The sequence below is a fragment of the Durio zibethinus genome, chromosome 25, assembly GCF_047325235.1.
Source record: "Durio zibethinus cultivar Kanyao isolate XHJ-2024 chromosome 25, ASM4732523v1, whole genome shotgun sequence".
NCBI classification, from domain to species: Eukaryota; Viridiplantae; Streptophyta; class Magnoliopsida; order Malvales; family Malvaceae; genus Durio; species Durio zibethinus.
Genome location: NC_143186.1, coordinates 15,038,687 through 15,108,766, shown reverse-complemented (window position 1 = coordinate 15,108,766; position 70,080 = coordinate 15,038,687). Strand labels below are relative to the sequence as shown.

The window sequence follows — 70,080 nt, the reverse complement described above, 5'->3', positions numbered from 1 at the left end:
TCTTTTCAAAATTTCAAACTAAATTATTCAAAATCGAATTAATCGAATTTTATTATTTTATTTTTATTAATTAAATTAAATTTTTAATTTTAAAAATTAATCTGTTGAAATTAATTTGATTGATTCAATTAATTTTTTTGATTAATCAAATCATAAAATCTATTGAGTTAAATTTTATTTTAAAATTTTTTGTTTCATATGTGAGACAAATTAAATAACATCATCTAACAAAAATATTCAAACATCAAAGTATTAAATTAAAAACTCTAATAACTTGAAATAAATTTGATAATTTCATATATTTTTAGTTTTATATATAGATTTTATAATATTTCAATTAAACTTTCAGTTAATTTAATTTTCAAATCAAATTAATTGAAAATTGAAATTTTTCTTAAATTATTTTCAATAACTAATCAAAATTAATTCAATGACTAACCAAATTAAATCAATTCGGTTGATTAATTTGGTTTTGAACACCCCTAGTTTGAGATGCTGTTGGAAAGAAATTTTCTTTTATTTGAATGGGTATCAATAAGAATGAAAAGAAAAGACTTTAAACAATGACAGACTTGTGGATATATATATAGCAGACTTTGGGCCTGTGAAAGGAATAGTAAACATAGACTGAATATTTTTTAGGCTGAATTCGCGAATAAAGAAAAAGGCCAAGACTAGATTTCGGCTCAACATATGGACTAATAATTAAAGGCCCAATTTATCTGAATTTTATTTTATGTTAAAAAAATAGACCACTCATAATTTTTAATTTCTACTTCATATATTGTTTAAATTAAATTTCACTTCATTCACCTAATTGATTTTATGTATACTAATCTAAATATTTTTTTTCCCAAATAATATCATTATTTGGTTTGATAAGTGTTTTATTACTTTTTTTAAACGCATTCATGTGTGCGTGTATATATAAATTTTTTTTTTTTTGAAAAAAACATACACCAATACTTCACTTATCAAATTGTCAAAATGGGTTTATTTTTTATATAATAATCCTAAAAAACTTGATACGGGCATGTAAAGGAGAGAAAAAAAAAAATAAGTGGTAGTAAAGAGGACAACCATGATTTTTCTTTGCTATACAAGGATTAAGAGATTGAAAACTTATATGTAAGGCTATACTTTGTTCTCATAAAATCTTCAAAGGTTGAGATCGAACTCTTCAAATCAAACTATCCCTCAACACACTACCCAAAATGATATAGCAAATTCTGAAGCCCCAATTTCTTCCCGGCATGGAAGTTTAAGCTTGGTGATATTTGGTTTGTCATGGCCCGATGAGGCAGAACATGATCAAGTACTCCAGTTTTATGATCATCCATTGACTCATTGTCATCAAAGAATACGTATGCTCATGCTGTGAAAGCCATAAATCTTTCCACTTCCTTGACGAAACAAGGGTTCGTACTGCAAATTTTGTAAGGGGGAAGGTTGAGAATCTTTTCACGAAGTGGATCATGCAAATCGCTTATTCAACAACTTTCCCTTCATCTGATATGAAATAAGCAAATTTACTGTAAGTTATTATAGTAAAAAAAAAAAAAACAAAGGATAAAAATTATGAAATGAACTAAAACATTAAGAGAAAATGTTGAATAGCCACAACAAAATGAAAGAGAAAATATTTACCTTCTAAGAGAAGTAGGTGCATATATTTCCTATCTTCTTGAATTGCCACGAACAACAATCAAATGCAACAATGAACAGACAAGAATTCTTGTAATCCACAACCATTTTAAGATCGCTAAGAGAAAAACTTTGAACTCTAGCATCTTCTCATCCTACAAATTTTATCTATGTTTATACTAATGGCCGAAAATTGTGTTTATATAGACAGTGAAAAATAAATGCACGTAGATTTTTAGGACTAAAAGTATAACTATTATAAAGATTTTCTTTAAATAACTTACGATGTTTGGAGATTTTTATAAGATTACTTACGAAATATAACAATTATCTTGAAGATTTTTACACTAATCATAATTTTAAAAGATTTTGTTAGATAATTTATGAAATATACCTTTTATGCATTTTTATTTTTTTAAATATATATTATCAAAATTTTTAAATTAAAAAATTCTATAATTAAGGTGCCATTTTATATTTGTTATGCCTAATTAGAGGTGTTCATAGGTCAAATCGTGTTAGGTTTGGGTTGAGCTCATACATGATTTTAATAGCTTATATGTTTGTTTAAGCCCAACCCAAAATTTCATGCTTTAAAAATTTTTCGAGTTCAACCTAAATTTAAAAAATAAATCCCAAACTCACTCATTAAACCTAATTTATATAATAAAAATTAAAAAATGTAATTAAATTAAGTTTAATAGAATTATATTTAATTCACATATATATAAATTAAAAATAAAATTATATATGTAAAATTTAAAAATTAAAATTAATAAAATATATATTTTTTGTTTTTATTGTTTATATAAATGTGAATTAATTTATATATAATTCATATATACATATATATAAATAAAAAATTTATATATATGTGAATTCGGTCCATGCCAAATTTGAGTTTTAATCCAAGATCCAATTCAAATTTAAACAGACTTAAAAATTGTATTCAAACCCGTTTAACAAGTTTTAATTTTTTATCCATACCCTCTCAAAATTTAAATAAGCTTTCGAGCTTGGGTGAATAGCCCAACTCTTGAAAAAGTCAAATCATATTGTGACTAATCAACTTACTTTCTCTTGAAGTTTTTTTTTTTATCTGAAAATTTATAGTGCTTTTTTTTAAAGGTTAAAAACCGAAGCTTCTAAAGTTCTATTTACCATTATTTCATGGAGAACATTTGCTTGCCTTAACGTATAATTATTAGATAAAGATAATAGAGCATTACAGCAAAAAATTAATACCACACCAAACAATGATTGACAATATGTCACCTTTCATAATATAGAAATGCACAAATATATGGGCTTACTCTTACATAAGAAGATGCCTTTGGATAACAAATTTCAAAAATATTTGATATAAAAACATTTTAAAATACATCAATTCACAATATTAATTGAGACTAGTGATCTTGATGTATGTTTGTATTAACCTATTTTTTAAATAAAGCTTTTTATCTTTTTTTTTTCCTATCCAACTTTCTTTGCACTTTTTTAGATTGATTTCACCTAACTTTTCAAGAATAAAGAACTTATATATAATTTTTTTTTGTAATGAGCCAAAGAGAAATTCTCCTTCGGTCTTTTCCAAAGGAAATGCCTAACATTTGGATGGTCAATATATAAGGGTATTTGTGCCTAATATACACATGTTGGAATACTAGTGAGCCACATTTTAAAAGCAAATAGAAAACTGAAAAAAAAAAATGCATGACCTCAATGAGGGTTTTGAGATAATATCATAATTAATCCTATAAGCTTAAAGCTCCATTTATTTATATATTTATTATCTAAAAAATAAAGTTGATGTGACGAGAGAATACATATATATATATATATATAAATGAGGATGAATCAATTTTTATAATGTAATTCATTTTTAGTTTTACATATTTTTTTAATTATTGATTTTAATAAATTTAAGAGATGAGATTAAATCATTATTTTTTATTGTTACTTGTCTTTCTTTTTTTTTTTAAATCTTTTAAAATTAATGATTACAAAATATATAAAACTAAAAAAAAATTATTGTGTAATTAAATCAATCCCTCTCATATATATATATATATATATATATATATATTAAGAATGTAATCATGTGAAGATGTAACTTTTTGTCTACAAGATTGATATTTGTTATGATCCTAATATCATATTTGCAATTAAGACCAAGATAAGTGCTAGGAATGTCAATGTTCAAAATCAATTACATTTAATTTTACAAAGTAAAACGCCTTTTTACCATCTTTTTCCCTAGTTTTGGTTTATCAAGTGTTTCAAAGCATCAAGAAATTTCCTAACAACTATCCTGAAACGAAATTCTCCTTGGAGAATCTGAAATAGATCTCTCCATGTTCTCTTGTCAAAATTTGTTTTAGAGCTACTATCTTTTTTCGACTTGTTGATTGAGAAAAATATTAAACTTGATAATTTTAGACATGATATAATAATATAATATAAAATTAATTTACAAAAAATATGAAAGCAATATAGTTTAAAATTAACAAAAATCATATATAAATTTGTTAAAAATAAAAAAATATATATTTTATATTTAATGTATCAACACAAATTACAATATAATAATTTTTATATTTTACATATATTTAATAAGATATAATACGAACATATAAGTTAATAAATTTTATAAAGATAGATATCTATACTTATATATGCCATCTCTTTTTCAAAAACGAGAAATGATATTGACACCAGAGGAGGATAGCAAGCCAAGGCCCTCCATTATCAAGATTCCTTCTGACTCTTCCTCGAGAGGCGTGCTTTTCTCTCATGCCTAAGCCCCCCATGCACGAAACGGTACCCTCTCCCTTCCTACCTCCTCCATCTATAAATACATGATCATGCAAAGCTTTGAAGATATAGCAATCCATTGCAAGCTGTAACAACTTTAGAAACTCAAAAAACCTTCAGCTCTCAGTTCTCACGTTCAAAAACTTTCCAAGTTCACCATGTCTGACAAGTGCGGCAACTGTGACTGCGCTGACAAGAGCCAGTGCGTGTAAGTAATCGATAATCCATCCATGATAAACTTCCTTCTAGGGTTGTGTGTGGCTTGAGATTGTGTTGTTGTTTTAAGTTATGTTCATTTCTGCCATGTCTCCGTCAGGCTGAATAAAAACTTCTCAATAGCAGCCATTTTATCTTTTCCTACCATGTTTCCTCAGGGACAACCTGTGGAAACTCGAAGTAATTGTTATCTTTAAGCTCTTTGTGAGTTTGCAATCAAGTATCATTGAAACTAAAGGCTTTTTTTCTGCTTTTCTATGCTTACAGGAAGAAGGGAAACACCTTGGTCATTGAGACCGAGAAGAGGTATACTTTCTGCACTTCACTCTGATAACTGCAAAGAAACAAAACAATAATAAACATAAAATTTCATATGCTACTAAGACCTGAGCCATTCCTTAGATTTTCAAACAAGCAATCAAAAACTTCTTGATCTGATGCATGATTTTCTACATACATATTCTCCTAAGTACTTATCTAGAGAGGCAAAAAGAAATATGTTTTTCGCAGTTGATGAATCGAGGATTAAGAAATTTAATTTGAAGTATACATATGCTAATTATAATCTGTATTGTGTTCTTTCTGTGCAGCTACATCAACACTGTTGTCGTTGAGACTCCAGCTGAGAATGATGGCAAGTGCAAGTGCGGAGCTAGCTGCAGCTGCACAAACTGCACATGTGGTGGTCATTAAGCAAACATAAAATAATATTGTTGTAGTTCATGGCGATATCATGACCTAAAAAATAATGAAATTTGGGTTGAATGATTTGTCTTTTGTTGTCTGTCTGTCATATGTTTGTGTCTCCTTACATACTGTGATCATGTAATGGCCATGTCCATGGACTTGTCTGGTTAATGAATTACTATTAGTATAACTTTTCTCTGCTTTGATCTTTCTTTTACACCGGCTATGTGTACAAGGTAAAGGTAAAGTTGCAGTTTGATTATATTCTGGGACTTGAACTGGAATTTATTCTCCTGAACTAGAACCCGCAAAACGAAGGGTTAAGAGAATAGCTAATCCTGAAAAATTATTTCCATTATTTTTGAGCTTTGATCACCCAGAGATCAATATATTCTGTAAAAGGATACAGTCCAGACAAAAGGATAAAAAGAAACTGAGAATCACAATAATCTGTTCACCGTTTTGGCTTCCATTAATAATTAAATTGTCATCAAGTTGCCATCTTTCCACTAAGTGTATACAATTTTCTTTGCTCAAACAACAACACACAATTAATAAGAGAGAAAATTGACATGGAGAGTCAGCTACTAAAAGATAAAAAAGGGGAAAATGTTTATTCATGGAACCAAGACATACAGAGACTTGTCTCTGTCCATATCCTGACTCATGAAAGTATTCTGGCAGTTCCAATTCATTCCACAGAGGTAAACAACCTCATAAAAACAAAGAATATGAGAAAAATGAATAGTTGGGATGCATCCAACACCAATTTCCAAAAAAAGATATCTTTCCTTTATTCCTAGATTTTTCAAATCATATCGGTGTAATCCTCTAATAAATAGTTTGTACCTCAAATTCTTTCATTCTATAAACTTTGAATACCAATCTCAAACATTGAAGCCCTCTGCACGAAGGAAAATACGATAAGCCTCTATCCATTTTGCACAAGCTTTTTTACCATGCTCAACGATGCATTCGTCTCTGAGCTTCTTCGTCTCAGGGCAAGCACAGCAAATTTTCTTCTTTGGCTTTGATTCTGCACCAGATTTTTTTTGCTGACCCTTGATTTTGTTGCAAGACAAGCAAAGCTAAGGCAGAGGTATTTTGATTAGGTAACCCACTGTCATAATCTATAAATTCATAAATATATAGTTAAACCTAACAAATAGAGTCGTCACTAAATGTAGTTGATCACTTAAAGAATCTATTATTTTAAGGAGTTTATAAGTTTGACTAAAGGTTTTTAAAAAAATAAATTCAGGTCTACTGACCAAAATAAGGTTAGGAGTTCGGTTACATATAGGAAATGTTATAGCACCTCCCCATACCCATCCAAAAAAAGTACTATTTTATTTTAATTTATCATAAAGTCTTGATTCTAATGATTTTATGTTTTTATGTTTTTATGTTGAATATTGAAAATAATTTTTAAGATTTTTCAATCAATCTGACAGAATTTTTAAAAATACATCATCACTTTAAAAGTATTCAAGAATCTCATTTGATATATTAAAGAGGCTCCGTCATCGAAAAAAGTTTTTTTATTTTGATTTGATTTTTATTTGAAAATATATCTAATTATTACACCATTTGTGTCAAATTAAAAATATTTTTTCTTTTGAATTTATAAATTTTTTACCATTTGGGCCTATTTAGAATTTTTTTTTTTAGAGAAATAATATGACAATTATTTTTCTTAAAATTTCATTTAAATTCTTCTACTATTTGATATAAATTTAAAAAAATTTCTCACCTAAAAATTTCTTGGGAATTTACCATTTGAAATTTTTAAGAATCTCATTCTTGGATAATTATCAAATACTTTCAACCAAATTTGGAAAAGAATACAATTACTTTTATTGAAATTTTATTTAAATTATTCCATAATTTGAGATAAATTTAGAGAAAATTTCTTACAGAGAAAATTTCTCACATAGAGAATTCTTAGAAATTTACTGTTTGAAATTTTTAAGAATCTCATCCTTGAGTAATTTGTATTGAATTCCAAAATTTTTATTTAAAATTTTTTTATTTTTTTTATTTTTTTATTTTTTTTGTTTGAAAATAAATATTAATAATTGTTATTGAAATTTTATCTAAATTATTCTACCATTTAGGACAAATTTAGACAAAATTTTTCATTTAAAAATTTTATAAAAATTTATCATTTGAAATTTTTATAAATTACATCATTGGATAATTAATACTTATTCTCAAAAAATATTTTATTTTTTCTATTATTTATGTATTTCTTTTAATTTTCTCCTAAAATCCAAACATGCAAGCTATTTCAAAAATAAATTAATAAATAAAAATGAAAATGAAAACAGAGAGAAAATATCAAAAAAAAAAAAAAATCGGTTCGGTTTAGTGGGTGTTGCAGCTATACAAGGATTAGGAGATTGAAAACTTATATGTAAGGCTATACTTTGTTCTCATAAAATCTTCCAAGGTTGAGATCGAACACTTCAATTAGACTATCCCTCAACACATAGCCCCAAATCATATAGCAAATTCTGAAGCCCCAATTTCTTCTCAGCATGGAAGTTGAAGCTTTTTAATATTTGGTTTGCCATGGCCCGATGAGGCATAACATGATCAAATACGCCAGTTGTATGATCATTCATTGACTCGTCATCAAAGGATACGTATGCTCATGCCGTGAAATCCATAAATCTTTTCACTTCCTTGACGAAACAAGGGTTCGTACTGCATATTTTGTTGGGGGAGGGTTGAGAATCTTTTCACGAAGTGGATCATGCAGATTGCTTATTCAACAACTTTCCCTTTATCTGATGTGAAATAAGCAAACTTATTGTAAGTTCTTATTTAAAAAAAAAAAAAAAGGAAAAAAAATATGAAATGAGCTAAAACATTAAGAGAATGTTGGATAGCTACAACAAAATGGAAGAGAAAATATTTACCTTCTAAGAGAAGTAGGTGCATATATTTCCTATCTTCTTGAATTGCCACGAACAACAATCAAATGCAACAATGAGCAGACAAGAATTCTTGTAATCCACAACCATTTTAAGATTGCTAAGAGAAAAACTTTGAAATCTAGCATCTTCTCATCCTACAAATTTTGTCCATGTTCAATATTAATGGCCAGAAATTGTGTTTATATAGGCAGTGCAAAATAAATGCACAAATTTTTAAGACTAAAAGTATAATTATTCCAAAGATTTTTTTCAAAATAACTTACGATGTTTAGAGATTTTTACAAGATTACTTATGAAATATGACAATTACCTTAAAGATTTTTACAATGATCATAATTTTAGAAGATTTTGTTAGATAACTTATGAAATATTCCTTTTATGCATTTTTACATTTTTTAAATATATATTATTAAAATTTTTAAATTAAAAAATTCTATAATTAAGATACTATTTTATATTTTTTTAATAGGTCGTATTAGATTTGGGTTAAGCTCATACATGGTTTTAATAGCTTATATGTTTGTCTAAGCCCAACTTGAAATTTCAGGTTTCAAAATTTTTTCAAGTTTAGTCTAAATTAAAAAAATAAATCTCAAACTCACCCATTAAACTTAATTTATATAATAAAAATTTAAAAAGTGTGATTAAATTAAGTTTAATAGAATTATATTTAATTCACATATACAAAAATTAAAAATTAAAATTATATGTAAAAATTAAAATTGAATTAAATTAAATATATATAATTTTTGTTTTTATTTTTTATATAAATGTGAATTAATTTATATATAATTCATATATACATATATATATATAAATAAATAAATTTATATATATGTGAATTTGGGACAAACCAAACTTAAGTTTTAATCCAAAGTCTAATTCAAATTTAAACGGACTTAAAAATTATGCTCAAACTTATTTAACGAGTTTTAATTTTTTGTTTAGACTCTCAAAATTTAAACGAACTTTCGAGCTTGAGCGAATAATCCAACTCTTGAACAAGTCTAGTCATATTGTGACTAATCAACTGACTTTCTCCTGAAGTTTTTTTTATTCATTTGATATAAAAATTTATAGTGCTTTTTTTAAGGTTAAAAACCCAAGCTTCTAAAGTTCTACTTACCATTATTTCATGGAAAACATTTGCTTACTTTAACATATAATTATTAGATAAAGATAATAGAACACTACAACAAAAAATTAATACCACACCAAATGATGATTGGCAATATTGTCACCTTTCATTATATAGAAATGCACAAATATATGGCTTACTCTTATATAAGAACATGCCTTTGGATAACAAATTTTAAAAAAATTTTGATATAAAAACATTTTAAAATACATCAATTCACAATATTAATCGATACTAGTGTTCTTGATGCATGTTTGTATTAACCTATTTTTTAAATAAAGCTTTTTTATCTTTTTTTTTTCCTACCCAACTGTCTTTTCACTTTTTTAGATTGATTTCACCTATCTTTTCAAGAATAAAGAATTTATATATAACTTTTTTTTTTTAGTAATGAGCCAAAGAGAAATTCTCCTTCGGTCTTTTCCAAAGGAAATGCCTAACATTTGGATGGTCAATATATAAGGGTATTTGTGCCTAATATATACATCTTGGAATACTAGTGAGCCACATTTTGAAAGCAAATACAAACTGAAAAAAAAAAATGCATGACCTCAATGGGAGTTTTGAGATAATACTCCATTTATTTATATATTTATTATCTAAAAAATAAAGTTGATATGACGAGAGAATATATATATATATATATATATATATATATATACATATATAAATGAAGAAGAATCCATTTTTATAATGTAATTCTTTTTTAATTTTAAATATTTATCGATCCCTCCATACATCTAAATATATATATATATATATATATATTAAGAATGTAATCATGTGAAGATGTAACTTTTTGTCTACAAGATTGATATTTGTTATGATCCTAATATCATATTTGTAATTAAGACCATGATAAGTGCTAAGAATGTCAATGCTCAAAATCAATTACATTTAATTTTACAAAGTAAAACCCCTTTTTACCATCTTTTTCCCTCGTTTTGGTTTATCAAGTGTTTCAAAGCATCAAGAAATTTCCTAACAACTATCTTGAAACGAAATTCTCCTTGGAGAATCTGAAGTAAATCTCTCCATATTCCCTTATTAAAGATTTATTGTAGAACTATTATATTCTTTCAACTTGTTGATTGAGGACAAGATTAGACTTAATAATTTTAGATATGATATAATAATATAATATAAAAAAATACGAAAAAAATGCGAATGTAATATAGTTTAAAATTAACAAAAATCATATATAAATTTGATAAAAATAAATATATATTTTATATTTAATGTATCAACATAAATTATAATATAATAATTTTATATTTTATATATATTTAATAAGATATAATACGAACATATAAGTTAATAAATTTTATAAAGATAGATACCTATACTTGTATATATGCCATCTCTTTTTCAAAAACGAGAAATGATATTGACACCAGAGGAGGATAGCAAGCCAAGGCCCTCCATTATCAAGATTCCTTCTGACTCTTCCTCGAGAGGCGTGCTTTTCTCTCATGCCTAAGCCCCCCATGCACGAAACGGTACCCTCTCCCTTCCTACCTCCTCCATCTATAAATACATGATCATGCAAAGCTTTGGAGATATAGCAATCCATTGCAAGCTGTAACAACTTTAGAAACTCAAAAAACCTTCAGCTCTCAGTTCTCACGTTCAAAAACTTTCCTAGTTCACCATGTCTGGCAAGTGCGGCAACTGTGACTGCGCTGACAAGAGCCAGTGCGTGTAAGTAATCGATAATCCATCCATGATAAACTTCCATCTAGGGTTGTGTGTGGCTTGAGATTATGTTTTTGTTTTAAGTTACGTTCATTTCTGCCATGTTGCCGTCAGGCTGAACAAAAACTTTTCAATAGCAGCCATTTTATCTTTTCCTAACATGTTTCCTCACGGACAACCTGTGGAAACTCGAAGTAATTGTTTTCTTTAAGCTCTTTGTGAGTTTGCAATCAAGTATCATTGAAACTAAAGGCTTTGTTTCTGCTTTTCTATGCTTACAGGAAGAAGGGAAACACCTTGGTCATTGGGACTGAGGAGAGGTATACTTTCTGCGCTTACACTCTGATATCTGCGAAGAAACAAACCAATAATAAACATAAAATTTCATTTATGCTACTAAGACCTGAGCCATTCCTTAGATTTTCAAACAAGCAATCAGAAACTTCTTGATCCAATTCATGATTTTCTACATACGTATTCTCCTAAGTACTTATCTAGAAAGGCAAAAAGAAATATGTTTTTCGCAGTCGATGAATTGAGAATTAAGAAACTTAATTTGAAGTATAGAAATGCCAATTATAATCTGTATTGTGTTCTTTCTGTGCAGCTACATCAACACTGTTGTCGTTGAGACTCCAGCTGAGAATGATGGCAAGTGCAAGTGCGGAGCTAGCTGCAGCTGCACAAACTGCACATGTGGTGGTCATTAAGCAAACATAAAATAATATTGTTGTAGCTCATGGCGACATCATGACCTAAAAAGTAATGAAATTTAGGTTGAATGATTTGTCTTTTTTTGTCTCTGTCATATGTTTGTGTCTCCTTATATACTGTGATCATGTAACGGTCATGTCCATGGACTCGTCTAGTTAATGAATTACTCTTAGTATAACTCCTCTACTTTGATCTTTCTTTGACACCGGCTGTGTGCAAGGTAAAGGTAAAGTTGCAGTTTGATTATATTCTGGGACTTGAACTGGAATTTATTCTCTTGAACTAGAACCAGCTAAACCAAGGGTTAAGAGAATAGCTCAATCCTGAAAATTATTTTCATTATTTTTGTGCTCTGATCAACCAGAGATCAATATATTCTACAAAGGGATACAGTCCAGACATAAAGATCAAAAGAAACTGAGAATCACAATAATCTGTTCACCATTCGGCTTCCATTATCAATTAAATTGTCATCAAGTTGCCATCTTTCCACTAAATTTACACAATTTTCTTTGCTCAAAATTTTGACCAATATAAGTTACACAAAAACACACAAGTAATAAGAGAGAAAATTGACATTGAGAGTCAGCAACTAAAAGATAAAAAAGGGCAAAATGTTTACTCAAGGAACCAAGACATACAGAGTTCTGTCTCTGTCCATATCCTGACTCATGAAAGTATTCTGGCAGTTCCAATTCATTCCACAGAGGTAAACAACCTCATAAAAACAAAGAATATGAGAAAAATGAATAGTTGGGATGCATCCAACACCAATTTCCAAGAAAAGCTATCTTTCCTTTATTCCTAGATTTTTCAAATCATATCTGTGTAATCCTCTAATAAATAGTTTGTACCTCAAATTCTTTTCATTCTATAAACTTTGAATACCAATCTCAAACATTGAAGCCCTCTGCACGAAGGCAAATACGATGAGCCTCGATCCATTTTGCACAAGCTTCTTCACCATGCTCCACAATGCATTCGTCTCTGAGCTTCTTCGTCTCAGGGCAAGCACAGCAAATTTTCTTCTTTGGCTTTGATTCAGCACCAGTTGTTGTTTTTACTGACTCCTGATTTTGTTGCAAGCCAGGCAAAGCTAAGGCAGAGGTATTTTGCGTAGGCAGCCCACCCATTATCTCAGTTAGTAAGTGAATCTAAGATACTGTGAAAGAAATAGAGAGAAGAGATGCCAGAAAACGGATCAGAAAAAACAGAATCAAAACTTATACCCATTAAGCATAATGAAGAAATTTCATCATAAAGGTAAAGAAAATCAAGATAGGCTATGATATCAGGAATCATATGACAACAATAAACTGCAGCTGATGTCTATTGCTTTTCCTCTTTGACCATTCAAATACTAATATCAGTACATTTACATTGTACAATATCCAATTTGATCACATATTGCGAAAGCAAATGGACAACAACCACAATAATAGTCTATCTAGTATGATTTTAACTACATTGGATAGAAATCACTGGTTTATATGAAAACCTACTCAAAACAGCCACACAAGTGAATAGAATGTTGGAACTTGGTATTATCACTCAAAATGAAAACTGGAAAAAGAAAAAGTGCTAGAGAAGTTTAAAATGGAAATACCAAATTTACCAACATATAGGCCTATTGAACAAATTATACTTCTCTAATATTCTCGATACTGATCAAAAGTTCAGAAAGAATATCTCGAATACAAGACTAGAAAAAAGCAATTATAAAACTAAAGAAGATAAAGAGCAGGAAAAGGTCACCAAAACACACTCATATTTATCTCTCACAGGTCAAATAAACTTCAGAAAACAAATAATAACACCACAAAGGCTTACGACATAAGTTTTGAATCATTACTTGGTGAAAGAAAAACATAAAGACCTGAAACCAATTCTCTGAATCAGTGTGTCTGATGAACACTAGGTTGTATAAGAGTCAGTCAAACAGTTCAACTGAAAACCAATAATAATAACATAAATGTTGAGCAGATAACAGTGCCAAAACAAATCAATATTCAATTTGATAATTGAAACTTGCTAGTCAAAGGGACCAGCTCAAACAAACTAGACAAATTCTTCCCACAACCTCAAAATTGTCGCTTGAGCAGTTTAGAAGCACATAGCTACCGGTAATTGAAACTAAATTACAAGTTTTCTTCTTTGTACATTAGCATTTCAAACAGTCCTATCAAGTAACAGCTAGCCAACCGCAACAGCATTGGTATATCGTTTCATTTCACTTAAAGCTAAACCTTTTTTGGAAGATCCAAACTCCAAAGCAAAGGCCAAAGGTCTTGACATCTAGTCTTGCTTCCAATTCATTCTCAAAGACGAAACAACCCATCAACAAATTTACTTTTCACAATTTAATTTATTTAACTTTTAGCTCTCCACCATCTCCCCCCCCCCAAAAAAAAAAAAAAACAAAAACCCAGAAAAGAAAATAGAATCATAAGACAAGTTCCACCAGTTTTCTCTACAGTTTAGTCCAAAAACATAGCCAATTTTCATCAGGAAAAGAAAAAGGAAGCCAGAATTCATCAGAACAACAACAACCCAGATAGAAAATAACATGAATCAATCAAATTAACACTTGGAAATAATAAATTTTGAATCTGTATTGCTACAAGTTTTTTACTATAAAAGATTCTTTTTTTTTCCTTTTTTTTTTGTTTACTATGTTGGCTTAAGATTTTGCTCCTAGGAAATCAAGAAACATGTAGAAAGAAAGAAATAATCAATAAATAAATCTTGAAAAAAAGAACTTACAGTTGAAGCAGAGGGGGATGCAGAGTCGGCAGCGGGTGATGGGGATTTTAGAGGTTTTAAGAAAGACTGCAAAGAAAAAAAAAATGGACACCTTTCAAATTTTCGATGGTTTAGGGCCGGCCAAGTTGAAGTCGGGTCGGGTCAAACCTTTTTATTCTTTTGGTTTTATTTAAAGGAGTTTTACATTTTTGCCATCAAAAAAGTTGAAAATTAATAAGAAGCCTTTTGCTCCTTTGAAAATCGATTATTAGAATTTTCAAAACAGAAAATTGATTCTTACAAGGTTTGAACATGTTTGAAGCCTTTGACACACATCTCCTTGATTATCAAAAGCAATGAAAAATAATTGTTTTTTGTTATCAATTTATAAACATTCTATGTAAATAGCTTGCAACAGGATTGAATCTGATCTGAAACTCAATAAAAAAGGCTTGTAAGAAAGAAGTTTCATTTCATGAGATTTCTCCAAACCTTTTAAAGCCAATATTTCTGATTAATGCAGAAACAGAACCCTCAAAGCTCCCTGAATGTTGCAGGGTAAAGGATATTTTAGCTTCTTCAATTCATGACAAGTTTAAAGCAATAATAAAAAGTACGTAGAATCTTAAACAAAAAGTTTCAGTTTTTGTAAATTTGTATCATTTGTTCAAAATGAAATCAGTTGGGTCGATCAACTAGCCATTTCTTACTTTGACGTGTTGATCAAATAGGCAACAAGAACAGCTTGATACAACAAAATACAGCAATTGCTTGCATTTTTTATTGTTTTTTGTAGCAAAAATTATATGGAAATTTATTACATTGATCCAGGGCACCCAAAATCAGGGTTAGAAGGTAAAAGCATATTCACACTTCCGGAATGAGAGCAAACATGCCACCCTCATGTCAGATTCCTTTTCACTTAGCTTTGAACTTAAGCATGTTCAAGATCCTGAGCAAGATCCAAGCAGTTTGCAAATTCCTTAGAAGTCCATCGGTTCTCCCTAGACAACTTTCTTGGGCTTCAAGATTGACATTTCAGTTTGGACTAAAATTCCAGAAATCCAACTTTTTGGCTGAACAAACAGTTTTGCATCAGTTCTTGTTCAAATTCCTGTCAACAAAATACCCTTTTGCCAAAATCCCATGTTCTCTTTCTTTTCAACCCAACTAATCATACTTCTCCCTCCATGAATATACAAGAAGGAACACCCAGGATAGCGCCAAGGCGATATGCCCAAGAGCTTGTCTTGGCCATTCATGAGCAAGATCCTCAAGCTTTCCATCAAAAGAAACTCTCCAAATAGCCGTTGAAACATGAAGAAGTACACACCCTTTAGAGAAGAAACTTTGAAACTCTCTATCTTTAACAAATGCCACCATGAACAATACAAAACCAATAGTGAATAAAAGCAATCCAGAAAATGAATTAGAGGTTTGGATCAAGAGTTGATCACGGGGTGTTGAACCTTGTAGCTTACTTGCAATGTCATGACCGTGACCAAAAACTGAGATTTCCTTGGTGTAAAACATCATTAAAGCTCCAGAAATAATAGCAACTAGGGCATGGAGCATACAGATAATGAAGAACCCAGGCAAGCTCATTGATCAAAGAAACTAACGGAAACTTTTATCTTCCAATTTAACCAAAACTGAGCTTCAAACAATAGCATAGCTAAGCCTCTAAGGTCTAGACCATACCTTCAAGACAAGTGAATATAACCTGTAATATATGATACTTATTGCACTCGACTAGCGCATTTGCTTCAGCTGTTGTTGCGTGATCTCCCTAATTAATAACAGGATTTGAATTTCAAATAAAAAAAGAAAGAGAAAGATGAAAGCCTGGATCCAAAGCCCTGACCCCAGAGCTAAGCTGGGAATTTGGAGGCAGAAACTGAAAGGAGTTTATAAAAGGAAGAGTTTATAATGGAAGAGGCAAAAGGAGTTTATAACTTGGGAATAGCAGTAATGGGAAATCAAGCCAGCTGTATGAAAGAATATAATTCACTATTTTATAGGAGACCGCTTCCTTCCATACCAACCATGCACAAAATGCCATGCTTTTCTTGTTTACTTCCTCATTCTGCAAAGCAACTCAAAACATTTGTGGGGTATGGAGTTATCGATGAATATTATTTTTCCTTTTTTTTTTCCCTTGTTTCTTTCAACTAATTAATGATTTTCTTTCAGACAATAATTTTTGAGATATCTTTGCTATATATGGAATTAAACCTCGTAGGGACAAAACTTTAGACATTTTTTTGGTATTTTTGACCAAACCTAATAAATCTCCTTACCCAGAAAAAAGTACTTTAATGCCTTGAATTGTGGAGATGTTGGTTGATTTGTCATCATTTAGAAAGTAACGGGTCACCATGCAAGGGACATTGGCTTACCTGGAACTAGTTGTCAAATCCTGTCATTTTTATTTCATTACAAATCAATGGAGTCACCCTTCATAATTTCATGAAATAATAAAACATAATCAAAGTTTACCTCATAATATCTTTTTAATTTCATTAAGGAAATCCAAAAAGATACCTTGAGCCCCTCAAAGAGGCATATATCCGAACACCAAGCCAAAATCTTGATTCTCATTATTATCATCCAATTAGTGAAAAGCTTTTGTGTTTTATTGTTAATTTTAACAAAATAATCATAACACATCACCCACGTAATTCACTGCAAAGAAATCCAAATTGCTTCTTTTTTTATCAAATTGCTTTTGATTGGCTGAAGAGTGGTTTGCATTCTTTTCCACATTCAAAGCACTTTTCCTTTGTTATGTAGACCAACCAAATGACAACTATGCTGATCTATCAAAAAAATAAAGGTTTTTCAAGATGAAGCCATCATTGCTAGCTCTGACCTTACAGCTGTAGAGAATAAAGGATTCAATTGATGCTAAAATAATCTTCCAACATGAATAAGAATCACATGGACAACCTGCCAATAGAGAAACTGTGTTTCATTTCACCAAACATGTCTCTACACATAGATTTTTGCTGTCTGAATTCTGATCAAACTGTATCAGAACAAAGATTGCTGCTATGGGAAAAGCCCTTATGAGTTTATCAAAGAGCACATTCATATACCAAAGACAATGTGAAAGATAGAAGAGATAAAAAAAAATTAATAAGTCTTGTGTCTGGCTATACATTAATCTCTCCAATGAGCTAAAGCTACCAATAGATTGGCATGTGCAAGAGATTATCAAAGGCTGCCTGATGGAGACTATTAAATGCTTGAAGCCTGTTTACCTGTCCTATGATAACGCATGTTCAGAAACAAAATTCACTTCCTCAAAAACAAATCATAATATTGCATATGGCATCCCAATTTTAAAGCAAAATCAAACACATTCGAGAGAAGATACAGCGTCGAATGATGAACTGCTGTCCAGAACTTGACCAAGCAGTTAGCAGAAGATGTAGTATGGATATGAAAATGTATTACCTTTGGCGTCAAGTCAGACTTTTATAGCAAGGTTTTACCCCAAGAAGTGACAAACAAGATTGGAAGCAAAATACAAGTGTAATGACAGCAGCTTGTATGAAGCTCATTCAAGATTTACAACAATAAAAGAATAGATACCAAAATTTCAGACAAAAATGTGTGCCAATTTACTCCTTATATAATCCTAAAACTATCTAAATAGTCCTGCTAGTCTGTGATGATAATTAGAAGCAATTTGATTTTGTTTTAAAAATGAAAAAAGAGCTACACTTCCTTTTCTGCTCTTCTTTTTGGCTCAGATAGCATTTAAAAGAAATTGCTATCTCTATTACCACCAGCAGCCTTTCGGTGACGCCTTGAACCAGATCTCTTATCCCTCCCATGTCTAGTGTTCCTCTTCCCCTGAGTTCTTCCACGTATATTGATATTGGGCAAAGTAGGTGGGAGTTGAGTCAAAGCAGCAACAGGTGGAGGCATTTGCTCCAATAAATCTCGATGGTATGCCTGTGAACAAAAAATTGTGAGAAAACACTTATTTACAACTGGTTATAATCTTGTAAACTTGTAATTTGTATTTCTAGAATCAAGTATTTGTATCCCTAAAATTAATGACAAAAAATTAAAATAGATAATCCCTCAATTATAGGATCAGTTTTAAGAAGATTTAGTTTCCTAGTTTACCCACTAGTTGGTTGTATATAAACCTACCGTAATTGTATAATTCTTTATGAGCAATTTTTTAATATACATTCAGTTTTACTCTTAGTTTTTCACACAATTTAATTTTTTAGTTTTTCCACATGGTATCAAAGCTTTAGGCTCTTCTTGAGAAGAAAATTTTTTCAACCTTCATTACTGAATTCTATTTCAAGCTTTCATAACCAAATCTTGTTAAATCTTTTAGTCTTATTTTTTCCTTCTTTAGCCTTCATTGCCTAAAATCATCTCTGGTTAAATCTTTACTATCAAAACTCGTTTCAATCATGAAAAAGATAACCAAGCCAGAGATAGTAGAATCTACCACTACTACCCGATTTGAGGAAGTAACAACTGGTAAACCCCCCAAAGTACTACAAAAGTCTCAATAACAAAGAAAGTTGGACATAGAAGAGATTGAGAAACTAACAAGCCTATTGAAAAACCTACTGGGATATGTTCTTTGGGTAAGGCCTCCAGTTCCAGTAAAACTTTTGGTTTTTATGAATTAAATGTCTCGGTTAAACTTATTACGAGTTCTTGGATCATTGAATTAAAAGCCATAGACCATATGACATTAGCAATTCCTAATATTCTGGTGTAAGGTGATTTGTTTCTTTCATAGATGATTGTATCAGGGTCTCTTTGATATTTCTACTTAAATCCAAATCAGATGTGAATAGGGTGTTTTTAAGCTTACAAAAGATGATCCAAATCAATTTAGAGTGAAAATCAAGAGATTTAAGTCCGATAATGCAAGAGACTATTTCAACCAGAATTTATCTATCAATTTCCAAAATAAGGGGATTATCCATAAGTTATTTTGTGTTAATAATCCACAACATAATGGAGTGACAGAGAAGAAAAACAGTCATGTCCTAGCCACAACCCGAGCTTTACTTTTTCAAGCAAATGTACCTAACTCCTACTGTGGGGGAAGTTGTTTTCACTGCCACATATATTATAAATAGGTTACCTTCATGGGTTTTGGGATTTAAAACTCCGATGAAATTACTCTCACAATTCAATCCCAATTTTAATACTACAAATCAACCCACTGTCAAGTGCTAAAATGCTAAAGCAAAGTTCAAAGCAATGGCTCAAGAAATTTGTAAACTACTATGGTTAAAAATTTTCCTAAAAGACTTTAAAATCAAGTGAGCTAAACCAACGAGACTCTACTATGATAACAAGTCTGCAATAAGCATTGCACACAATCCTATGCAACATGATAGCACAAAACACATTGAAGTAGACCAGCATTTCATAGAGGAAAAACTAGACAATGGGTTGATTTGTACATCGTTTGTATCAACCAAGGGTAAACTTGTAGATGTGTTGACTAAAGGTCTCAGCAATGCAACATTTCAAGAAATTATTTTCAAGCTGAGAATGGAAAACACCTATTCACCAGCTTGAGGGAGAGTGTGGGAAAAATACTTATTTATAATTGGTTGTAATCTTGTAATCTGTATATTTATATTTGCATCTTAAGAAGTAAGTATTTGTATCCTTAGAATTAAGAACAAAAAATTAGGATAGACAATCCCTCAATTATAGGATCAGTTTTAAGAAGATTTAGTTTCATAGTTTCCACACTAGTTAGTTGTATATAAATCTAAGGTGCTTGTATAATTCTTTATGAGCAGTTTTTCAATATACATTTAGTTTTACTTTTAGTTTTCCACACAGTTTTATTTTTTAGTTTTTCCACAAAAATCACTTGAAAATGATTACATGCACCTATCAAACCTACACGTGCCCCCCATCCAAGCACATGCATAGAGAGAAGCGTTGGTTGTATCCAACAAAAGCCTATTGAATCCCTTTGACCAAAAGAAAAGACTAAAAAACCTCAATCCTTTAATTAAGCATATCATGAATTAATATAAGTGATTTTTGACATCGCAACATATTTGAAAGATATGTTATTCTTAAATCCTCGTGTTTTTGAGGATTTGGAAAACAAGCCGCTCCCCCCCTCCCCCTTTCTCTTTTTTCTACATCCCCCTTCTTCTCAGAGACACCAGTAAAAATGGAAAAACAATATATTTAGATTTTAAGTTACTATGCCGAATATGTACCTGTATGACAAAATTGCGCCTTTCACAATCCAAGAACATATTGATACCCCAATCAACTTTTGCCATTATTTTATCCCTTACTATGGCAAAGCTTAACTGGTCCCTGGATGTAAAACGGTCAACTTCATTGAACCACAGGCAGGTAAACAGATTTGTGATGGGAACATGTTCCTTTATGAGTACACAACCTTCAGGAACATCTGCAGAAAACCAGTCAGGCACCAAAAGGTTAGATTTTTAATAGAGAAATGGTTGAAACACTGTATACAGAAAAGGCATGTACATATTTGTATTTGTATAAAATATTGTAAATACCACTGGTTATACGAAGTTTGGCCTCAGAATATGGTGTTAAACCCTCTTTTTTATAAAAATCCACCTGCTCATCAATCGAGGAATTATCATATTTTCCTGCAGCTTTATTTGCTTCAGCCTCTACAAAGACATCAAATCGTCTGTAGTGTCTCGAGATCGCAAAATTAGCATTTTGGCGCCACAAGAATCTGAGAAGAAGAATGACCAAATAAGATAATGGTCAGATAAATTCAATTAAATCCTCAAACCTAAAGTCAAAATTTTAAAGCATGCTCAGTACAAATGACTGACGCCTAATGAGAGGCTGTCTTCACTAAGTTACAAAAAGCTTTACATAGAACCAAGTTTCCTTAATCAAGTTAATAGTTTTCATTAAGTCCTAACTCTCAGTTTGTACTACCTTTTCTCTGTGCCATACTCCAAATCAACAAGAACATCTCAAAAAATCATAGAAGTCAAACATTTACACGTGTTAAAGATATAAATATGGAAACAGGTAAAGCATACACAAACATAAAACCTTTGGGTCAATGAATAATTTACAAATCAAATAAAAGATGAAGCGAACTGTGTGTTGTCATTGCATCACAAAAATATAATAATTTGAGATTGCATTGCTGGAATCTCTCATTCTACAAGCATCAGATATTAAACCAAAGTAAAGCTTATATTTAAGTAGCTATGTAGCAATAATTTGGTTAATATTCTTGGATGACAAAGAGCATATCTCATTATAACTTAGAGATGCAGTCCATCTGACACAGTAGAAATCATATAATCTAAAAATTTAATAATCCTTTTTAAAAATCAGCAGCATACAAATAAGATCATAAAATGGAGGACACCTCTCAAGAAGTTGATAAGGATCCACAACAAGCTGGAGCTTTCCATCAATCCATATAGAGTAGCGAATATTTGGGAAGATTCTATGCAATAAAAGCTTTGGGACCTGCCATAATACATACCAGGTAAAGAAGACTCAGCAGCCTGAAGTATAGAAAACCTATGAAATTTCTGATAAGGATTAATGCAACAGACACCCTTGAACTTTCACCAAATATCGACTGAGTCATTACACTCTTATTTTATGAATTGAAGTATATAAATTTAGGTCCATTTTGAGGAGGAAAAACAGAGACAATGATGAGCATCAACGGCCCAATCCCCCTCCCCCACCTCCCATCTCTTCTCATCCTTGCTCTAGCAGCATCAGAAATGCTTTAAAAGAAAACATTGGTAGCCCCTGAGCTTGACAGTGAATCCAACAATGATAGGACAAGTTTACCATTGTCACTAAAAATCTAAGAGTCAACATATCAAATTAGGTTTACTTGTACTAGTTATAAATACCATAACACATCACTTATTCCCTATCTCTTGACCTAACCAACCAAATAAATGCTTCTTCCTGTTTGTATTTACAAACAAACAAAACTAAATCTCATAAATGCTCAAAGGTGAATCAGATTACAAAACGTCCAAGTAATGATCAGGAAAAAAAAAAAACCATAGCGCAAATCAAACAAACCAAAGTATGCTGACCTTCCCATTACGTCTTGCATCACTGTAAGGAACATTGTGGACGACAATAATTCTCCAGAAGCCCACCCTTTTACTGCTATCCAAAATACTTTTGTTCTTCATATATGCTTCTGTTTCTTCATCAATAAACATGTAGAAAGGAATATTTTTCTTTGCTTCTTCACTAATGTTCATGGGCTGTTGTATCACGTCATAGTTCCCTGAAGAAAAATACATAAAGCAACAATGAGGATCAGACGTACATAAAAGCAAGAAGCTCTTGTGGAAGCTTGAATGCCTAGCAGTACCAAATATGGCTGATGCAACAATGATGTCATGGAATTGCTGCAACTCTGCATGGTCAGACTCATCAAAGTCAAATCCAGTCTGGTAACCAGGTTTACTTCCCTTGACAAATCTGACATAGAAAATATACAAATTATAATATTAAAAAGCAATTAGAGGGACGTAACTTATTTACGAAGACAGATAATTCATTGAATCATTTACATGCACCATATAAACCATAAGAATCACATAAATTTCCACCTGAAACGTCTTCAACAAGTATGTTATATTGAAAAATTGGTAAGCGGAGTGAAACCTACCCACAGTGCACTGTCATTGACTCTTTTATATCGAATGAATCATTTCTTTGCTTTAGAGATGGATATCCACCAAAGTCAGAGCCCCCATGTGGTTCACTTTTGATTGGATTTTCATCATGAACATATGTCAAATTATGAAGCACTGGAGACGCTGATTGAGAGATTGGCATGCTAGCTATTGCCTGATCCACAGGGAGGTAACATACTGGACATGCTGAAAAAGGGATGAGCAAGAACAAAATCAGTAGCAAGATAATAACACATATACTAAATATGCACATAATTGACACATGCATGACAAGATGAGAAAATGTTATTGCATTCTTATGATTATATATGGATCAATTTATTTTGGCACGAGGGTAATTATGATTTAAAAAAAGAACAAACACACACACACACACAATGAATGATCCAATGGCCTTCTGGAGATATATTATGTTATTGCTAAACAAATATGTTTGCTTTTATCAAAAACTACTGCTCTTAATGCATTCAAGTGAAAAACATCAATACAATTACACTGAAGGCCATGTTCCAATATTTAATGCAACTCGGATAATGAGAATTGAGAACCCAAAGAATGAAACCCAAACTTACGCCGAGGTCCAATCCGTCTACGAGTTGGTGGAGGGGGAGGAGGAAATGTGAAATTCACGCATGGATGGTGAAATGGCAGAATGCTTGCACCCTTAAAAGTAGGAATTTGAAATCTATTGCCATCACCTCCTTTCACACTGTTTGCCACAGAATAATGTTCATCTTTCTGCCTATCCTTCCTTCCAAGGATCCGTGAATCTTCAGGATTGCTTCGGAAACCATTCACATAAGGACCAATGCCCAAAGTTCCAATCCGTTGATCAACATTAGGACTAGTGCTTTCTGGTTCATTAATCATAAAAAAGGCAAACCAGAAAAAGATGTATAAGTTATTGCCTCAAATCAAATTACTGTGCTGAGAACAAAAAGTCACAGAGTCGTTACATTAAACAGTAAGTGAGACAATAAAAGACCAATACAGAAGAAATATGTCAACTGATGCCTCTGATGCCTATTCTACCTATAGAAGTAAGGCTTAGTGCTCTAACAGTCAGGATCCAAAAATCAAGTTAGAACTTAGAACTCAGAGTAACAGAAAAAGGAACAGACCTTTGTTGACTACAAAAGAACCCAAGACAAAGACCAAAAGGGCAAAAGCAACCAGGAGCAGCATGGAAACCTTCCGACGACCTAGATACCGGTACCAAACGTAGGGGAGAGACCTCTCCTTTTCCCTAGAACCTGAAAGCATTTTGGTTGAACTCTTTCGTACGATACCCAATGATTTAGAGTGCAATAATCCTCCGCCACCACCAATAACACCGTTGATGTTCTGCAATGACCCATAACTCCCTGTACGTAGACCCAATGACCCTCCAGTCATTGTATCTCAAATCCAACCCCAAGTTCCTCACTCATTTCCCTTCACCCTCTCATTCACTCACAACCACCCCCCAAAAATTCTATCTCCAAAAAACTGTACAAGGACAATTTCTCTTTTTTTGTTGCTATGGCAATTCGAAAGCAAATCCAATCACCCAATTCTCCATTTTAGACAAAGAATACTGCAAATATTGAATATAAATCAAACCTCTATCATGCATATCAATAGATATACCAATAACACAGTTCATCAAAGCTCTTCACTATTCAAATTGTTCCCAAAAACCAAAGTGATTGACTTCTGTTAACACACACACACACACACCAAAAAAAAACAAAAAGTCAGGAAACTTTCTCCAGAACACTTTAGACAAAGATTATAACTTTTTTGCCATATATGCACTTTAGAAATGCAGATTTCAGAAACAAAAACCAATGGCGATAACCAATTCCCCATTTTTTTTACAGTGCAAAAGATTGACATTACTGTAAGGCCTCTAAAAAAAAATCTAATCGTGAAAATACACAAACTTAATGCCAATTTGTTAAAAAAAAAAAAAAAAAACTGTTCCTTTAAACGATGCGATTTAATTCAGCAAACAAAAAACTAAAAAAAAATGGCAAGAATTAAACCTTTTTCCACATGAAGCTTTAAAATAACAGAAACCCATTATTCAATTTCACTTAACTTGATCTCAAAAACCAAAGTGATTGAATTCTATCAACCAAACAAAAGAAAAAAAAAAATAAAAGGTCAAACATGGAAACATAAAAATTTGGCATTGAAAATTAAAACCCGGTTTTGAATTCCATTAAAATTGATCTCAAGAACTAATGTGATTCAATAAATTAACAAATACCCACCTTGGAAAAAAATCTGTTAAAATAAAAATCGTGTCTTTATCAATGATATTAGAGGGCAATGGATAATGGATAAGACCCAAAACAAACCAAAATATATATATATATACAAATTGTAATCACATTTTAAATGAAAGAATTCTATTTCCAGGAGTTCAAATCCGAACCCAAATCACACCTGCTAAAAAAAAAGTGGGGAAATTATTTACCTTTAGGAAAAATGTAGGTCCCTCTTTTGATTTTTAACTTTTTTTTTCTTTTTGCTTCCTCTAACTTTTGTAGATGTTTTGAGTTATGCTCTGATGGTGATTGTTTTTGGTGAGGGGAAAATGAAAATTACTGATTTATTTTTTTTAATTTGGAAAATAAATAAGATCTCGAGACAAACGTGACAAATGTAGTTAATATTTTAGACAATAATGAAATTTTATCTTACGTGGATAATATCCCGGGCGGGGAGAAATCCGACTCAGATGCTCCTAGTTTATCGTGATGAAGCTCATCCTTGGCTCCTAGGTTCTGGTGGCGGGGTGTAAAACATTAAATAATATTATTAGTAAATGATTAGTTCATTTAATTGATAAAGATTTATTTTTTTTTATAAAAAAATTTTGAATTTAAATTTTATTTATAATTATTTTTTAAAATTATTTTAAATACACGTTTTATAGTTATTTATCTTATATTATTAAATACAATATATTTTATTTTATTTAAAGAATTGTGTAATTTATCAATCTCAATTTTTTTTTTTACCAAACAAAATATTTTTCAAAAATTAAGCCTAAGAAATGTGTGAAGGAAAATTTTATATTGATTTTAATTTTTTTTATTTATTTATTAAATTTAATATAAAATTATTAATAATATTTTAAAATTTATTAATTAAATAAATATATTATAATTAAATTAAAATCTGTTTATATTCAGAGTTTAAATGAACAAAATATTCAATAAATAATTTATGAATAGATTTAATTTTTATTTATTTATTAAATTTAATAAATAATTATAAATAATATTTTAAAATTTATTAATTAAACAATTAAATTACAAATATATCAAAATTTATTTATATTTTATTCATTTACACTTTTAAACTTAAATGAGCATATATAAATCCAAACTTGACATTTTTACAGGTATCAATAAGGTAGAGGTACGAAATGAATTCAAATCCAAAAATTCATTAAAGAAATCAATTTGAATATGTTCAAATTTAATTTTATAAAAAAAAAAAGTTAAACTTAAATATAAAATAAATTTAAATATGAAATAATTTAAACTTAAAATTATTCAAAACACAAAACAACTCAAACATTAATCCAATCAAAATTCTAAAATATACTAAAATACTTATATCTTTTATAAAATTAAAAAAAAATTATCGAATTAACCCCAATACCCAAAAAAAAAAATGCTAATCCAAAATATTCAACTCAATTCAACTGTTTACCACCTTGACCAAATTGAACTTATTAATTCCGTACACGAAAACAAAGATTGCATTGACCGTTGTACATTCCTCCAATAGGTGTCTCCAAAAATTATTGAAAAAAAGTGGAATTAAAGTTTAGAGCGATTAGTTTTATTGGATAAAATTTAAAACTTTTTTTTTTGGCAATTTGGAGAAAAATATTGCAAAGTTGGTAATGCTTGCTTTGCTATTATAATACCATTGGCACTTTTAATAAAATGTTGAAAATGATGGATGAGAAGAAAGTTACGGCATGTAATGAAATAGACAAACTTTGTTATTGGCAATTGAAGACAATCAATGGTAAGAGGATAAGAATTAATTTAGTGCAAATTGAAAATGATTTATTATTATTATTATTATTTTAATATGATTGGAGAAGTGGAAAGTTGAAACAAGAAAATAATTATTTATTTCAACACCTTCAAGTGTAAAAAACTAAAAAATAATGATCAAGAGTTAAAGATGAGGTTTTCATGGCAAGAATTTGACTAGGCTTTTATTTGGGTCCAAACATTTTAATTAGAAAATGAAACCCAAGGAGATACAACATGGGCTTCATACAAATTACTGCTCATCCAAAGTCTAGATTTTTGTTGAAAAAGGTTTTTCATGTTAAACTTTATGTACAAAATTTTATTTTAATTCTTAAGGAAACACCCAAATAGTAAAAATTTTGAAAATTTTAATTTTAATATCCTACATTTGAACTTTGAACATTTTTTTTTTTTATTTCATGTAATAACTTGGTACCTACCACAAAATGCATATAACAATTAAGCCTAGATTGCTTGAATTGGGAAGCAAAGGTGAAACCTAACTTTCATCTTGTTCTTTATGCAAGTTTTTGTAATTAAGTTAATGGAAATTATTATAATTTATTGACATTGGAAATTTTTAGATTTTACAAATAAAATTAATATAATACCACTTATTTATAGTAAAAAAAATAAAAATATATAAAATATAATATTTTTTAATCTCACTTGTAAAATTAACAAAATTTCATTGAAGTATATAAAAAATGAACGTTTACTAATCATAGTAATAACAATAATCTTATTCTATTTTATTGTATGAATCAAACTAAAAAATAACTATAGGAATCCTTGTCTCACTCTTGTAATATTCTTACAAAATAGTACTTTTCCAATATCTATCTTAATCTTTACCTAATTTCAGACTGTATAAGATTGTTTTTTCTCCCTTTGACAAGTAATTAGAGGGAAAGAAAGAGAACTAAACACGTTTTCTCAAATTGGATCAACAACTTTTATGACTAAAGTTGACTAGCCATCCATAATCCTCTTCTTGAAAGGATTATTTTACATCACATCACTCGTGTGGTTGATGGAACTAGAAAGAGTTGAAATATATGCTTTCTATACATACACACATCTAATATATATATATATATATATATATATATATATATATATATTATATTAACATGGTTAATAACACTTATAATTCTTAATTTAAATTTTTTAAAAATTATAATTAGATTTAAATTACTCAAAATGTCTTACTTAAGTTTTTCTATTTATAAATCATCTAAATTAAAAATAAATATCAATTGATACAATATGATGACGTTAGTTAACACTCATATAGCAAAATATGATTAAAATAAAATTCTCTCAAATTTTAAAGATAAAAAAGGAAACTATCTCAAAATTTTATATAATTTCATATATATATTACATATTTATAAAAATATTAAATTTAGAAATATTTTTATATTTTTTGTTGTATTATAATTTATTAGTTAAAGTTTTTGTTTAAATAAAAAATAGATATTCAAAACTTAAAATTAAGTTAAAATTTTCAAAAAAATTTTAAATATTCAGTGCATTTTAAAAACAAAAGAATTATTTTTATTAAAAATATTATTTTACTCATAAATTATAATAAAAATATTATTTTCTATCCAAAAAATTTATTTTTAAAATATTAAATATCTTTTATTTTTTTTAAATATATTTTATAAAAATTTTTATAAAAAATAAAAATTTTTAAATTATATTTTTATTTTATATGAATATAAAATTTTTAACAAAAAATAGATTCAAATTAGATTATTTGAATAGAAAATAAATTTTTAGATAGATAAATAAGTCTATTTTTTAAAATGCTATAAAAATTTTTACATAATATTTTAAAAATGATATAGAGTTTTATTTAATTTTTAAATCGATATAGAAATTTTATAAAATGATATGTAATTTTTTTAAAATATATATATTTGAAAATTTTAACTTAATTATAATTTTTTAAATATATTTCTCTTAAAAATATTATTTTAATAATAAATCATATCATAATAAAAATTAAAAATATTTTAAATTATAATGTTTTATAAAATATATTTGAAATATATAAAAATCAATTTTTCTTTCATTATTTTATTATTTGTTTTATAAAATATATTTGAAAAGGAGAATTAAAAGATATTTAATATTTTAAAAATAGATTTTTTGGTAGAAAATAATATTTTTATTATGATTTATGAGTAAAACAATATTTTCGTTTTTTAAATGATATTGAATTTTTAAAAAAATTGATTTTTTAACTTAATTCTAATTTTTGAAAATATATTTTATATTAAAAATAAAAATATAATTAATAAATTATATTACAACAAAAAATAAAAAATATAATTTTAAATTTAACATTTTATAAAATATACATAAAATATATAAAATTTTGATATAGTTTCATCTTTAACCTTTTAAATTTAAAAAAAAATTATTTTAGTCACATAACGGCAGTTGGCATTTATTATCAATTTAAACAATTTCTTAAATAAAAATATCACAATAAAATAATTTTGTATAATTAAGAATTCAATTAATTTTTTTAAAAATTAAAAACCAAAATAAAATTTAAATCAAAGTTTAGAAACTCCGACTACTACAAACCCATATTCACATCCACAATATTAGAACAGCAAAGTTAAATGACAATAAGCTTCTAAAGGCCATAAAAAGCAATACCAACAGTAGGGATGGCATCGGGGCGGGGCAAGTCGGTTTTTCACTTTCCCCGCCTCCGACCCGATGCTTTAATGCTTTTACCCGATATCCGACCCACCCCCGCTCGGAGGTTGTAGCTGAAAAACTCGACTCCGACCCGCTTAAATATTATTTACCCGAATTTTACCCGACCTGACCCTAATTTAATCTACTACCTATTCAAAATTATTACAAATGTAATAAATCATAATCTAAATATATTACAAACATAAACAAATTTAACATAATCACTCACAAATTCAAACTTAGTACATACAACTTTTTTTTATTTAATAAAAATCTCATAAATTCTTACCATAAATAATAGAATTATAAAATACATAAAACATAGTAAATCAAAACTAACAAATTCTCACAATAAATGATGGAATTATGAAATATATAAAACTTAGTAAACTAAAATTTAAATATCAAACAAGCATAAGTTAATAACTAAAATTTAAATATAATACATAATACAAGATAAACATTAAAAGCTTAAACTACCACAATAAAAAGTTAAATTGTTTGAACATTCTTTCATCCAATATGGTGAAAATCTTCCAAGATCACAACAAATCATTTCATCATCACTAAGCTTCATATCATAATTCTCCTCTGACCACACTAGTCATATAAAATAAAACAATAAGATGAATAAATAAATATCATAAAATAATATATTTAAAAATAATAATATAAAAAATGAATTAGTTAAAAAAGATAATATTATTTACCAAACTAGTTATCTTTTCCTCAATCTCACTATCATCAACATCCTCGTAAAAAGAATTTTCTTCTAATGAAATTAACCCTACAAATGAAATAATAAAACATTAACAAATAATATATAACAACAAAATATAATAACTAACAATATGCTAAAATAAAAAATAAAATTACATAATATGAATTATTGTACCTTCTTTTTTAGCCCATAACTAACTTTGACAACATGTTAAAGCTTCTATAGTTGATGGATGAAGTCTATTACGTTGTCCACTCACCAACCTCCCTTCAGTACTAAAAGTAGACTCTGAAGCAATAGTAAAAACTGGTATGGCATATATATCTCTAACAATAAGTTGTAAGGTCGGAAATTGAGGCCCAGTTAGTTTCCACCAATTCAATATATCAAAATCTCTTTTTCTTGGTATGACTTCTTCATCCAAGTAACGATCTAACTCTGATTTTACTTTTGATTTTTTCTTTTTTTTCCTTGAAACAAAATCATCATAGTCTCTCAAATTTTCCAATTCAGTAACACCAACACCATCTAAGAATGAAAAGCTTGAACTAGAAGGTCCTTCTTCCTTTTTCAAAGCCAAATTTTCCTCATACTTCTTAAGTAAATCCCGACATATTTGCACAATCCTTTCAATTTTAAATTCAGTATTTTCTCCATAAATCTTTTCAAAGTAATACTCCAACAACTTTGTTTTATACCTTGGATCTAAAATTGTAGTAACACCCATTATACCATACACATCATTCCAATATTTTTCAAATTTGCCTAACATGCTCACAGTCATACATGAAATAATTCTATTGGTCTGCATAATCCATTCATTCAATGCCAATCTGATTTTGTAAATATTAGGAAAATAAAGATTTGCAGTAGCATATTTTGTGCTAGAAAACCTTTCAGTGATATCATAAAATAATTTCAACTTCTCACAAATCTCGGTTGCAATGATCCAATCATTTTCAGTTGGTAAATGTTTGTACAAAGGATCATCACGTAATTGCACACAACGAGGAAAAACATCTTTATAAAACAAAGCTGTTCGAAGCATCAAATAAGTAGAGTTCCATCGTGTTTTGACATCAACACATAACTTTTTTAAAGTTGAAATGCGCAATTGACGTGCTGCCTCTTCAAATTTTTCCCACCTCTTTGGTGTAGCACCCCAAAAAAAGACACTATCACGAATTCTTTCAATTCCATCTCCAATCACACTCAATCCATCTTTCACAATCAAATGCAAGATGTGTGCACAACAACGCATATGAAAAAAAGCCCCATTAAGCAAAAATACATCACAATCAATTCTATCAATTAACAACTCAATAACACCATCATTCACACTACAATTATCCACTGTAATAAATGAAAGTTTTCTATCAATATTTCAATCTAGGAAACATTTCATCAAACTTGAAGCAATGACCTCTTTTGTATGGGGAGTTGGCACATATTCAAACCTAATTAAACAATCAATTATTTACACTAATTTAATAATTAATTCAATAATAATAATTACTTAATAAAAAATAAACATTATCAAAATAAGATAATTTAATAAAAAATACCTGATGATACGTTTTTGTAAGTTTCATTGATTATCGATGTAATGAGCAGTGACAGTCATGTATCCTCTTTTTTGGTGATCAGCAGTCCACATATCAGTTGTGATAGCAATTCTCCTTTCATTAGCTTCCAACTTGGATATTATGTTTGCCTTTTCCTCTTTGAAAATCTTCAAAATATCACTCTTTATAGTATTTCGAGAAGGCATAGCAAACAAAGGTTGGAGACAGTAAGAATACTTTCTGAATTGCACATGATCAACCATTGATAAAAGATATTTGTGCATGATTATCATGTTGGCAAGCTCTTTCCTTGTGACATTTTGATCAAAGGAAAAGTTTTTTAGTGTTACTTTTTCATCTGCCTTCATTTGATTTGCTACCAGCACTTGTTGACGAATATCCATTTGAAATCGCTTGCTGAACCTGTCTGAATGCTCACGTAAATGACTTGTCCCATTATTTGACGCACCACCAAGTTTTTTCTTACAATAATTGCATATTGCCTTCCATTCATTATTGATTTTCTCTTTTTTAAAATGTTTCCATACTTTTGATTTTAGCTTACTTGAGTTATACCCACTATCATCAACTTCAGCACCATGATTCGTCACACTTAATGATTGAGTTGTATTTTCATCAGATGTTAGAATTGGAGTTTGCTGAATTGGTGATTGATGTGAGGTAGAAGTAGGAGGTGTTGGGGAACATGAATTATCTCCCAAATTAGATATTTTACCTTCATTCAAAAATAACAGACATGATTAATTTCCAAACACCACTAAAGTTTATGCTAATGACAATAAACTAAGATTATAACTTGAAGGGCAAAGCAAGCTATTCAGAAAGACTAGACTAATTATCTCAAACAGAACCATTTTGTTATGATTCCCCCTTCAAAAAATGCTAAGGTAACACACTGAGAACTTCAGTATTGCTGATATGCATGGATCAGAACTAGACGATGGCATATTCAACTATAGACATATAATCTAACAAGAATCCTCACCTATTATATAAATAAGAACGAAATTTTTCAGTGAATTTCATACAAGCAAGGTAGTAACTCATCAACTTAAATTTCTTGTAGATTAGAATGTTATCATCATTATGTTTGTTATTGCCTTCAAATAAGGCAACAAGAGATAAAGGGAGAATAAGGAGACATAGCAAACATGCCTGAAAATAAGATCTAGTAAAATCATCTATGGCCTGTTTCCTACCTAAATCTAGCGAACTTTTCGCTAAAGTCGTCGGCGACGTCAATAACATCATTTTTGAAAGAAAAACCTCGAAAATCGATCAAAAAAGTTATTTTTTTTAGAAATTCAAATTAATATCCTTGCTAAACTCGCACTGAAAAACTTAGAAGAAGATCGACATAGCAGACATTTTGAGGAAGAAAAAGAAAATAAAAGGAGAAAAAAAATAAAAATTGAAACGTTTCGGATTTCGTTGGAAGAAACGGAAATCAAAACTGCTTACTAAAAAAATCGAGAAAAATGAACAAGAAAGTAAAGCAGCGGCTTTTTAAAAACGAAAGTTAAAAATTCTAAAAAATTAAAAAAAATTTCTTACAAAAGATTAAGGTTGTTGAGAAACAAGCCTTTCAAAACCAAGCAATAAAAAAAAAAAACTGTTAAAGTTGTTTTCAGAGAAAAAAAATAAGCTTCTTCTCCTTCTTCTTCTTGTTTTTTTTTCTGTTTTGCTTTGGGTTTTATCAGACTCAAAGAAACGATTTGGATCTGATAAAGAGGGTTTAAATTAAATGGTTTGAAATTTATTCAAGACTAAAATAGGAGGACTAAATTGATTAAAATAATAATTAAAATAATGTTTTTGGAAATAAAAAATAGAAAGAACTGGCGAAATTGAAATGCATGCTTGGGAGTGGGCAGCACCTATGTAAGTGTGAAGCAGCTTGGCAGTCTGGCAGATAGAAGCAGAAATGCAAAACAGAACGGCTGAGGAAAACGAGAGAGAGCGGCCAAAACCCAAAAGAAATTAAAATTCAAAAACCCTAAAAAAAATTATATATATTAAGGGTATTTTGGTAAATATTTCGGGTCGGGTAGGGTCAGATTTCATACAAACCCGACCCCGACCTGAATCCAACATTTTAAAAAATAAAATCGACCCGACCCGACCCGAAACCCGAATTTTGAAAAAAAAAATTCGACCCTAAAATAGTCGGGTCGGGTCGGAACCCGACGGTTTCGGGTTGATTTGCCGACCCTAACCAACACTTTTGAACTTTGGCAAAAGACCGAAAATAGCCTCAACTTTTAGTTCATTTTTTTTATAAGAAAAATTTAGAAATAAATAAATTGCTAAATCTTTCATATTAAGATAAGATATATTGTATTTAATAACTTAAAACATATAACTATAAATCGTGCATTCGAAATAATTCTAACAAGTAATCATAAAAAAAAATAATATTTTTTCATAAAAAAATACGAGCTCAATTGATTAAATTAATCACTTATCGATCAATTTTTAGTTTTATAATATTATTATAAAGATATACTTATTTGATCTTATCTCCAAGACACAAAAAAAAATTATTAGATGATTCAAAGAAAGAGCCTACTTCATGAATTTCAATCAAAATTGTGACTAAAGTGCTTGATATATATATATATATATATATTTTTTTTTTTTTTGATAGTAAGTACTTGAAAATTTTGACAACCATAAGAAAAAAAAAACTTTACAAACAAAATTATCGGATATTTTGTAGAGGCCAAAATCTGCATTCTTTAATTGTTTTTATCTTGCTGTCTTTTATTGAATGTCATCACAAACAACACGATAGATTATGGTCTCAACACATTTTTTGAATTTATTTTTATTAATCACCAAAAAAAAAATATTGATTGATCATTTTTTATTATTATTTGATCATAAATTTCTTCTTTCCTTTTAAAATTACTATTTGATCATTTTTTATTAATTTTATGCCTCCGTTAATAAGATCATCATAAAAAAAAAAGCTCAAGTTGTTAAAGTTCATTAAGATGTATTAATTAAAAGAAGTTAGGTTTAGCAATAACAAGCATGCTGATTGTTTAGCAATAACAGAAATGGCTGCAAACATTGAATGTCAATTGACAATTAAATACTTGGTTAATTGTAGGTAGTAGATAAGTGGTCCATTATGTTAGTTCATCCTTTGTACAAAAAAAATACTCATAAAAACTTTGGGTCCATGGCTTGACAAAATGGAAACCGCTTACCAACAATAAAAAATCTTTTATGTTCCTTTTATAGTATCATATCATATTCATCCAACTACACATGTTGCATCAAAGATAAAGAAAGATATAATAGTTGTTCACCATCTAGATTAACGAAATAGGTAATCATAAATGAGGAGATTTGGACATAGGTATTCAAGATTACAGTTTTAATGTTTTGAATTCGGATCTTAATATAATTGATACATGTAATTGGTTACTTTTAAAAAATGATATTCAATATATTTTTAAGATTTAATATTTATAACATATTCGTCTATTCTTATATTATGATCTTCTTTGTAAAAAAAAAAATTTCTAATGTTTTCTTGTTAAAAAAAAAAAAAGAAGTCCCTTTAGTGATAACTTTAGTAAATAAATTATTTTAATTATATATACATGAGAAAATGATTGAAGAAAGGGGATTTAAACTTTAGAACTTATATTTCTTTCAACAATTAAACTAAAATCATGATTGTTTTTTTTTTGGAAATATATAAATTCTTTCATTTGTACAAAATTTCATAAAATTTTAAATTATATAGGAGAATTATTATCCTATCTTATTTCATAAATTTTATTTTTATTTTCAAATATTTTAAAGTGTAAAGAATATAAAATATTCTTCGATATTCTTATTAATATAAAATTTCTTATAAACAAATTCGTAATATGAAAATATAAAAATATTACAAATATTAATATTTAAAATTTAAATTTATTAAATATATTTTTTAAAAATAATTATATTAAAATTTGAATAACTTTATTATCATGGCCACATTGCTCAAAACATCATTGCTATTATTTCACAAATCACAGCCTCCCTCTCCCACTATCACAAGTGCCATTAGTTCTGTTTTCCTCAACACGCTTGTTAACTAAAAAGCAAAATCATTGTCACTGATTTTCATACCTTACCAAAAAGAAAAGTATTCTAACCAATAACTCAAATAACTTTCCAAAAAATTTTTTTATCTTTTTTCAAACATGAAGGGCCATGGCCCCTCACCCCTTTGCACAACTCCTGAAAACTTCCCCATTAAAATAATGGAGTTGGTAACAATGATACAAATAGGAAAGCCCTTAATCGTGAGAAGCTTTACCAAATGTTGAAGTGAATGGAAACATGGGTAACACAAAAGCCAACAATGTAGATCAATCTCAAGCCATCCATGGATTTTAAGATGGGTCCCAAGTGTTTGTTCACTTGTCTTTTTGAGAGAGGACATAGCCATAAATTTCACATATGCATATGCATGATTATATGGATAAAACTATTTGTAATTTAATAGACTTGGACAGCTATTGTTGGCTAGCTTCTTTCCAATTTTTTCTTTTCATTTTTTTAAATTTTTTTTGGGGACAAAACAAAACATTGTACATGCACATGACTTGCATTGGATCCATGTGGGTTGTTTCTTCAACTATTTTTTGTGCCACCCTCTAATGTTTGTCTTTATCTTGAATGTCAATGTAACAACAAAATTAGTCAATGTTTTAGATTTACCATTGATTTTTTTTTTAAATGCTAATAAATTTTATGTGACAATTTTAATTTGACTAGCATATATTTGATCCATATGATATGATCAAATAAACTAGCATGTCTGTTGATTTAATTGATAAATTTGTAGTATACCCTTTGCCATCTACCATAATTGTAAAAAAAAAAAAAATTGTTACTTTCTCAAATTTTAAAATTTTTTAATGTATAAAATTATTAACTGTATAAAGGGGAAGCAATTCTATTTCATATTATTAACTATGTAAGATTATTAACTATATAAAGGGGAAGCAATTCTATTTCATTTTATAAACTTAGTCATTTTGTGGAGCAAAATTTTAAGAAATTAACAATTTTTTATGAATGATTTATAAATTTAATATAAAATTTTATTGAAATTTGTGGTATGTTTTGATTTTAAAATAAGATAATTTGTTCTCATATAAATTTTGTTGTATTTTTTATATATTTTGTATGTAATTAATTTTCTTGAAATTGTGATAACCAATTTCTAACTACTCCAATTCCATCTAACAAACTGATGATTGAAGTCACCAATAAAACTTTTATTTAGTTCCCAATTTGTTTTTTTTTTTCAAAAAACAAAAAAAAAGGTTAGGATTGCATAGTCAAAATATATAAAATTAATATAAAAAACCTCAAAATAAAGTTGATCACAAATATTTTAATATCCTAAAGTCAAAGTCTATAGTCATTTGAAGTAGCAAAAAAGAGTCATTTGTGCATAGAGAAGATTTTTTTTTTCTCAAACTAAGAAAATTGATACAAAAATGTCAATTCTTAATTGAATAATTTTTTATTTAATTATATGTTGTGCAAATATACTAAATAAAAAAATGATGTGATTAGTGATGTGCAAATTTGACCACACGATGAAGAATGGACGTTGATGATGGCATTGAAAATTGATTTTAGAAAAGTGGGACCCAACAAAAATCGATTACCACGGTGTAATCGAGTTAGACGGTAATTCTCTCAAGTCTCACCTGACAGTCTTTATGAAGTAAACTGATAAAAGCTTTTCTTACTGTCTTAATCCAGTGTAGTTTTAACTTTTCCACACGCTCTTTCTCAGCGAGTGCCCGCACTCATGCTTCTGTCAAACTTATAAAAATGAAAGAAATTTAATCATCGGAGAAAAAATATTTCTGATAAGAAAAAATATTTCTGATAAGAAAAAATTTGAGATAGGTAAATTATTTAATTTTTTAAGTTAAAATAAGATGTATTATATTTAATAGTATAAAATAAATTATTATAAATTAATATTCAAGATGATTTTAACAAATAATTATTGATATTTAAATTTTTTCGTAAAAAAAAAGAACTTTAATTAATTAAATTAATTATTTGTTAATCATTGGAGAAATAATTGTATGTTTCTAAGTGGTGTTTTTTCGATTAATTTATTAATTTTTTTTCTTTTTTAAAACTAAATTGTTACTTAAATTATTAAAACATTTTAAAAAAAGAAATTTTTTTTAAGTTTTTTAAATGTCCAATATTATTTTAATTTTTAATTTTTTTAAAAATTTGTATGCAATAATTATTTGTAAGCATTTAAAATTTGAAAGTTATTGCATTGCTACTTTAATTATTTAATTCAATGACAAACTTTTAAATAAGTTTGAGTTTTTCCAACGAATGTCCTAAGTATATTATATAAAATTACTATATTAAGTAATATTTTTTCCTTTAATATACCAATTACAATTTTTAATTAAAATGTTGTAATTATTATAAATAAAATATAATTAGCCCTGATGAGTGTCGATTCATTATCAAATTTTCAAAGTTATAAATATTAAATAATATTATTTCTTCTCACAACTAATTATTGGTAATTTATATAATTCATTTAAGGTATCACAAAATTCAAAAAGCAAATCATTAGTCGAGAGAAAAAGAAAAAGAGGCAAAAACATGTCATTTCTTATGTGTACTTTTTATACTAAAAAGAAATTATTCTCTCAATATAAAATAAAATAAAATAAAAATAAGATTTTATAGTATTTTTTTGATAAAAAAATTTAAGATAAATAAATTTTTTAATTTTTTAAATTACAATAAGATATATCATACTTAATAATTTTAAAAAATAATTATAGATTATATATTAAAAATAATTTTAATAAATAATTATTGATAATATTTAAATTTAAATATAAATAATTTTAATAAATAATTACTGATAAAATTTAAATTTAAAATTTTTTTAATAAAAAATAATTTTAATTGATTAAATTAATTTCATCGCAAACAAACTCTTTAATTTATAAAGCGCGTGCGTTCATCAAATGCATCAAGAATGTCTTTTATACACATTGGGTTTTACAAACCATAAATCCAATAAAATTAAATACTCGCCGTTAAATGTTTATTATCAATAAATTATTGCCTCCAAATATAGTTAATTTCCCCCTTTCCTCACAACCAAAAAAAGGAAAAATATGTAAAAAAAATCTCAAAATCCAAAAAAAGGCTTTCTTTTCTTCGCACCTTCAGATCCATTTCTCTCTTTCCATTTTTACTTGCAAACCCTAGATCACTTTATCTCCGTAGGGTTTTCAGAGTTCCAACCTTTTTTTACTGCAAAGGAACAAGCTTTTTCTTGAAGTTACCTGAACAAAGTTAAGATTTTTAGTTAGTTTTTTTTTTTTTTTTGTTTTTTAGGCTTTTATGTAGTTTAGAATTGTGGGTTTTGAATCATTCAATTGGATAGGGAGAGTAGAAGAAAAATTGAGAGTGTAAAAAAACTGTCATTTTGAAGGGTGGTATTGAATTTGTGTTAGTTTGTTTATCTTGGAAGCTTTTTCGGGGAGTGGATTTTTTTTTTTTTAGTTTTTTTGTAAAAATTGTGGTTTTATTGAGTTTTATAGAGAAATGGGCTCTTGTCATATGTTCATTTTGCTTAAATGTTGTTGAAGAAATGGGATTTTGATTAGACTGGATAATTTGCTTTGAATATTGGGTTTTAGTAAAGTTTGCAGCTTTGTTGGTTTTTTAGAAAAATGGGTTCTTCGTTATTTTTATTTGGTTGAATGCTGGTGAGGAAGGGGTTTTTGTTTAAGTTGAAATTTGAATGGTTGGGATTTTAGTTTTTAGTTGAGTTTTTAAGCTTTTGAGTATGATGAGAATGAATGAGGAGGATAATCTTGGAAAAATAGAATTCTTGAAGGTATGAAGGGTAGTTAGTGACTGTAAGAAGAACTGAATAAGGTTTTGTTGAGGGGTGGTTTTGGTGTATGATGGGGTGCATCTGTTGTAAGCCTTCTGCTATTGATGATAGTAAGGAGAGTCCTAGAGAGAGGCCTTCGAGTAAAGCCTCATCAGATGTTAGGGTATCAAGGGCTACTTCTTCGAGGAGGGAGGAAGTGCATAGAGCAAAGGATCGGTATGATAACAATGAAGGGAGAACAATGTTGATTGATAAAAAAGTGAATGGTTTGGTTATGGTGAATGGCGAGAATTTGGACAGGAAGAGGGAGAAGATGGAGTATGTTGTTAGCCAACACCCAGGGATGGGTAGTGTTCCAAAAGCTACAGAAGGAGAGCAGGTGGCGGCAGGGTGGCCTGCTTGGTTATCTGCAGTGGCGGGAGAAGCAATCAAGGGATGGGTACCGCGGCGTGCAGACTCATTTGAAAAGCTGGATAAAGTAATTGTGCTCTTACTTAAATCTAGTTATTTGGTTACAGTGTTGCTTGTTATATGCTTGGTCCTCATGTTGCAAATATCGTTTATAATTTCTTTATATGACTTATCAGTTGATATTTAAGTTGTACCCTGTTAGTCTCTGCATTACTTGTCGAGATTCACCTTTATGTTATTAAATTCAGAATCTTAGTTATTGTAATCCATTTGGATATCTGTTAATGATTGTAAAATATGTTGTCCTAATTCATAATTCCTAAGCCGCTATGCAATTAGTATTTTAGTTTTTTGCATTACAAAGATATCTTTGTTCTCAGGTGTGACAATGCTTTACTGGGAGGTCTATAGTTCAATCTCTGTTCTTGAACACAAAATTTTCTCTACTTTGTTGGGTATTTGTGCAGTGGTTTGATTGTATAATGTATCTATCTTGACTTTCTTTTTTATTTTTTTTACCCTACGTTATGAAAAATTCTAGAAGCTATCCTATAATTTCTATTGCAGGACATAATATTTAGTTTCATATAGTCAATTGAAATTTTAGTATGGGTTATTATAAATGATTTAGTAGAATAACAAACTTTTTACACTTAAATAAAGTGCAGATGTGATATAGATATAGATATAGATAAACACTGAAGCAAGTGCACCTTGTACTAAATCAATCTCAATAAAATCAAAACACTACCAATTTGCAATTAGAAACAATAATTCTCTCTAAATCAAGTGATAATATACCTTTATTCAACATTAAGCCATCTTAACATTTTTGTCTTTCTCCTCCACTCTCATGCCCTGTTGTTTTGGTCCTTAAATTGCCACCCTTTTACTGGCTTCTAGATGTGTAATTGGGACAATGAAGCTTAAGAATGTAGATTTTTGGAATTCAATATGTTTTGTTGATTCTATGCCACAGGCGTTCAGTGTAATTTCTCTTATCTATGTCCTTTAAATTGGCAGTTTCTTGTGGCTAGTAATCACATCTGTTAGATTAACTTGTATTTTCTATGCAGATTGGCCAGGGAACTTATAGTAACGTTTATAGGGCTCGTGATTTAGATCAGAAAAAAATTGTTGCTCTGAAGAAAGTAAGATTTGATAACCTTGAGCCGGAGAGTGTTCGATTTATGGCAAGGGAAATTCACGTTCTACGTAGACTTGATCATCCAAATGTTATAAAGCTGGAAGGTCTGGTAACCTCAAGGATGTCTTGCAGCTTGTACCTTGTTTTTGAGTACATGGAACATGATTTGGCTGGTCTTGCTTCACACCCTGGTCTGAAGTTTTCAGAATCACAGGTACATCAGATTGTTTTGCCTTCATATTTTGTTCTTTGCTGCAATTTAATATCTTTCCAAAGTTTACTTGTTAGTAAGTACTAAGTAGTAACTGTGGTCCAGAATGAAGATTCCCATAAGAGATCTTCCAAACATGGGGATTACGTGATTTTGCTTTATTATTATTATTATTATTTTGTAAGTTGCAGTCTTAACGAGTGGATAATATTCTGCAAAATCAGAATTTTATGATTTGCATTTAAGGGCTATCCTGACATTCAATTTATTGAGCTATTGGGCAGGTTAAGTGTTACATGCAGCAACTTTTGTGTGGTCTTGATCATTGTCACAGCCGTAGTGTCCTACATCGTGACATAAAGGGTTCCAACCTTCTAATTGACAATAATGGCATCTTGAAGATTGCAGACTTTGGTCTGGCTAGTTTTTATGATCCCCATCAAAGTCAGCCCTTAACAAGCCGTGTCGTAACTCTTTGGTATAGACCACCAGAGCTTTTACTTGGAGCCACTTACTATGGTACTGCTGTGGATTTATGGAGTACAGGTTGCATACTTGCTGAGTTATATGCCGGCAAACCTATTATGCCTGGAAGAACTGAGGTGCGCTTTTATCATTTAAATGAAAGTTTTCCTAATAAGCATTTAGAGTTGTAACCAGAAACTTTAGTGTAAGGTGAGATGCATAATAATTATTTTAGTGACAGAATATGTGATATGTGGTTGATTGAGCTTCAAATTGTATATCGACCTAGTATTTATTATACAGATGATATAATTTTACCAAGGTATTGATTAAGGCCAAAACATCTGTCCCTAATTGGGGTTTTTGAGGAAGATTTAGGCTTGATCAGAACAGCGCAAATCAACCTGTTGCTATCTGAATACACACGAGTCTTGAGTGATTCTAGAATCGATGATATCTTAAGAGCCAACTTAATTGAGCTGACTGATATATTTGAACTATATTTTGGAAGTGTTTAGGCAGGTTCAGGCTCAATGATGAGATAGCCCAAAGACAAAAGCAAATTGAATATGCAAGAATCTTTAGTGAAATCTAACATTTGAATAAAATCATGAGAGCCATGGTGGAGTGTGTGAGTGTGTGTGTGTGTGTGTGTGTGAGAGAGAGAGAGAGAGAGAGAGAGAGAGAGAGAGAGAAGCCCATTGCAGGACGTGGAATCGGTATGCTTCCAATTCTGACTGCTGACCAGGAAAGTGTGCTTAATAGTGGGAGAATTCTTTATTTTTTCTTAGAACTATCAGCACTGCACATTAGATGTTCTTGGAGATTTCTTGATCAGTTCAAAAGTTTATGTTGGTGCTTAAAAGGGGCAAATCACTGCATATGCAATGAGAGTGTGCTCCTATTGGGTTTATTAGGGAGGTGAGGGTTCTTGTAGATGTAGTTTGTTTAAGATGTTCCCTACAATAATGTGTTTCTAGGTTCGTAAGCTGGTTTTGGAGATAGTATTTATGTGGGATTGACCTTCATCTTTTACACATATCCTGTACTTTTACTTCATAGCACTTAAATTTTTTTACTGTTTTTCTAGATTTTGCTTTATTTTGATTCTTTTGAAGGTGCCTCTGGCCATCTGATCTAAGTGCTCATGAGAATTTATTGCAATGGTAGATATAGTCTAGCTTATGATAAGAGTGTCCTGCAGTATTTTTTAAGCAGTTGCATTAACTACTACACTATGTGTTATATGGGCTTCTCTCTTCCTGTGATACTAATCACTTTTATGCATATTTGGGTAAATAAATTTGAGTGGTGACATGTCCATTCCTATAACTAGGCTGTATGACCATTAAAATACTGTTAATGTGAACTTTGAAAGCAAGCTCACATTTATTGATGTTGGATCTCGTGTTTATCGTTATCTCATTTTTCAATTAGGAATTTGTTTGCAATGACCTGGATAGCTATTAAGTTATCTTGAATTATGTTCTGTTAATGTGAACTTTGAAAGCAAGCTCACATTTATTGATGTTGGATCTCGTGTTTATCGTTATCTCATTTTTCAATTAGGAATTTGTTTGCAATGACCTGGATAGCTATTAAGTTATCTTGAATTATGTTCTGTCTCTATCTTGTTTGTGGCAATCTGACATGGTTTGTTAAACTGTCACATTGGAAAGCTTTGGTTGCAAGTTAAATGATTGAGGCCTGTGTCTTTCTGCTTTTTAGGTGGAGCAGTTGCATAAAATTTTCAAACTTTGTGGCTCACCTTCTGAAGATTATTGGAGAAAATCAAAGTTGCCTCACGCAACCATTTTTAAGCCCCAACAACCTTATAGACGCTGTGTTGCAGAAACATTTAAGGAATTTCCAGCGCCAGCTTTAGCACTCATGGAGACCTTACTTTCCGTTGACCCCACTGATCGTGGATCTGCAGCTTCTTCCCTCAAGAGTGAGGTATAATTTTTTTAAAAATTATGTTTTATTAAAATTTTAGACATTTATAATCCATGCATGTTAGCAAGCATTTCTATTCTTCCTCTCTCTTTCAGGGGGATGGTGCCATGGGGTGAATGTTGGTAATGAAGATTGATTTTTTGTAAAATGACTTGATTATTTTAGCAAGATGACATGAAATCAATGCTTATATTTAGCTGTTTTCCTTTTTCAATTATTATATTCTTTTTTGACAAATTTTGTCATTGTTGATAAAATATTTAAGGGAAAATGATTTTCATTCAGAGGGTAAGACATATTCTAGTATTGAAAGACAAGTTGCACATATTTTGTTTGACAACTGGGTCAGAACTTTGTTCTTCTATATTTCATTCATTCAGTATAAATTTTAATGGTATTTATGGGCATGATTACTGTATGCCAGGCAGTCTGCTATCATGGTTAATTGTCATGTACTAACATGAGCTTCCGGGACCGGCTTTTAAAGAGTTTGTGCCAGAGTTTAAATATGAAACTTGAATGCCAAAACTTTGGCTTGTGTAACCACTTGGGTTGTGTTGTATCCCCTGGTGTCTGGGGATACAAGAACAGCAGTGCTTTATTACCTTCTCATCTAAGCCACTATGACTTTGGAAATTTTAATTTGGGACACATCATTTAGAATAGTATTGACAACTTTGTATGCAACTTTCTAAATGGTAGGATGTGCTTCTTTAGTCCTAAATCACATTGTTATTCTTTTCTGTTCTAATGATTTATCAATATTATCTAGTGTCCTTCATTTTTTCTTTTTTTTGTTTTTCAGTTCTTCACAACAAAACCTCTTCCCTGTGATCCTTCGAGCTTGCCAAAGTATCCGCCAAGCAAAGAGTTTGATGCAAAAATGAGGGATGAGGAAGCTAGAAGGTGCATATTGTATATTTAATTACTATAAAATATTAATATTCTTTAGTTTTTTTTTTTTTTGATGGCACTTATGTTAGTTGGAAAATCTCATGCTTCTTAATGAAAACTTTCATTGAACTCTTTGGATACTTATGAGGCATTTACTTCCAACGAAAATAGAGTGGTTTAAGAGGATCATACAAAAACTTGTAATTGCATGTCAGTCCAGATATCAAAAATTTGATCTCTTTGTTCTTCAGCCTATGCTGGACTGCTGTAAACTTGGTGTTTGTTTTTATTGGACGAGTTATTATCATCTTCTTTAGCTGGTTTGCCACTGCTGCCATATTGGCCTGAAATCTTGAGTGGTTATTAAGTTTATATAGGTGATAATAAACTACTTTTGTTTGTATTGGCAGACAAGGAGCAGCAGGAACCAAAGGCCAGAGACCTGAACTTGATAGGAGAGCAACAAGAGAGTCTCGAGCTGTCCCAGCTCCTGATGCTAATGCTGAACTAGTCTTGTCAATGCAGGTAATAGTTTCCGATTCCCTTTTGTTTTTGCTCTAAATGTTTGGTGATGGGCATCCTTAACTAGTATATGCATCTAGATGTTGACCATTATCACAACTCACAAGATCTTTAAGCATAATGACATACAAAAACATCAAATTAAGCCTTTTCTGCTACATGGGGTTGGTATTAAAGCTTAATGACATGGTATTCTAACTTGTTTTAGGTGCTTAGTCCCACTCTAGACATGTTAGTAAATTATCCCTCTTTTTAAACATATGGTTGAGATAATTCTTTCCTTGTTTCTTCTTTCATTCAAGGGCAGGCTTTTATAAACTTATAATAAGCATAAATTGAACCCTGAAAGGAATTGAAAACGAAAATAACAAAGGAAGCCGAATCTAACTTCAGATTCTGAAAATCTGAGTAAAATCAAGGTGGGAGAGGAGGGAAGAAATGATAACTAATCGGTTGTAGTGACCTCACTGATTTATGTCAAAGGTGAATGTCTTGTTCTCCGCACAGTTTGAGGGACAGTGCTCAATGCTTATGCTGCTGTAATGACCAATTCAATTGATGCTTTACCATATAACCCAATTAAGCCCAAAGGCATGAAGTGCCTAGGACAACAGTAACAAGAAAATCATGGAGTAAAGTGTGGATTGGTGATCCTCCATTTGGCCATAATGCTTAAAATACTAAAATACCTTTGAACAATCATCATATTAACTGGGTGCGAAGCATAAAACACATTAATGTCCTCCAGTGCTCTCCAGTGACCATTTGCCTCCAGTTCTGAAGGCTGTCACTACTCCATCAGACCAATTTGGATACCTTTCCCCAAAAGTTTTGATAACTTCATTTATTTAGTTTTAGCCAGGAATATAGGCATTTTATAAACAAATGCCTCTTCTATCAGTTTGTAATTTGGTTAGGGCAATTGGAAGTGCATAAATAATCAGCTTATACATGACTTAATCTATTATTTTTTGGCATTTCTATATTCTTTTGCGTCTATGAGATCCAGTTGACTAATAGATTATAAGGGGAGAGAGATTTGGATAGCTATTTGTTAAAAAATTTCAAGTCTTAGTTTTCTTTTCTTCACTTGTGTGCACTGCTATGCTAGGACTGACTTGGTAGTATGCCAACTGAATTGTTTATTGAAGTTTGTTATGATATTGATTTGAGTGATTATTTACTACTAGATGGATTGGATTTAGATATCTAGGTAGGTAATATGATGCTGCTTGATATTACTTAAATAATTTGATATAGCTTGTAATTCTTATTTTATCAAGTTTTCATCTTTTAGAACAGTAACATTAATTTGACATTACTAACATTGCTTTGACACTCCAGAAAAGACATTGTCAATCCAATTCTAAGAGCCGGAGTGAGAAGTTTAATCCTCATCCTGAAGAAGTTGCCTCAGGCTTTCCTATAGATCCACCTAGACCATCACAAGCAGTAGAGTCAAATGCGGATGCACAGGGGTATCATCACAAGAGAGCCTCGCATTCAGGGCCACTGGTTCACCGGGCTGCATGGGCAAAGTCTGGGAAAAACCTGGATGATGCTCCTAAACTTTCAACTGGGGCTGACTTGTCATTGATGTCAGGTTTAGTGGCAGCAAGGAGAAGTAGTCTTGTATCTGAAGATCGCAGAGAAAGATCTGGTTCTTCACAATCAGAAGCTCCAAAAATAATTGCAAGATTTCCTGGGTCTTTTAAAGAGGCCTCAGAATCCTTCATCCAACCGGATCTGAAACATAATGTGCAGCAAAAAGAAGATGGAAGAAGTAACAACAAAGATCCAGTTCTGGTAAGTAGTGAACCTGTTTTCCTGCCTTGATGATTGATTGTCCCGGTCAACTTTGTGCAAAAGAAGAGCCTCACTGTAGTAAAGTGGGCTGTTTGTTATAATTCGATGATTCTTGTATTTTGAGTTTGGTTTTTGCTGTACAACATACTTTTAGGTTTTTCGTTGCTTGCTCATAACTTTTATCCATTTCAAGTATCTGATACGTGCTTCTCAATGATGTTTGTTTCCAGCTTGGTTATGGGTCAAAGGGTCGCAAAATTCACTATTCTGGTCCTTTATTAGTTCCATCAGGCAACATGGATCAGATGCTCAAGGATCATGATCGCCAAATTCAAGAAGCGGTTCGGCGAGCACGCCTTGACAAGGCAAAGATGAGAAAAGTTCAGTTAGAAGGGAACCAAATATCAGCCACTTCATTATTTGTTTCTGGTCGTTGAGCTAAATTTTGTAGACAGCAAATCAAGATGAGCATTGTCTAGACGATCGCTGCAAAAAAATTTGGCTGCTGATTCTCCTGTGAAAAATGATCCGAGTTGTTGGGTGGATTTTTTTGGTATAGTTTGGTGTTTTTAGGATGGCTTGCGGGCATATTTAGCTAAGCTTATAGCTTATTGAGAAATATCTCTCTGATTAATCATGTGTATATCTTTCCACTCGGCAACTGTAATTTGCTCAGATATGGCCCATTCTTGTAGAGCTTATTGTTAGTCAAAAGTTAAATGCAGAGATCTGAGATTATTTCATGTGATGAAAGAAGCAAAATCTAGCTGTGTAGCATTGCCTTTTGTCAAGATAATCGCAGTAGCATTAAGGTTAACCGAAGGCGAAATATAGCTTCGGGGATGTACCTATCTTTGTGCCCCCAGCAACTCTTGTCAGCAGCTATGTATTTGGCGTAATAATGTTCCAGCTCTGTTGTCTTACTATGTATTTACACGTATGTTTCGTATGATATGATGATTAGTTCTATGCTTTTATTGTTGTTTTCTGGACTTGTAAAGTCTAAGCAGCCTTGGAATCCCATTCCGTTCATTCTTCTATTACGGTGCAGCTTGACTTCGATGGCTTTTGTACTTGCAGATTTCTTACGCTTTGTCTTCTTTCTCTTATCAACGGGAGGGGCTTGGAGCTTTTTACAATGCCAAGATCCCTACAAGATCTTTCAACCTCCTTACCTTCTCCATATCCACAAACTTACTGTGGCATACTCTTCATTTTTGGACCCTACATAGGTACTGAACACCTTGGCTCTGTGAACTCCCAACACCCATTGGTGGTTTCTGCTGCATCCATGTTTTTGGTATTGGCTATGTTTTGTCCCTGAATGAACAATCTATCTGTTCTTTATTTCCTACCATGCTGGACAACAGGTTTGATCGAACTAGAAAGAAAAAATCGCTGGTCTGGTTGGTTTTGTCCACGACTTAAAGTTGAATGTAACAAAGTCATCAACAAACTATAAAGTATATGAATTGTGAACACAGCCCACAGCCGCAATGGCTCCTTCAGACCTAAAGAAGCCTAAAAGGGTGAACTGATGAATCCATCAGCCAGCATTGGCTCCTTTACTGCAAATCAATGGCTTTGGACTTCATTAATTCAATCTATGGATAACTGCAAAGAAGAACCACTTGGCCCTATTTATTAACTCTATCTACGGCATTGGTTCATTAATTTCCTAGGTCGGCATCATGTTTCATCCGTCTGACTCTGAAGTCATATTTGGCAGCTTCCTTAAATTATTGAGGAATGAGAAAAATGGTTCTATTTGAACAAATTATCCTGTTTTATTCGTAATAAACTTTAAATTCAATGCTTGTCAATGGTTTTCTGGGTTTGGTGACTGAATGATTGTTTGAAGCCTGGTCAAGTGGCTGACTTAGAAATTGGAATAATCTGTAACAAAAAGAATGTTAGGAGGGCATTGGAGGTAGGATTTTGGGGTAGGGTTCAACGTTCAAATCAGCAAAATATAACAGGTGAAGGAAGGTAGATAAATAGAGAAGGTAAGAAAGTAGGTAAACGTATGTGAAATTAAAGGAAAGAGTTCAAAATGAAATACCGGTTATCCAACTTTATCTTTTATAATGAATTAGGTAAAAGTGTGCAAGGAAGGTAGAGAGAAGGACAAGGTAGGAAAGTAAAGAGTTTAAAATGAATTACATGTGATCCAATTCATCTTTTATAATGAATTTATATTGATTTGATCAATGAACTTTTGTGGATGTTGTCAATTGAAATGATTAACTTAATAATCAATGGATGCTGATTTGGTAATAAAAATTTTAATTAAATAATTAAGATACCACAATATCAAGCAAGCCCTAACAATGATCTCAAATTCTATCCTTTCTAATTATGTCTAGGTTTTAAAAGCTACAGTGGTAGTTCAAGATTCACGTTGCTTCAGCTTCAAGGACCATTCATCATACAAAACCATTAGGCAAAAGCCCTTGTGAATCTAGTGAAGACTAAAGAAAACATGCTGGAACCTGATTCAAATAAAGAAACGGATGGTTTTGAATGAATTCATGAAGCCTAGAGATGTGAAAATCTAAGGACAAAAGTTAACGAGAGCTTCATGTAAGGAGAAGTTATCAGATAGACCTGAGAAAATCTTCAATGGCAACTTAACCACATCATTCATGCTTGTATCAATAAAAACGTGACAACATTGGTTAAAATAATTGTGGGGATTGGATATTAAGATTGGGCAAGATCCATTTGTTAGAGTTGGCCAAGATTATTGAAAAGTGTGACAAATTTTTTCTTAATTTTTGTGGTTTACCGAGAGTTATTTGATCAAAATTGCTATTTTTATAACAGTATTTAAAATTTATAGTTGAAATATTTATTCTCCAAATTTAAAATACAATTTGATATCATCACATAATTTATTAATAAACTATTAAACATTTAATTTTAATGACTAAAATTTAATTTTTAATAATTTTGCATATCTAAAAAAAATTATATTTTAAGTATTCAAATATTTAATTTAGTAATAAATATATGATTTTTAATTTAAAAAATTGATTTTAAAAATTTAAATTTTACAAAATTAAATCAATACTTCAATCATGAAAAAAAAAAAGGTAAATATTTCTACACTTTTTGGGATTTAGATAACAAATCTATATAATTAAAATTCAATTATTTTCTATTTGAGGGTTGCTTGTATGCACAAAATTCTATGTACTTAGGACAACCAAATTAATTGTACATTGCATGCAACCAATAATCAAGAAAATGTATCTTTCAGAAAAATAATTAAGAAAAATGCACATTGATGATCAAGGAAAAGCTTGCTCTAATTGGACAAGTGTTAGTGGTTGAAGTTTCTTAATACTTGACAAAATGGAACAAAAACAGGAAAAAATGAAGAAAAAAAAACTCAAAATTTGTGGTCCAAAGTTATTTGGTTACTAAATGAGGAAACCAATCAAACAATACATGAGACAAGGGTTGGCAGAACCAAACCTGAAATTTTTTCATTCAGCCCTTGGTCCAAGGCTAGATTGATGCTCTAAATGCTTGGACCATTCCCATTACAGCATGTCTTATCATCAAAGTTTTTGTCTGAAAATAAAAAATAGTGTACTAAAAAATTTTCAAAAATGCTTTTTTAAATATAGGTAGGTAGGTAGGACAATCTCATGACAAATTATATTTCTTGTATTTTTTTGGGATTTTACTCACTTTGTAATTATGATTTAAAATCATGGTTGCCAAAGAAATTTAGATTTTATTAGATAAGAATGATAAAAAGAGATAAGGATAAAAATTTTATTAATTTAATGATTAAAATTTATAATAATATTTTATTTTATAATTTAACCATTAAATTAATAAAATTATTTTATTTTTCTCTCGTTTCATTTTTCACTATGCAAAATAGTAATTTAATAATATTTATCTGGAAGTCCTTATTTTTCCTCCAAAGTTACATTTCTTAGAAGTGGATTTTTTTTTTTTTTTGAACAAGTTGGGTTCAAATTGTTTACTTTTTCGGATACAAAATTGTTTGCTTTGATAAAGTTTGTTTAGCTACTTTAATAAATTTTTTTTATCAATAATATTTATTGAGTTGATAAAAATTAAAATTTTATTTGTAAAATTTAAATTTGATTCTTGCTAGAGGTAAAGTCTGAAAATTGATAAAAGAAAGATCAAATAATAATTAAAAAAAATCAAAGTAATAAATAAATAGAATTTATCACTAAATCACAAGAGAAATAAAAAAATTTTGGAGGTATCGTGGTCCTTGCTTGCTTCCTCTAGTTTCGTCTCTTATTCTTGCTATCAATAAACTTTTTTTAATGAATAATTTATAAATTTAATATAATTTTTTACTTAAACCTTCTGTATGCTCTAATATTGAATGAGATATCTCCTCTTGTTTAAACTTAAAAAAATAGAAGTTTTTTTATGAGATTTTTTAATTTGAAAAATGTTTAACGTGACAAAATTTCCCAATGCTTGCGATTTTATTAATTATATACTTGAATGAATATGTAAATAATATTTCTAAATAATACTTCACTTTATAAATCATAAATATTAATATCAAAATACCTTATTTCTTGAAATTTTATGATTCTATTTGTGTATAGTTCATGCTCCAATTGGTTGAAAAATCATTCTTTGGAAAAAAAAAAATTTAGGGATACCAATGATAAAACTGAAAACCAATAGGAAACAAATGATTAATCAGGAAACTGTAAGGGTTACCAAATAATTATATTTTCTTTTGGTAACAACCAAATTTGTCCTTAGATTAGATTACAATTACTCTATCACCATGCTGACACCTGTTCTAGAATCTGACCCAACACCAAGTAAGATAACAATTCATTTACAGTTCAAGAGGCCTGCTTTTTGAATAAAATGTCCAAAGGGGTATCTAAAATTTCAACCTTTAAAAGTTATAGTAACAAATTTCCTTGCTTTAAGTTATCCTTTCAGGTTTTCAGGGTTTAAAGAAGAACCACAAGTGTGCTTTCGCTGAACTTTCAACTTGTTTTTTTCTCTTATGGTTTTTTTAATCAATTGTTAGAATCAAAGCTGAGTTTTTCAGCATGATAGGTTACATCATTTTTTTAAAAGATTAAAAATTACTAAAAATGAAAATTTGGGTTGGTTTGTCTGGTTTCAATGATCTCAAAAGGTTTCCTCTTTAAGAAATTCAAGATACCCAAGATCCTCTTTTTCAACACCAAGATAATAATTTTTAATAGCATGGTGTATTCTTTTCCCATACTGAGACTCAGAGACACAGTCCACAGTATTTTCTTTGTAAAATATTTAATTCCCATTGGACCCACAACATATACAAATTTGACGTTTTTAGCCTGTTGCATGAGGGCAAAAAGGCTTGAGGTTATGGTAAAGCCACGTAGTCCAATTGGAATAAAGAGATAATGAAGTGCACAAAAAGAGCGGCTTTTTATTTTATTTTTAATGTTGAAATTCAAATGGTCTGTGATTTCTGTTGGGAAGGTTTTGTTTTGTTTTTTGTTTCTTGTTTTTTTTTTTGGTTATATTGTGGCAATTTTGTGAGGTTGAGAATCTTTAGTGTCAACTAAAAAGTACTTCTTTTTGCTGTGTGGTTCAGTTTACAGGTTGGTCTAGCAGGAACAGAAGAACATCCTTTCATGGTGTTAACTGGTACCTCTCTCTTTCTCTCTCTTCCTTTGGTTTTTTTTTTTTTTAAACGTACACTAAATATTTAAATATATATAGTTTTGTTTGTTGTTTGATGTTTGGTGTGATGTGAAGGTGATTTTATGTTTATTACTGGGTCTTTTGTGTTTTGGCTGTTGGTTTAGGTTGTGTTATTCTTTTTTTCTTTTCTGATTGGCGGTGTAAGTGGTGGTGGGGTTGGTGATAGCTTCTCTAATGATAATTGTGGTGTGCAAAGGTTATTGATTTTGGCTCCTTGTGTTTACAGGGAATTGAGTTTGCACTTGTTGATGGGAAGTTGGGTTCCTTTCATTTTGTGACAATGGAATGAGTTTATGATTCAAATAATGATAGAAGTGAGAGAGTGGATAAGAAGCCAGAATTTTTTCTCATTTCTTGGATTTTTAAGTGGCGGTGTTCATGCAATTCGTGGAGGATAGCAATGGAGGGTACATCTGAATCTGCTTGGCAGGAGTCTGATAGTTCTAGGGCACTGAATACTTCTGGTGTCTCAGACAGGGATCCAAGTCTATTTCGTGCTGAAAGAATCAACATTTCAGGTGATGTTTCGTGTGATTTTGGGTTTAGAAAGGAGGATGGTAGGGATGTGCTGGCTCACAATGATCACCTTAGAAGCCAGGTCGGTGTTTCTGGGGTTTGTGAGTATGAGGCAGCAATAAACCCTTTTGTCCGTGCCATCGAATGGGGTGATGTTAGCTTGAGGCAGTGGTTGGATAAACCAGAACGATCTGTTGATGTCTTTGAATGTTTGCACATATTTAGGCAAATAGTTGAGATTGTAAATATAGCACATTCACAAGGGATTGTTGTCCATAGTGTTCGACCTTCGTGCTTTGTCATGTCCTCATTTAATCATGTTTCCTTCATCGAATCTGCATCTTGTTCGGATTCTGGATCTGATTCTGTTGAGGATGCATTAAATATCCAAAGTATGGAGGTTAAGGATTTATCCTCTACTTTGCCCCTTGACATGTGTCAGCAGCGATGCCTGATGAATGGAGATGTGCAAACTCCAACAAATGTTGTATCAGAAGCTAGTTGCATGCAGTCAAGCTCAGTATGTGCAAGGAATGCACTCATAGAGGAAAGTGAAGAAAATAAAATGTTGGACAGGAGAAATTTTGAACAAAAAGAAGAGAGAAAGCAACCATTTCCTATGAAACAGATATTGCTTATGGAGACCAGTTGGTACACTAGTCCTGAAGAGGCGGCTGGCTCTCCCAGTACCTGTGCTTCTGACATCTATAGATTGGGAGTTCTTCTTTTTGAGGCTAGTTTTGAAAATGCTTGATACCATCCATCATTTTTAAACTTGTGAAATATTTTTCTGTTGTTAGTTTATTGGCTTTTCTATTTGTTATGGCTAGATTAAACTCTTAGGTGCCCCTTTTTTTTGTTTTATTTGCTTTTTGTTATTAATTATTAGTCAATCATCGAATTGAATCTTAAAACTCTTTTCGTTGTATTTTTATACTTAGTATTTTATGTGTCTGCAGTTATTCTGCCCCTTCAGCTCAAGAGAAGAAAAGACTACAACTATGTCTAGTTTAAGACATCGAGTTCTTCCTCCACAGTTGCTCCTGAAGCGGCCAAAGGAAGCTTCATTTTGTTTGTGGTTATTGCATCCTGAGCCAAGTAGTCGTCCACAAATGGGGTAATTTCTTCTTGCCTTTTACACATTCCACCATTATTTATAATTTCTGCACCGAGTGTCCATTATATCTTTCTACTTAAATATATTTTTCTTTTCATTAACATTATCAAACATTTTCTTTATTAATATGAATATGATTGAACTACATGATTGGACTAGTCTTTCTTAATGTGCTGGACAGCATTGTCCTCATGCAAATCTTATGGTCTGACTTTACAAATAGGTTTTAACTTTGTGACTAAAATGTAAGGCATGGCATGCATATTAAAATGTCTGCAATAGTATTGATAATGATCTGTTTTAGTGCATGGAATGTATAATATAAAGGTTTTGGGGCAAAATTCAGGTGACGTCACATTCTCTCAATATGTTATAGGCCATCGGATGGTTTCTTGTGGAGTTATTTCCTTAATGGAAAATAGTTTATGCCTTCAACTATATATTTGTTAGAGAGTTTAGTTAGTCACATGGACAACTTTGCATGGCATTTTCTTGATAAATTTCATTTAATAGTGGAATGAAGAATGTGGTCAAATACTGTGCATTAGAGACAGAATGTTAGAAACATCCATCTAATAAGTCTAGGTGTACATGTAAGCTGTGGCAGACCAAAAATTAGAAAACAAGAAAATTTAGAGCAAGAATATGTAGAGGAAAATTTATCTCTGGACACCGCAAAATTTGGAAAACAAGAAAATTTAAAGGAAAATTTTTCCTTGGACACCCCTAAAGTTTTTCTGCACATCCTTTCTATTGATAAAATTGGTAAATCCATCAGTAGTGTTTTATATATATAAGTGGACACTCCTGAAAAAATTCCTGGCTGCTTCACTGCATGTAAGTAGTATTCTGATAGATAATGGTGTATTTGTCATTGCATTTTCTATTAGTGTTTATGATGGATAATGACGTGTTCCTTTTTTTTTTTGTTTCCCACTTTGTGAAGTAATAGTAGTAAAAGGAAATCTCATTCACACCACCTTCAATTACTTTTATGTCACCATTGCTGTTCTAGACGTATTCCAAGTGTTATCTGCTTCTATTACTGGCACATAAAGTAATTATTACTTTCGGTTTGGAGTTCCATCATTTGTTTATAATAGGTTTGATGTATTAATATTGTTTCACCTGTGTGACAGTGATTTGTTACAGAGTGAGTTTCTTAATGAACCAAGGGATAACCTAGAAGAACGTGAAGCAGCCATAGAGCTCAGGGAGAGAATAGAGGAGCAGGAGTTGTTGCTGGAATTCCTTTTGCTGATACAACAAAGGAAACAGGAAGTCGCCGATAGGATGCAAGATACTGTTTCTTTTCTGTGTTCTGATATTGCAGAAGTTACAAAGCAGCAAACAATCTTAAAGAAAAATGGAGGCTCCCATAAAGAGCTGGGAAAAGATGACAATTCAACATCGAATCTCCCCTCAATAAATATTGTTGATACTGATGATTCTTCTAGGTTGGGGTCTAGAAAACGATTTAGACCAGAACTTAAGATTCAAAATGTTGAAGAATGTGGTGATAACCTTGAAACTCATCAAAAGTTTGATACACTTGCTGAAAATCAAGAAAGTTTACTCCTGAAAAGTTCTCGGTTGATGAAAAACTTTAAGAAACTTGAGTCAGCATATTTTTTGACAAGATGCAGGCCAGTGAAGCAATCAGGGAAGCCTTTGAGTAGACAAACACCATTGAACAGTGATGGCAGAGGATCCATTGTTCTGACAGAAAGAAGTTCTGTCAATAATTTAACATCAAAAGAGAGGTATAGCGAGGGCTTGGAAAGTGGATGGATAAATCCATTCCTTGAGGGCTTGTGCAAGTATCTATCTTACAGCAAGTTAAAAGTCAAGGCAGATTTGAAGCAAGGAGATTTATTAAATTCTTCCAATCTGGTTTGCTCTCTCGGTTTTGATCGTGATGCAGAGTTTTTTGCTACTGCTGGTGTAAATAAGAAGATTAAAGTATTTGAATGTGATGCGATCATAAATGAAAATCGTGACATTCACTATCCTGTGGTTGAAATGGCTAGTCGGTCAAAGCTAAGCAGTATATGTTGGAATAGTTATATTAAAAGCCAGATTGCATCAAGTAACTTTGAAGGAGTGGTGCAGGTAGGTAAAGCGTTCTCTCATCATTCATCATTCAGTTGTCTGTTGCTGTATCTAAATCAGTATCTCTACGGTTTTCAGGTGTGGGATGTTACAAGAAGTCAAGTACTCACTGAAATGAGAGAACATGAGAAACGCGTATGGTCCATCGACTTCTCATCAGCAGATCCAACAATTTTGGCTAGCGGGAGTGACGATGGCTCTGTAAAACTATGGAGTATCAATCAGGCAATTCTATTTTTGCACTTGGTGGATGTCAACTTTGAAACTAAACGTACTGCAGTCATCTAATTTCTTGATATGCATATTTAATTCTGGATGTATGATAAGTTTTTCTCTTACCTGGGTTGCTACTGCAGGGAGTAAGTATTTGTACCATCAAAACAAAGGCCAATGTCTGCTGTGTCCAGTTTCGCTTGGATTCTGGTCGTTATCTTGCATTCGGATCAGCAGATCATAAAATTCATTATTATGATCTCCGAAACTCTAGGATTCCTCTTTCAACACTAGTTGGACACAATAAAGCTGTGAGTTATGTCAAGTTTGTTGATACAAGTACTCTTGTGTCTGCTTCCACGGATAATACTCTGAAGCTTTGGGATTTGTCAATGTGCACTTCTCGGGTTATTGATACTCCTCGTCAGTCCTTTACTGGCCACATGAATGTAAAGGTATATTAACTCATGCATCAAATTGAGCTTTTATGTTTAAATTACGATGTCATGTTTTGTTTGGACTCGATTGCTATGCTTAGTATATTTGTCCTTGTTACAATTGCATGGTTAATCTGCTTTTGTTTGAGAAATCCATGAAGTTAAGGAAGAAAGGAATTGAAATGGTTAAGGTCATAAAGTAGGTTGTTCATTATTAAGCGGTATTATCCCTCATTGCTTAATATTAGAATTCTCCATAACAGAATATGGAGGTTACACTTCTTCAATTATAGCTAGTTGGTTTTAGGTTGGATACATAACACGATATTACAGCCATGACTGTTGTTTCCCCATTAATTTGTTGTCCATTGCTTGAAGATTGTTGTCAAAATTGGTATGCCTATTTATCTGAAGTGTTTGTTTTCTGGACTATCGGACGTGCCCGAACTGTTAAGTGTTAGTGTCTCAATGAGTTAAATTTGGGTTTGTTATGGACTTATGTTCAGATTGGGCCACTCCACCATCGGTTTTAAGTTAGTTACAAGTGTATACAAGTGAATAACTGGAAAATGTGCTTTATTGCATTGAGAAGAAGGCTTACTCTAACCTTTTCCTAGGCTAGGCACAACAGCAGGCAGAAATTATTCCAGAATGAGCAGTACCTTTTACTTCCAAAGTAACTTGCTAACATTAAACTGACTTAGCTAAAGAAAGCTAAATGGACAAAACAAGGATTTACTTGAAGAACCAAAGTGGTTGGATGCAATTCTTGTTAAGTGAAAGTCCACAAATGGGGTTTGTCTCTCTTTTATAAGATTCTGCTGAAGGGCAGACTGGCCAAAGTTGACGTTGTTAGTATATTTTCCCATTTGAGGATGTAGATTCTTGATTTTGGCTAGTAATATTTTAATCACTTTAAGTTTCTCTAAAGTTATTTTACAAGAATCACATCATTATATACATATGCATAATAAAGCTAATTCTGAACAAATAACAAGGTTGTTTTATTGAAGGCTGTTAACAGAATAATTATTCATGAAACATTTCTTTCACGGAACAGCTTTTCACGGAATAACTTTTTAATGAACAACTCCTTCATAGAACATCTTCTCGGAAAAGTTGTTCACAGAATAACTACTCTAGGAACAACTCCTTCATAGACATCTTTATGTAACAGTTGTTCATGGAACAACTATTCAAGGAACAACTCCTTCATGAAACAACTGTTCACGAAATAACTTTCTCAAGGAAAAACACCAACACCTTTACCAAAAGCTCTTTCACTGAAAGTTGCTTTACTAAGAGTTATTTAACAATAGGTGCTTCACTAAATGTTAATTCTCCAAAAAGAAGAATTGAAAATAACCTGGAATATGGCAGGTTTCTCTTGTTAACTTCATTATTGAGTTGTTTCGGAGAGTTTGGCTTAGTGGATAAGATATGGCGATGGTTAAGAGGTCTCCTTTTAACCTTTCTTGAAAGTATGAGTGTTTCTCCTTTCTTTTAGAATAAATAGTAACTTCCATGTTTACCATATTTATCACCAAAAACTAATTAAACTCTCATTAGACAATGCATTAACACTTTTGGTAACTATCAATTCCACCATTATTTCTATTGAATACTCAAGATATGTAACTCTTATTCTTTGAACCTATAAATATGAGTTTCACAACTCATTGAGGGATTTTTTGGAGACCTTGGCAAATTCACTCAGTTCTCCCTCAAACTCTCTTTGCAATTCTATCTTGCCAAAACCCTTTCTCAGCCTTATCTTTTCTTTGTTCTGCCTTGTTTCACTGTCTATCACCACTTGCTGTTGCACTTAATACTTCAAGGGTCTGCTCCAGTGTTCTTTGCTGTAGTCTCCCTGCACATTTTGTTTTGCTTGTTTACAATGCTTCCTCACCTCAACAAAAAACCCTTTTACATTTTGGTGACTCCACTAGGGATCAAATCCTTTTACATTCCAATAATCACAGGAATGTGTCAGCAGTTTATATATAACAATGCACCCTATCAACAGTAAATATAGAGAATTTTTTAATTGATTGGACACATAACTATCTAAGTATGATTTTGAGAAAAAACTTGCACCTCTTCTTAACTTAACTTTGTAGTCCATTAAACAACAATATTCCTTTCTTTTCTTATCAATTTTATTATCAAACTCTCGTAGACCATTTTTGACCATGATATATATTAAAAATCATTAAAGTCAATAATAATTCTTTAAAATTAATTGAATAAGAAATAAGAAAGTCTTTTTTTATTTTTACTTTCAATCTTGCGCACAAGGCTAGACTTATGTGCAAAGCTAACCTTTGCATGTAAAGTTTGATTACGTGCAAGTCAAGCTTTTGCATCAAAAATATTTTTTAATTTTAATTTTTTGTAATATTTATTTATTTTGCTTATGCTAGCTTAGAGCGTACGTTGCTTTGATAAAGTGCATTTTATACCCGTCTTATTAATCATTGAAATTTTTTTATTTTATGCATGGAATACTCCTTAATTTTTATCAAAGGAATTCCAAGTAGGGAGCAAAATATCCATGCATAGAAGCATGCCCACGCACAATTCTTATTCTTTTGACAATTCTTGTATATTTTTTAGAGAAACATTATAATTAATTGTTCTCTTTTTTTTTAAAGAAGCATTTCTATTACTTATTTTCCTATTTTTTAGAAACATTCTCATTACTTGTTCTTTTATTTTTTTTAGGAGCACATTTCCATGATTTATTCTCTTATTTTTTAAGGGAAAATTTTATTTTTAAAGGGAAAAATTCCAATTACTTATTCTGTTATTTTTTAGGAAAACATTTCCATTACTTATTCTTCTATTTTTAAGGAAATATTCTCATGACTTGTTCTCCTATTTTTTAAGGAAACACTTGCATTACTTGTTCTCTTATTTTTTAGGGAAACATTCCAATTACCTGTTATTCTATTTTTAGGGAAACAATCCCATTAGTTATTCTTTTATTTTTTAGAAAAATACTCCTATTACTTGTTCTCCTATTTTATGGCAACACTTTCATTACTTGTTTCATTTAACAATTTTTCTATTTTTTGGAGAAATACTAATGTTATGGCTTACACTTTCATGCATTAGTTATCACGTAAGAATTCTTTGATATATAACATTAAAATTTGCTTATTTTACGTATGGGACACTCTTTGATTTTTGTCAAAGAAATTCCATGCAGGTAGCAATGAACTCGCTCATGTGCAGAAAATATGTATATGTATATAATTTTTTCATGAAACTTACATCATTCATCTATTAATTATGAGAATAAATATATCTTATATATCTTATTTTCATTTAAGGCTGTACACGAAACAGCTTTTCATGGAAAATCTTATTCATAGAAAAGCTCTTCACAAAATAACTATTTTCCTCAAGAAAAAACACTTAACACTTTTATCAAAAGTTGTTTCACTAAGAGTTATTCCATAAAAGATGTTTTATCGAATGTTACTTCACCAAAAAAAGTAAAAATAACCTAGGAATATGTCAAATATGTCAAGGTTCTTGGGTTGACTTCAATATTGAGATGTTTTGGAGAATTTGGCTTGGTGGATCAAATATGTAGATATTAAAAGGTCTCCTTTTAACCTTTCTCTAAAGTATGGGTATTTCCCCTTTCTTTTATAATAAATAGTGAACATACCTATCACCAATAGCTAATTAATTACCATTAGACAATGCATTAACACCTTTTGTAACTGTCAATTCCAGTATTATTTCTATTCAATACTCAAGATATGTAACTCCTATTCTTAGAACCTATAATTAGGAGTTTCCACAATTCATTGAGGGACTTTTTGGAGACCTTGGCAAATTCACTTAATCCTCTTTTAAATTCTCTCTGCAATTCTCTCTTTCCAAATCCCTTTCTTAGCCTTATCTCTTTTTTGCTTAGCGTTGCTTAACCATCTACCACCACCTATCGTTGTACTCAATATTTCAGGGTGTGCTCTAGTCTTCCTCTCTGTCATTTTTCAACAGATTCTTTCTACTCGGTTATAACGCTTCCTCACCTTAACAAAAAACCCGTTTACAGAGGCTTTTATTTTATTTTCTTTAGTAACTTTCTTGGTGTTTATAAATCTTAAAGATAGAATATAAATAAAGATTATTTGTCAATTTTTGAACATTTTTTACTGACTTTGGAAACTGTCTTAATAGTGTTAAGACCAAAATATGAGCCTAATTAACACCAATGTTCATTTTATGTGACACCTTAATCTTTCATCAAGATATTCTGAGAATCTGTTATGATATATTAGTAGAAATACTTGTGAGATGCTTTTTATGGGATAAAACCGTAAGACTTTCAGGTCAAAGCGAATAATATTTTGCAGGTTAAGTGTGGGTCTTCACAAATGGTATTAGAGCTGTTACTAGTCGAACACGCATGTTGGGTGCGAATCTCCACAAATGGTATCAGAGTAATCACCTGTCAAACGAGAGCTAAGTGTTACATTGTAAGAGTCACCTGTAAAATTCCAACCCCTGATGTGATTCTAGTTCTTTAGTTTAGTGTACTCAGTATTTTAGGGTGTGCTCTAGTCTTTCTTTCCATCATCTTTCGACAGATTCTTTTTACTTGGTTATAATGCTTCCTCACCTTAACAAAAAACCTTTTTACAAAGGTCTTTATTTTATTTTCTTTTCTTTTAGTAACTTTCTTGGTGTTTATAAATCTTAAAGATAGAATATAAATAAAGACTATTTGTCTATTTTTGAACATTTTTTATTGACTTTGGAAACTGTCTTAATAATGTTAAGACCAAAATATGAACCAAATTAATACCAATGTTCATTTTATGTGACACTCCAATCCCATATCAGGATATTTTGAGAATCTGCTATGATATATATATATATATATATATTGATACTTGTGAAACGTTTTTTATGGGACAAAATCATAAGATCTTCAGGTCAAAACGAATAATATCTTGCAGGTTAAGTGTGGGTATTCACAAATGGTATTAGAGTAGTCATTAGTCGAACACATAGGTTGAGTACAGGTCTCCACAAATGGTATCAGAGTAATCACTTGTCGAACGGGAGCTAAGTGCTACATCATGAGTCACCTTTAAAATTCCAACACCTAGTGTGATTCTGGTACTGTGGTTTAGTGTACTTTGTATGGGCTTTACGAGGATGTCAAGCTTTAATAAGGAAATTTGTGATACCCCAATCCCACATTGGGATGTACTTGTGAGGTTCGTTTTATGGGACAACTATGAGACTTCGGATCAAAATAGATAATATCTCATAGGTTTGGTGTGAGTCTCTACAAATGGTATCAAAGCGGTCTTCAGTTAGACGAGAGCTAGGTGTTAGATTCTGGGAGTCACTTTTAAAATCTTGAGAGGTAAGTGCTACACGATGGGAGCTAACTCAATAATATCAACGTGTGGTGTGATCTTGGTTTTGTGTGTGCTTTGTGCTAAAAGCTTGACGAGGATGTCTGTCAAGCTTTAATAGGAGAGTTTGTGTACTTTGTGCTGAGCCTGACGAGGACGTTGAGTTTGTGTGCTTTGTGTTGGACTTGACAATAACATTTAACTTTAACAAGGACACCTCAATCCAACATCAAGATGTTCTAAAAGTCTACTATAATATATAAGTTGAGACTTGAATCCAAGTTTGTGAGGTGTCTTTTGTAAGAGAAAACTAGACTTAGCGATTTGTGTATTTGTATGGTGTAAAATATTGAAATTCGTGTATTCGTATTATGTTTCATACAAAAATTTCCTGACATAATTTATATTGATACGAAAACATAAAATACATTTCTTTGATTCACATTGATACGAAAATATGAACTATATTTTTTTTATTTTGTTAAATCCACATAGTTATTGCTAAAATTTTAAGTCGTGTCACCTTTATATTTTATTTTCATATCGTATTCGTGTCGTGTTTTAGATTACCAGATTTAGACAAAACTGTAAAACCTTTGGGTTAAAATGAACAATATCTCACAGGTTGGATACTGATCTCTACATTTTATTTCTTTAATAGTAATAATGATAATAATAATAATAATAATACTTTTACCTAAAAGTATCCATTGTCATGTGCTAAAAGGAACCACTTTGCTAGTTTGCGATCTTAACAAAAAAAGCTGCCTTAAAGTCATATACTTTCTTGCAAAAGCTTCTTTTCAGTAGCTTTATATGTTGCAATGAAATGAATTTTTGTGACAATTTATTTGGTCTGCTTGAGTTTGTTTCCATCCTCATAAACAATGACTAGTTAAACATAATTTGCTCATGGAAAATTATTCCGTCTTGTTGATGTACTTCATATTCTCCTTGTTGTAGAACTTTGTGGGCTTGTCAGTATCTGATGGTTACATTGCAACTGGTTCAGAAACTAATGAGGTACTCTATATATTCTTTCGTTATATAGTCAGAGAAAAATGCATTGATGCAATTTTGTTGGCCTTCCCATTGCATCCACACTCTAGTGCCATGATGAAATCATATTCGTAGTTCTTGTTCAAAAAATTATCTTTGGAAAAGCTGTCATCCTTCCACTTGGTACCATTCACTGAAGTTGCATAAAAAGTCAAGGCCGTCCTTAGGGAAATTTTCAGAAAGAAGCCTCTTGTAATCAATCTGCTTGAAGATCATGCCATGATCTTGCCTATTGCATTAAAGAACATCAATCTAAAATAATTACCAAAATCATTAGGTATCAAAGTTATTTTGAGAGATTAGCAAAGTCCATTGATGGTGTTGCAGAAGAGAAAATTTCCTTTAATGTTGCAATTTTATTCTTACCCTACATATTTGAACAGCAAATGCCTATCACATTTATTATGTATGCATCCTACATTATGAAAAGTTAGATGATGAGAAAAGTAGATAGATTTAGTTGCAGTGTTCTGCAGTTAGTACTGATCACAGAGATTTGCCGTAGTTGTCAGAGCTTTTACGAATCTTATATGAAGACTCTACAATACCAACTCCTGGTTTTTGGTGAAACCTGTGGTTTATAAGTAACGAACGTGTAATAGACAGCAGCTTCAATTTCATTTCAAAATGTCAGTCTGTAGTATGTTTTGCTTTTGCTCTGTTGAGGCATCCATTCCATCATGCCTTTTGAACATGATATTATACAGATTTATGCATTCAGCACTCACTAGAAATTCTATTGTATAGGTATTCATATATCATAAGGCGTTCCCGATGCCAGCCTTGACATTCAAGTTCAACAACATGGATCCAGTTTCTGGTAATGAAATGGATGATGCTGCGCAGTTTATCTCTTCTGTTTGTTGGCGTGGCCAGTCCTCTACCCTTGTTGCCGCAAATTCTACCGGGAATATCAAAATTTTGGAGATGGTTTAGTTTGGCCTCTTCCTCTTTGAAATCATCCATGATCTAAGCAAAAAGGACACAGGCAAATCAGTGCACCATGCAGGCACAGAACAACAAACAAGGATAGGTGTCTTACATTGGAGAAGATTAAAGGGTTACAGCATTTAAGCAAAAAAATTTTGGCAGTAGGTTGTAGCGGATGCAATTTAACATTTAGAGTGAGAATGACTTGATCAAATATATGTAGATAAAATTTAAAGGAGAAAAAAGGGTAAAAAGCAGCCCTCTTGTATATTTCCTAATGCTTATAATTCATAGCCATTTTTTTGAGTAAGTATATTAATTTTCTGAAGCATCACAGTTGGATATTTCTTTTTAGAGTTATTCGGCAAGAGTAGTGGAAACCAAATGAGATGCACCTGAGTGAATGCTTACATGGCTTGGGATCTTTCATAACCAGAACTTCAACATCAAGGGTCACCAAGTTTGTGAACATCAATGTCTTGAAAAAGTATTGTTCTGTGGTAGAGAAATATTGAATAACAATTCCAAAAGATGGAAGCATAAAGCCATTTTTTTTTAGAGTACCAAAAAAGTGCGGCATCGACCATGGAGTACCATTTTTGATCCTGAGCAAGGCTATAATCTTGAATTCCTATTGGTTGCAGCAAAACTAAGATTAACCTTAAGTTATTTGGCCAGATGAGCAATGCCCGTTATTAAAATTCTTCTATTAGATACAATTTTCCCAGCTGTGCTGCCTCAATGATTGAACTTTCCCAATTATGAAACCTATTTACACTGACCTTGACCAAGATTAGCTTTCATGGCTAACCTAGTTATGAGTTGGAGAAGCCTTTGAGCTCCTGGACCTGGCTTGATCTTGTTCAAGTCTCCAACTTTCGAACATTTTGGTTTGCCAGAGCACCAAGCACCTGGGGTGAAGCTCCCCCTTGACCGGCCAAGCAAATCCTTATCAATCTTATCCAAGACAGGATCATCTTGTTTGAATTTCCGAGCAAATGCAGCATTACTCCTAACCATATTGTCCGTGTCATTAAGGGTAAGGACGTGCGGGTGCTGTTTAGGGGGAGTGTCCCATGAAATATAATGCATATCATGATTTACGACGGTCTTAGCGAACTCTGGAACATTGCATATGACAGTCTGAAAGTAGCCTTCAGGTGAGGAGAGAAAGTTTGTGTAGTACATGAGAATAGTTCTTGGTAGATTATCCCAACCCCAGACACAGAACTCTACAAATGAATGTGACAAAACTGTCCATGCTGAACCTGCAATCAAAGAGGTTGTTCTGAAACCGTTAACCACCAATTTTGCATAACAAGACAAATTTACCATTTCTATTTCTAACATATGAGTAGGGCTGCAATATATGCTATTATGTAGGAGCGTAATGTGTGGTTCGAACTTAAAGTGAAGAACAAAGCCAAGGCATTGCTTTAAGATCAAGGATCCATCCAGCAAAATCACTAAAACAATGCATATATGTTTTCAAATGTTTTAACAGAGCTTGCCTATAAGCCTAATTTATAAAAAGTTTAACTCAAACCCACCATATAGCTTCAGAAAATACACTTTTAGATGGAAAAAATTATATGAGATCAGAAACAATAATGTCATCTACCTATAAGAAGATAAAGCTGAAGATGTGGTTTACCTATTGAGACCACCTAGATGGAACTGATCCCCAGAAACAATTCTTATGAAATTTCAGTACTATGAATAACTGCTCAAGTACTTTTAAACATTGCAGTCCCCGTATTCTTAATTGTAAAGAATCAAGACACTAAAAGTTTGAATCACTGAACAAAGAAATTAAAATAAAAAAAAAAATCAGCCGTGTGACAGAGTACTAACCAGTAAATAATTTAAATGCAGTAGGTAATGTTCTTCTTGGTGTGGCCCAAAATACATCAGACTTGGTTGACATGTAGAGTCCAGGATCTATAATCAAAGGCATCGCTCTTTTGTCCCTGCACAAGAACAGGCGAAATATGTTGGCATTTGACATATATAAAGATTTTAGATAGAAAGGGAATCAGGGAGAGAACTTACGCTTTCCAGCCAAGCTGACTTGTGTGCTCAATAAAATTAAGGTTCCGGTTTAAAGCCGAAAATGCATAAAGAAGATCTGCAAATTACAATCTAATTGATCAATGACTACTCGTGCAGAATCGAATAACTGAATACGCAAAACAAGATCAACCAGCCCAGAAAAGCAGAGAACAAATAAGGCATGTGATAGAGGCTAACCATCTTGAGTCACAAGAGGATAATCTGATGCACTGAGATTGATAAACCAATCCCAATCTTTACTTCTCTTGAGAAGAATGGCACAAGCATGAAGAGTACTAGCAACCATGGTGGGTCCTCTATAAGTAACCATATTAGCCTTGGTGATCATATAAACATTCCCAACTTTGGAGAAAATTGTATGGTTTTTTATTCTGGAAGCAAGTGTCAATCTTTCCTCTGCAGGTGCCTCAAGGTCCAAATGGACCACATATTGATTCCGTGGATGATACAGGGCATGAAGAGTTCTCCAAAGCTTTTCCAGATCACCTTTTGATCCAGAAACCAAATAAGCAAAACGAGGTACTGTTGGACCAGGAGGAGGTGGTGGGGTACCTAGGTCAATCTTCGATTCAGCATAGCCCGGCTTTCTTTGGTTCATCGAAGTATGAGCCGGCAAAATGGAGAAGACTGAATTGATTTTGTAAACTGAAGTAACAACCCCCATATTGAAGGAAGTGACAAGAAGGAACGTGCATATGAGAGAAGTTATCACAAGCGGAAACACCCATTTCTTCTCCATGTTCATCGACACCATTGCGATACCTTATCATAGGATCCAATAAAGAATCTTCACAGCAAAATTTTTGCTCATCAACAACTCAAAACATAGAAAAAAAAAACATTATATCTTGAGTCAGTTACAAATGGTACCAAACAAGTACCTTCAATCTTCAGATCAAGACCTTTCCTTTAATATATACTCCAAAATATACCTTGTACAGCTGCTAAATGAACAACCAACATTGATATTAGTTTATAATATCATAACAAAGTATTTTATGGTATAATAACCTGTTGTGCTAATTTCCAGAACACAAAGTGATTGAAACTTGCTTCAGTCACTGAATCAAATATAGACAAGCAATAAAATAACAACAGATTACCAAGAGAGAGAAACGAGTATACAAAGTACAAGACATACAAAAAGAAAAAGATATGATGCACAAGGAAAAATGGACAACAAGACTAGAAAAGGAACCAGACAAGAATAAACAATTAGTTAAAGCATCATTAAGAAAATCGAACAATTAGTTAAACATACATTGTCAGTAAGCTACTACTCTCTTTAAGGTATCTGATTTCTGAAGAAAAGTCGTGATTATTTCCAACTTTTATGTTGGATAAAAGAACAAATCTAAATTAAAATTTTCTTTGATCATCAAATCTGTAAATCCACGCGTGGTAAAATATTCATAACTACCGTTCAATAAAAACCCAAAAACAGAAAATCAGAAAAGATAAAACCCAAATCTAGAATCATAGAGTTATTAATGGAAGTAAAATCTTAATATAAATTGGAAAAAAAATCACAAAATCTCAATGAATATAAACCGAAAACATGAAGAAAACATTAGAAAAACGCGAAATGAAACTATTTCAAGAAACAAACCTGACTTTTTATGCTGGTAGACAACAAAAATATTGTTCCTTATAATTAAAAAATATAATAAAATTGTTCCTTATTTTAACTGGTGAGAAAAAGAGCAGAGAAGAGCAGAGCTTTGAGTTAATGTTAATAAAGAAAGAAAAAAAAAAAAAGATCTTTCTCTTTCCTTTTCTGCTTCTCTCTTTCCCTTTCTTGTAGCTCTCTTGTATCTAACGCTCAGGAGTTTCTCTTAATATAGAAGAGCCTTTGATTCATCAAAGACTCTGCAACAACAACAAAAAAAAAAAACCGACCAAAAAAAAGAATCCGCAAAATTTGAACACATTGAAAAGTTACAAAGTTTTGTTTGCTTTTCATGGGAGTCTTACATAATACAGTAACAATGTTTCTTGTTCACATTATATTTTTTATGTGAGAAATTATTTATTATGTCCATGTACATATGTGCATGAATATATCTAAATTAAATAATTAATAATAAATATAATCGATTTTTTTTATTTTTTTAATTAAAATAATTTAAATTTTTTATTTTACAAATAAATTATTTTTTATTCGAAGTTATTAAAACTTAAGTTTCATAAATTAAATTAAAAATTTAATATTTTATCAGCAGATCGTATAATTATTAATTTAAAAGATTATATTTTTCAAATATCAACTTATATAGAGTTTTAAAGGAATGAATCTTCAAAATATAAAATTTTAAAAGAATGAATCTTATTAAATATGATGCAAAAAAATCTAACATTAAAATTATATGAATGAGTCCTTGACACGGTTCAATTCATGATAAATTCATGCATTGTTTAAAACCAAACTTAATTATAATTCCGGATTTAACTCCTATTTTAAATTATTTAATTCTATGTACAATTAGAGTTAGTTTTGATCGAATGGATAATATTGATGCGAACTTGATCCAATGAATGTGACAAAATTGATAAGAGAGGTGGTGTCGTTTGGGGAAAATTAAATCCTAGGCAAAATGTTGTGCGTGTGACTGAAACATCAATGCGCAATGAACTGAAATTTTCTGTTTTGTCTCTTTGAAAAATGATTTTGGCTTTGAAGTTTTGATCCCATTTCATACTCCATTCTTGACTTTGTCGAATTAAAATTAATTTCCCTTCTCACCTTTTCAATATGTTATTATTATTTGTACTTCTAGACTGGATGACTGAAAAGAA

General features: G+C 30.9%; 7 protein-coding genes and 2 pseudogenes across 28 annotated transcripts; 4 read left to right on the top strand and 5 right to left on the bottom strand.

The window, feature by feature from the left end:
- Positions 1-4,509: 4,509 nt before the first annotated feature.
- On the top strand, positions 4,510-5,551 carry LOC149511670 (metallothionein-like protein type 3). Its single transcript, XM_089754128.1, has 3 exons — positions 4,510-4,666; positions 4,942-4,980; positions 5,265-5,551. The coding sequence occupies exons 1-3, from the start codon at positions 4,617-4,619 to the stop codon at positions 5,365-5,367; spliced, it is 192 nt and encodes a 63-aa protein (XP_089610254.1). The 5' UTR covers positions 4,510-4,616; the 3' UTR covers positions 5,368-5,551.
- A 340-nt stretch (positions 5,552-5,891) lies between these two features.
- LOC149511669 (cytochrome c oxidase copper chaperone 1 pseudogene) lies at positions 5,892-6,693 on the bottom strand (annotated as a pseudogene).
- A 4,291-nt stretch (positions 6,694-10,984) lies between these two features.
- On the top strand, positions 10,985-11,883 carry LOC111275839 (metallothionein-like protein type 3). The gene is made up of 3 exons (XM_089754126.1): positions 10,985-11,142; positions 11,418-11,456; positions 11,744-11,883. Exons 1-3 carry the CDS (start codon positions 11,093-11,095, stop codon positions 11,844-11,846), a joined length of 192 nt encoding a protein of 63 aa, XP_089610252.1. The 5' UTR covers positions 10,985-11,092; the 3' UTR covers positions 11,847-11,883.
- A 560-nt stretch (positions 11,884-12,443) lies between these two features.
- Positions 12,444-14,743, bottom strand: LOC149511668 (cytochrome c oxidase copper chaperone 1 pseudogene; annotated as a pseudogene). 3 transcript variants are annotated; one of them, XR_016333499.1, is made up of 2 exons: positions 14,614-14,743; positions 12,444-13,012 (listed from the first exon to the last, which is right to left on the bottom strand). The product of XR_016333499.1 is annotated as a cytochrome c oxidase copper chaperone 1 pseudogene, transcript variant X1 (transcript). The 3 variants fall into 3 exon arrangements; XR_016333500.1 differs by lacking the exon at positions 14,614-14,743 and adding an exon at positions 13,703-13,788; XR_016333501.1 differs by lacking the exon at positions 14,614-14,743 and adding an exon at positions 13,727-13,745.
- A 425-nt stretch (positions 14,744-15,168) lies between these two features.
- Positions 15,169-16,953, bottom strand: LOC111276515 (uncharacterized). Its single transcript, XM_022862256.2, has one exon. It carries the CDS (start codon positions 16,195-16,197, stop codon positions 15,763-15,765), a length of 435 nt encoding a protein of 144 aa, XP_022717991.2. The 5' UTR covers positions 16,198-16,953; the 3' UTR covers positions 15,169-15,762.
- Positions 16,954-18,048: 1,095 nt separating this feature from the next.
- Positions 18,049-25,878, bottom strand: LOC111275840 (putative hexosyltransferase MUCI70). 4 transcript variants are annotated; one of them, XM_022861386.2, is made up of 10 exons: positions 25,768-25,878; positions 24,425-24,998; positions 23,876-24,157; positions 23,276-23,489; positions 22,976-23,085; positions 22,689-22,888; positions 21,992-22,095; positions 21,147-21,334; positions 20,832-21,031; positions 18,049-18,555 (listed from the first exon to the last, which is right to left on the bottom strand). In XM_022861386.2, exons 2-10 carry the CDS (start codon positions 24,696-24,698, stop codon positions 18,358-18,360), a joined length of 1,770 nt encoding a protein of 589 aa, XP_022717121.2. In that variant the 5' UTR covers positions 24,699-24,998; positions 25,768-25,878; the 3' UTR covers positions 18,049-18,357. The 4 variants fall into 4 exon arrangements, with proteins under 4 accessions (XP_022717121.2, XP_022717122.2, XP_022717120.2 ...); XM_022861387.2 differs by having other exon boundaries at positions 24,425-24,879; positions 25,768-25,864; XM_022861385.2 differs by lacking the exon at positions 25,768-25,878 and adding an exon at positions 25,562-25,715.
- Positions 25,879-39,621: 13,743 nt separating this feature from the next.
- Positions 39,622-48,698, top strand: LOC111275841 (putative serine/threonine-protein kinase At1g54610). Its single transcript, XM_022861388.2, has 8 exons — positions 39,622-40,782; positions 41,792-42,076; positions 42,358-42,675; positions 44,267-44,494; positions 45,300-45,400; positions 45,799-45,913; positions 47,255-47,716; positions 47,947-48,698. The coding sequence occupies exons 1-8, from the start codon at positions 40,372-40,374 to the stop codon at positions 48,151-48,153; spliced, it is 2,127 nt and encodes a 708-aa protein (XP_022717123.1). The 5' UTR covers positions 39,622-40,371; the 3' UTR covers positions 48,154-48,698.
- A 3,924-nt stretch (positions 48,699-52,622) lies between these two features.
- On the top strand, positions 52,623-65,530 carry LOC111275842 (protein SPA1-RELATED 3-like). Of its 13 annotated transcripts, none has more exons than XR_016333737.1 (9): positions 52,623-52,709; positions 53,331-53,383; positions 53,667-54,689; positions 54,916-55,073; positions 56,213-57,185; positions 57,264-57,456; positions 57,542-57,853; positions 64,186-64,245; positions 65,029-65,530. XR_016333737.1 is itself a non-coding variant. In XM_022861392.2 (9 exons), exons 3-9 carry the CDS (start codon positions 53,841-53,843, stop codon positions 65,215-65,217), a joined length of 2,688 nt encoding a protein of 895 aa, XP_022717127.1. In that variant the 5' UTR covers positions 52,629-52,709; positions 53,331-53,383; positions 53,667-53,840; the 3' UTR covers positions 65,218-65,530. The 13 variants fall into 13 exon arrangements, 8 of the variants coding, with proteins under 8 accessions (XP_022717127.1, XP_022717133.1, XP_089610740.1 ...); XM_022861392.2 differs by having other exon boundaries at positions 52,629-52,709; positions 57,264-57,410; XR_016333738.1 differs by lacking the exon at positions 52,623-52,709 and adding an exon at positions 52,955-53,193.
- LOC111275843 (beta-glucuronosyltransferase GlcAT14A-like) lies at positions 64,859-69,285 on the bottom strand. Of its 4 annotated transcripts, none has more exons than XM_089754616.1 (7): positions 68,894-69,285; positions 68,166-68,225; positions 67,462-68,071; positions 67,264-67,339; positions 67,066-67,181; positions 65,623-66,479; positions 64,859-65,250 (listed from the first exon to the last, which is right to left on the bottom strand). In XM_089754616.1, exons 3-6 carry the CDS (start codon positions 68,036-68,038, stop codon positions 65,980-65,982), a joined length of 1,269 nt encoding a protein of 422 aa, XP_089610742.1. In that variant the 5' UTR covers positions 68,039-68,071; positions 68,166-68,225; positions 68,894-69,285; the 3' UTR covers positions 64,859-65,250; positions 65,623-65,979. The 4 variants fall into 4 exon arrangements, with proteins under 4 accessions (XP_089610742.1, XP_022717135.1, XP_089610743.1 ...); XM_022861400.2 differs by having other exon boundaries at positions 65,607-66,479; positions 68,894-69,271; XM_089754617.1 differs by having other exon boundaries at positions 65,994-66,479; positions 68,894-69,198.
- Between the last annotated feature and the right edge of the window lie 795 nt (positions 69,286-70,080).

What these genes read in the sequence shown, in the direction of transcription:
- LOC149511670 (XM_089754128.1), top strand. Translation starts at nt 4,617, where the DNA reads ATGTCTGACAAGTGCGGCAACTGTGACTGCGCTGACAAGAGCCAGTGC. An exon ending in GCTGACAAGAGCCAGTGCGT is followed by an intron (nt 4,667 to 4,941) that starts GTAAGTAATCGA and finishes CTATGCTTACAG; the next exon opens with GAAGAAGGGAAACACCTTGG. An exon ending in GTCATTGAGACCGAGAAGAG is followed by an intron (nt 4,981 to 5,264) that starts GTATACTTTCTG and finishes CTTTCTGTGCAG; the next exon opens with CTACATCAACACTGTTGTCG.
- LOC111275839 (XM_089754126.1), top strand. Translation starts at nt 11,093, where the DNA reads ATGTCTGGCAAGTGCGGCAACTGTGACTGCGCTGACAAGAGCCAGTGC. An exon ending in GCTGACAAGAGCCAGTGCGT is followed by an intron (nt 11,143 to 11,417) that starts GTAAGTAATCGA and finishes CTATGCTTACAG; the next exon opens with GAAGAAGGGAAACACCTTGG. An exon ending in GTCATTGGGACTGAGGAGAG is followed by an intron (nt 11,457 to 11,743) that starts GTATACTTTCTG and finishes CTTTCTGTGCAG; the next exon opens with CTACATCAACACTGTTGTCG.
- LOC111276515 (XM_022862256.2), bottom strand. Translation starts at nt 16,197, where the DNA reads ATGAGCTTGCCTGGGTTCTTCATTATCTGTATGCTCCATGCCCTAGTT.
- LOC111275840 (XM_022861386.2), bottom strand. Translation starts at nt 24,698, where the DNA reads ATGACTGGAGGGTCATTGGGTCTACGTACAGGGAGTTATGGGTCATTG. An exon ending in TCAATGACAGTGCACTGTGG is followed by an intron (nt 23,086 to 23,275) that starts GTAGGTTTCACT and finishes TTTCTATGTCAG; the next exon opens with ATTTGTCAAGGGAAGTAAAC. An exon ending in CCTTATCAACTTCTTGAGAG is followed by an intron (nt 21,335 to 21,991) that starts GTGTCCTCCATT and finishes TCTTCTTCTCAG; the next exon opens with ATTCTTGTGGCGCCAAAATG.
- LOC111275841 (XM_022861388.2), top strand. Translation starts at nt 40,372, where the DNA reads ATGATGGGGTGCATCTGTTGTAAGCCTTCTGCTATTGATGATAGTAAG. An exon ending in TGAAGTTTTCAGAATCACAG is followed by an intron (nt 42,077 to 42,357) that starts GTACATCAGATT and finishes GCTATTGGGCAG; the next exon opens with GTTAAGTGTTACATGCAGCA. An exon ending in TTATGCCTGGAAGAACTGAG is followed by an intron (nt 42,676 to 44,266) that starts GTGCGCTTTTAT and finishes TCTGCTTTTTAG; the next exon opens with GTGGAGCAGTTGCATAAAAT.
- LOC111275842 (XM_022861392.2), top strand. Translation starts at nt 53,841, where the DNA reads ATGGAGGGTACATCTGAATCTGCTTGGCAGGAGTCTGATAGTTCTAGG. An exon ending in AGTAGTCGTCCACAAATGGG is followed by an intron (nt 55,074 to 56,212) that starts GTAATTTCTTCT and finishes CCTGTGTGACAG; the next exon opens with TGATTTGTTACAGAGTGAGT. An exon ending in CTGGTTCAGAAACTAATGAG is followed by an intron (nt 64,246 to 65,028) that starts GTACTCTATATA and finishes TCTATTGTATAG; the next exon opens with GTATTCATATATCATAAGGC.
- LOC111275843 (XM_089754616.1), bottom strand. Translation starts at nt 68,038, where the DNA reads ATGGTGTCGATGAACATGGAGAAGAAATGGGTGTTTCCGCTTGTGATA. An exon ending in AGTCAGCTTGGCTGGAAAGC is followed by an intron (nt 67,182 to 67,263) that starts GTAAGTTCTCTC and finishes GTTCTTGTGCAG; the next exon opens with GGACAAAAGAGCGATGCCTT. An exon ending in TGCATTTAAATTATTTACTG is followed by an intron (nt 66,480 to 67,065) that starts GTTAGTACTCTG and finishes CTTTGATTGCAG; the next exon opens with GTTCAGCATGGACAGTTTTG.